Here is a 72,089-nt window from a genome sequence, read left to right as displayed (position 1 = left end):
ACTTTCAGTCATCTGGTTAATGGCGACCCTCATTCTCTAAGTAGAAACGAGGACCAAAACATATCCGAGGATATGTCCATCAAACTGAGGTAACCGACTAATTTTAAGCAATAGTGATGTTCAAATTTTTTTTTTTTTTAACACAAAAACATGGTTACTCGGGATTGATCATCCCGTTCAACTCAATTAGGTTTTGAAATCTGGATTTATCAAAAGCTTTTGTAAATAAATCAGCGAAATTTTCCAGCGTATCGACCTTTTCGACCTTGATCAGTTTCTTCTCAGCACAATCCCGTATGAAGTGATGACGAATGTCAATATGTTTAGTTTTACTATGCTTCACGGGATTGTTAATTACTGAGATAGCAGCAGTGTTATCAATTAAAATAGGAGTGAGTAAGAAATTCAGACCATAGTCGCGCAATTGTTGCTGAATCCACAAAACCTGAGAACAGCAGTTGGATGCTGCCATATATTCAGCTTCGCACGTTGAGATTGCGACTGACGTCTGTTTCTTGCACTGCCATGAAACTAATCTTCCACCGAGAAACTGACATCCTCCTGTTGTCGACTTCCGACTCTGATTGCATCCTCCATAATCAGAATCTGTATATCTACCAGTTCTACGTCTCCTCCCTTCGGGTACCACAACCCTAGCTTCGGCTTGCCTTTGAGATACCGCAAAATCCTCTTCACAACCTTCATGTGAGATTCCTTTGGGTTTGCCTGAAAACGAGCACAAAGACAAACAGCAAACATTATATCAGGCCTAGAAGCAGTTAAATACATCAAAGAACCTATTATAGCCCGATACTGAGTTGGGTCCACATCTGCGTCACCGTCTATTTCAGCTCCCAACTTGTGGTTGACGCAAATTGGAGTGTCAAATGGAGAAGAGTCCTCCATCTTGAAGCGCTTGAGGACATCATGAACATATTTTGTTTGATGAATGAACATCCCATCCTTCTTTTGATCAACCTGCAATCCTAAAAAGAACGTTAGTTCACCCATAGCACTCATCTCAAATCTTTTCTTCATAACGGCCTCAAAATCCTGACACATGGAGACTCTTGATGCAGCAAATATGATGTCATCCACGTAGACTTGAACTAGCAGGAAGTCACTTCCTTCTCTCTTCACAAACAAAGTACTGTCGATCAAACCCCTTTCAAAACCATTTTCTAGCAAGTAGCCCGATAACGTTGAATACCAGGCACGAGGTGCCTGATGTAATCCATACAGCGCCTTGCTCAACTTGTATACGTGATCAGGAAAGTCTGGGTCAGGAAAACCCGGAGGTTGCTCAACATACACAACCTCATCCACTTTCCCATTGAGGAACGCACTCTTCACGTCCAACTGAAACACTTTCATCTTCTTAAACGCTGCAAATGCCAAAAACAATCTTATCGCTTCCAACCTGGCCACCGGAGCGAACACTTCATTATAATCTATCCCCTCTTGCTGATTAAATCCCTTAACGACCAGTCTCGCCTTGTTTCTTATAATGAACCCCTTTTCATCTCTCTTGCACTTAAACACCCATTTTGTGCCTATCGCATGCACATTCCTTGGTTTTTCAACCAAAGTCCAAACTTCCATCTTCTTAAATTGAGCCAACTCTTCTTGCATGGCCTCGACCCACGAGCTGTCCTTAAGAGCCATTTGATAATTTTTCGGTTCAATCTGGCTAATAAAGCATGAGTACAAACATTCGTTTATTATACCCGTTTCTTTAATGCTTGTATAAACACAGGTGTGCTCATTCAAGCTACTTCTGGTTTGTACACCGGAGGACACATCACCTATAACATTCTCCAAAGGGTGATCTATGTGAATTCTCGTGGTCGGCACAGCACCGACATGCAGATTATCTTCTAAATTAGTAGAGAGCTCATCAATGGTTGTTTCTGGCTGAGAGTGAAAAGGATTGATAAACTCATCTTCAGGAGAGACAGTAGGGGAACCAATAGAATTTGATGAGGAAAGTTGACAATCATCAAATAGCTGTCTATGGGCCAAATTTTCCTCCTCATCTAGAATCATCTTCGTAGCAACACGTTCTTCTTCTTCTGTACGAACCAAATCAGGTATGTTAAAAGACTTGAAGAGCCTATCATAGTCGAAAATCCCAGGAGGTCCGATGCTCGGTCTTGGCGATCTGTAACTCGTAATGTCGGTGTTACATACCACTTCAACCTTGCCGTTCGTTGTATTAAAGACACGCCTGTTGGGAATCCCAACTTCATAGCCGACTAAGATTCCTTCATCGGCTGCTTCACCAAACTTTGAATGTGCCTTTAAAATTGAACACGGGGACCCGAAAGCTTCAAGTCCACACAAATTGGGCTTTCTTCCATGCATCAGCTCGTAGCATGTTTTATTAAGTCTTTTTACCGTTAACACTCTATTCAGGACATAGCAAGCTGTAGAAACAGCTTCAGCCCAGAACACCACCGGAAGCTTCGAATCAGCCAGCATTGTTCTGGCTCCTTCAATTAAAGTTCTATTCTTCCTTTCAGCCACTCCATTCTGTTGCGGAGTATACGGAGCGCTGAATTGGTGTTCAATCCCTCTTGACAGACAGAAGATCTCCATTTCAAAATTTTTAAACTCAGAACCATTGTCACTTCTGATGAACTTCACTCGTTTATCCATAATGTTCTCAACTTTGGTAATCAGATTCTTCACCAGTTGAGCCGTTTCGTCCTTTGATTTCAGGAAGTATACCCACGAGTATCGTGAGTAGTCATCAGTAATCACCAAGCAATAAGTTGTACCACCTAGACTTCTTACATTCACAGGACCGAAGAGATCCATGTGAAGCAGCTCTAGTGTACTAGCAATTGAGTTTACTTTCTTGGTGAGATGGGACTTCTTGTGCTGCTTTCCCTTTTTGCACGCAAGACATTTGTCTTCAAAATTGAAACTTTTTAAGGGAACACCCAACACAAGCCCATGTCTGACAATATGGTTCATCTTCCGAAGATGAATGTGCCCCATTCTCCTGTGCCACAGTTCAGATTCCGATTCGCTTGCTTTCGTCAAAAGGCACGATTCTTCCGTTGACATTTCAGTTGAACTTAGATCCATCATATACGTATTTCGATCACGTGGAGCCTTCATTACTATCCACTCTTCTGGTATTTGAAAACCAGGCTTCAACACAATAGCATCAGTCTTCGTGAAGTGTACGGTATAATCTTTATCACAAATCTGCGACACACTCAGCAGATTGTGCTTAAGTTCTTCAACAAAATTCACATTTTCTAACGTCATTTTCCCGTTAGTTACCGTACCCCTTCCAGTTATTCTGCCACCACTCTCACCGGCAAAACTGACTCTTGCTCCCTGAACAGGTTTTAAATCTTGTAACAAATTCTTGTTACCAGTCATGTGCCGGGAACAGCCGCTGTCCAAAACCCAAAGATTATTGGAAGCCCTGTTCAACTGTTCCTGCACAAACAAAAGAGATTATTAAAATTTGGGGACCCAAGACCTCTTGATCTTGGGTCGACTAACCTCCTTATCAGAACTCACACACCTTGACTGACCACAGTTAGCATTAGGAAAATTTTCACGAGTCCTAACAGGATACCTCCTTGGAGACTGATAGTGAGGCCAACCAAACTGACGAACATTAAGAGAATTAAAAGAATTATAGCAGTTGGTTTGGTTATTAGTAGTGTGAAAACGAGATGTGTTTCTTTGAAAACCGGTATTATATCTCAAATTTGAATGGTTTTCATTTTTACATTTAAACGATTACTAAAAACCTTAGTCTCAGTTTTCTTAGGCCTCACCTCTCTGAAACGCTGCTTCAGAGGGCAATCAGCAACAAGGTGCCCTGTTTGATTACATCGAAAACAACATCTATATTCAGCTTTCTTTTCAGCAGATGTTTTAGATGTGGAGGCAGTATTACCATCCGTACGTCTCACATAAGGTGGGACATATGGGTTGAGTGTGGAGTACTCTTTTGAGTTGATTTAACTTTTTCTCCACTAGTGGGTAATACTTCTTTCTCTTTTGTCTTACCCGACTCGGATGACTTATCCGAATCAGATGAGACTGGACTTGAAATTTTAATTTTTGAGACAGGCGAACTTGTTTCGCCTTTACTAACTTCCGGTACTTTACCAGTTTCCTTAGCAGTACCTGTCTGATCAGCTACACAATTAACAGATTCATGAACACTAGGATTGAAAGTGTAATTATGGTTATATGGTGGTGGAACCTCATGGTAACCAATTCCTCCCCTCTTAGGTGAGGAACCTTGATCACTGACGAGGTGATCAAGAATAGCAAAGGAATTCCGGAATTGCTCCAGTTTCCTATTTAGTTCCACCACTTTTACCTGGTGATCAGCAATCTGCTTTTCTTTCTCAGCAATTAACTTGGTTTTCTCTTCTAAAACCTCGTAGCTTAGATCGACCACATCAATTTTTTCAGCTAATTTTGTTTTTAAACTTTTAACGTCCTTTTCACACGCTTTAATTTTTATTCTATAATTATTTTCTCTTGTCTTTGTAAAATGATGATCTTCTTTCAAGGTTTTAAATTCGGCATCCAATTTAACATACTGATCAGTAATTGTTGCAAGCTGTTCAGACAAGTTCTCACACTTAGTACAGATAGGTTTAGTACATACCTCGGTGTTCTGATCATCAGCCATGAAGGCTTTTTCATTTTCTACAGCTTTCACACATTCTTCAGCTGCAACATTCGCCATGTGAGCTTGCTCGAAGAGTTCTCCTGAGAACATATTCCAGTTGTATTCACCAGCATCAGACATCATGGCTCTATTCCCATTGTTATTTCCATTTTGCTGTGTAGTCCTCCCCTGACTACGTTCTACCCGTGCATTAGTGCACTCTTTTGCAAAATGTCCATTCTGTTGGCAATTGTAACACCTCACCATTGACTTGTCAAATCCTGGCTTTCCACCTACGAACTTTCTGCCAGTCTTCTTCATGAAACGCTTCACTCTTCTGACTATCATCGCCATCTGCCACTGCAGATCCATCTCCTCCAGATCATCAGGATCGATCTGGTCATAGTCTTCTTCCAAAACAACAGGGTCCACAATCTTCCCTTGTATGTAGTTCTCGTAAGAAGCAATAAAAGATGCATAGACTGCAAACTGCTCTTCAGCAGATTTGACACTCATTGGCATCTTAGTGTAGTTATTGCTTGAAGCACTAGGAGAGAAACTACTTGTGGATGCTTGAGGTTTCGAAGCACTTGATCCTCCAGCAACAAAGCAAACATCACCGTTCATGTTTACTGATACATTTCCTTCATGAGATGAGTTAGAACCAGACTCTCCTTTGGAGTAGTAAGCAGCAGATTCAGACTTCGAACTTGAGCCTGAGTTAACTTTGGCACCATACATACCAGGGTCTTGAATCTGATCTGTTGGTGTCTCTTTACGAACCATATTAAGCTCAAAGGTTCTGAGCTTGTTTACTGCTGTCTCCAAATCATAATTAGGAAAGTCTCTGTCTTCCCTCATTAGAACAGTGTACATTTCCCACTTCGGTGGGAGAGCATCGAGAAGCTTCTCAACTATTTCCTCTTCTCTGTAAGCAATCGAATAGTTGTTCAGCTCTGTCATTAGATGATAATATCGGGTGATAATATCATCGAGTGATTCGTTCTTCAAATGCTTGAATACAGAGAACTGGGTCTTTAACAGCTTAATCTTCGAGGCACGAATACCCACGTTCCCTTCGAATCTATTCTCAAGAGCATCCCAAAGCTCTCGTGCAGAAGTGTACTTCCTGAATGTATGGAGAACCTCTTGAGGAAGAGCCATAGTAATTGCAGCATGGGCCTTGCTCTCAGCCTCATACATTTTCTTCTCTTCTTCCTCCATCTTGCTGTACTTCTTAACCACATCACGACCTTCGTACTCCATTGTCGGTGGGATATATCCATCCTGGATGCACACCCACATCTTTGCATCCTGGTATTTAATATACTGAATGAATCTATCCTTCCAAGCTACAAAGTCAGTTCCTTTCATCAACCTTGGGGCCTTAGTAGCCGACCCCGCTTCTACTTCCATTTTGACTAATTCAGAGATGTTAATTGGCGACATCTTCGCGAAAACAAGAAAAACCCAAAAATTAAAAAAAAATCTTCCAAACAGTACTATAGGCAAAGTTAAGGCTAACTTCGCTTAAGTGTTAACTTCGCTGAAAAATTCTTAAATTCGCGTGACTTGGCGAAGTTGAGAATAACTTCGCTTAAGGTAAGCGAACTTAGGAGGTAAGCGAAGTTGAGGATAACTTCGCTTAGGCGAACTTATGAGGTATGCGAAGTTGTGGATAACTTCGCTTAGCCTTATATCTTCGCCGAAACCCTACTTCCAGTGGCGGCAACTTCGCCTGAAGAACAGTAACTTCGCCCGAAGAACACTGAAAATATTCAGATCTGTTTTCGACGATTTAGCAGTTTCCGGTCAGTGTAACGGCTTGAATATTACTGTATAAGGTGAGTATAACACAATCCCAACGAAAACGTGTCCCGCGAATGGGTCAAACGAGACGTTTTTCTACACCCGCGTGAAATCCCGAACCTCACAATCGAGCCTAGGCTCTGATACCAATTGTAGGTTCCCGGACGGATCTTACACGGGATATCGCTATCTGCGCAGGTGCGGAATCCCTGCGTAGGTAGTTACGAGCGTAGAATACGTAAAACACGAACACACGATACAAACGAAACCACGTTATATTATAACTCGAACCACGTCTATTACAGACACTTGACACGTGAAATGATCACACACTATCACGAACTCTAAAACAAACTCTCAAAAAACCAACCGTAAACAGTAACCCGTAGGTTACTTAAATACACGACAACTTCGCCACAGGCGAAGTTGTCAATAACTTCGCTCGTTGAACAAGTTCGCCTAGGCGAACTTGTCAGCAACTTCGCGTGTTCAACAAGTTCGCCTAAGCGAACTTGTTGACAACTTCGCTTACATACATAAAGATAAACTTAAACACAATTACATTACAGACTCGATTACAAACGCTAGACTATGAACTACTGACATCTATGTACCAACAATCCTCGCGGCGTAAAAGTTGTTTTCGTCGGATACTATAACCAAAGCGGATATTATTTCTTCCATCCTGATACAAATGTGATTTCTATCAAAAGGAAGGACCACTTTCTCGAGAAGGAAATTCTCGATCGAGGAACTGGAGATAATATTGTTGATCTTGAAGAAATTCAAGAACTACAAACTACCGCTGAGGAAGTTGGAATGTCTGATCAACAAGTTGTTGTTGCTGATACATTGGACATGAACACAAGCGTTCGCAGAAGTAATAGGACTCGCATACCAAACTCTAGATACCTATGGCGTCTAGATGGTCCCGAGGTCCTCTTAGTAGCCGAGTCAAGTGACGAATCTACTAATTACAAATCTGCTATCTTAGATCCAGAATCTGAGAAATGGCAAGATGCCATGAACGCCGAGATGCAATCTATGCGTGACAATCAAATCTGGAACTTGGTTGAGCTACCCCCCGAGTGTCGGGCAGTTGGGAGCAAGTGGATTTTCAAGAAGAAAACCGACATGTATGGAAATGTGCAGACTTATAAAGCACGGCTAGTCGCGAAAGGTTTTACTCAAACTCAAGGTATTGACTATGATGAAACCTTCTAGCCGATAAAGATATTACTTGCCATAGCCGCGTACTATGACTACGAGATATGGCAAATGGATGTCAAAACTGCTTTTCTTAATGGACATCTTTCTGAAGATATCTATATGGTTCAGCCTGAAGGTTTTGTCGATCCTAAATATCCTAACAGGGTGTGCAAACTGAATAAGTCCATTTATGGACTTAAACAGGCATCTCGCAGCTGGAATCTTCATTTTGATAAGAAAATCAAAGAGTTTGGTTTTATAAAAAATGAAGATGAGCCTTGTGTTTACAGAAAGGCTAGTGGGAGCACTATATTATTCCTCATCCTGTATGTGGATGATATTGTAACGCCCACAAATTTCGTTAATCGGCTCGATCGTTTATAAATGTTTGTTTAAAAGCCGGGGTTTCATCTTTTTAATTTAGGAGCTTTGCAATACATTTCAAAAGTCCATTTATCCATCCTTTTGCTCAGGACATCATGTGACACCCGACAATTTCAAGTTAACACCGTTAATACAAACCCTATTAACTCAATCATTCATCCATGCATTTCACTTAATTAGGGTTAATTAAGTATGTCAGTTATTTCACAAACATTCAAGTACCGGTAATTCGGAGGATTACCGAATCACACGAGTCTGACCCGAACGTTGGTGAAAATGTGAAAATAATATCTTGAGCATTATGTCATCTACGTGAAATTACATTCTAAGTGATTTTGTGTTTAGTTCGTAACTTGTTTCATGAAATTGCGTTCGATTGCGCTTAATTTGTATCTTTTCGCCTTTTACAAAGTAACATTTATGAAAGAACAACAAGACTTTAGTTTTATAAACTTGGGTTAATATTTTCATCATAATGGCTTGTTATAATCCGATTTGAAATTAAAAACATTCCTTTATGTCAAAAGTTGTTTCAACAAGTACTATTATTGTAAGTATGAATTATAATCAGATTATAACAAAATTACCCAACCCTAATCCCCACAACCATCGACCTACAGCCCCTTCTCTTCCTCTCTCACGTTTTCAAAAACCCCTACCCTAATTCACCTTCAATTCAATCTTGTTTCTTGCAATTGGTGATGTTTTTAAGTGACTTTCATCATTCCTAACGTTAATTGGTAAGTTTTATGTATCAATTTTATGTTTTGATAAGTTCTTGATTAAACCTAAATGTCCAAACTTCTATAATATTGATTATTATGATGTTAATTGATGATTTAGAACCCTAGAGAGGTCATAAACATGTTAGGGTTTGAGTTTTAATTAAAATAGTTGCTGACAGATTCATACTCGTTTATTGTTTGGTCTATAACTCAATAAAATTTTATTGTTTTTGATCGATTCTTGTTTCCATAATGTTCTACTTTGAGTCTAGTATAAAGGTATAATTCGTAATTTTTGGACGAGCTTTGAATGCTTTTTATGATTTTATAAGTCGAGTGTCAAAGCTGATGCAGGATGACGGATTCTAGTCTGTCTTCCCGACATCATAACTCTTTTTTGACAAGTTCAAATTGGTTGGTTCCACTTCTGGAACTTAATATTTTTAGTTAGGAATCAAACCCAATTGGAATCGTTTAAATTGGTTTGGTAATTATTTTTATAAAAATAAAACCATTTTGTTGCGCACAGAAATAGCTGCACGTACCTTTCTGTGTTGGAGGAATTTTTATGATTTTTATGTGCACTAGAAAAATACAGTAAAAATATGTTTATAAACCTAAGACATTTATTAAACCCTGGTAAAAATTTTATAACTTATTTTTGTGGTTTTCCTATGAAATAAAATACACTTTTGCATGCTAAAATCTGCTCCTTATACTCGACATTGATCAATTCTTTCGGTTTAGGACTTAACCGGTGGCTGACCAATTGAGGTCCTTTCAGGGCTGTTTAATTTGAATTTTTTGCTATATCATCTTCCTAGGTATGTATTGTATATCATAATTTAGTATCGTGAGTTTTGGCATTCGTTAGATTGGTCAATTGTTGATGAAGTCAAAACTAGGCTTCGGTTGTCTAGTTTGTCAATTGTTGCGTCTAGCACGTTGTTTGAGGGAACTAACAACCAATTTAGTTTGTGTAACTTCGTTTTGATATACATGCTGTGGAAAAATGATTTCTGTAAGTATTGGGGCTGAATTGGTTGTCGGTTACTCAAGCGGGTCGGTACAACGCGTATTCGCGTTTATGGTATAGTTAGTGCGTTGTGCTTGCGAGTTACCGGCCCATCCAACTCGTGTAGTGTCGTGTGGGCTAGTAGGCTGTGATTTTATCAAATTTGATCTACACGGGGATGATTTGGATGTTAAGTGCTTAAACAACTCTTAAACGCGCATATTCGTCACACCTAGTACTTCCGGGGGTAATTTGGGAATTCTTTATTTCCGGGATTTTAAAAGGGTGGTTTTGGTAAATATAAGGTCCTGGAGGCTGTTTTAATTGAAATTGGTAAGGATGAGGCTTAGGTAACTCAACCCATATTAGAACACCTCGTAGGATAAACGAGTCGGTACGGTTTAGTTAGTAATCTTTGTGTGCAATCCGACAGGTTGTGAATTGTGGATTTGATTAGAGGTTCTCTAGCTCGTTGTTGATTGTGTGCCTCGTTTCAGGTGAGTCTTGATGCCCCTTTTCACTCTTTTCAAGTTTTGGGCTAGCATACACACCGTATTACAATCTTATCCGATTTTACTCGTTTAAACTCTTTGGATGGTATTACATAGCCTTATTTGTATTTGTGGACTTATGAAACTATGTGTAAATTATATTCTATGCCTTAGGATATTTGAGACTCGTTTATGGTCATATATTCCTTATGGTTATATATATTACTTATGGCCTAGGCTCAAGGATATAGGCTTACTCGTATCATAGCATGTCTTGAGATGATATTTATGTATGTATACACATGTGTTACTTTATGTCCATAGGCTTACTTTTAGTATGGTATATTTTGGAATGATGTGTGTGTGTGTGTGTGTGTATACACACACACACACGTATGTTTATACATGCATTATTTTATGGCCAATTATTGGCGATGTTAATTAATCGTTATCGACTAAGGATGTTTGCGTATGCCTACTTTGTGTTTGCATACGTTGGATGGAATGTTATGTGTTTGGGTTGTACGTGTGCTCGACCCTGATGTTATTACTCGGATGTTACGTGTTTGGGTTGTGCGTATGCTCGACCCTGATGTTATTACTCGGATGTTCTGTGTTTGGGTTGTACGTGTGCTCGACCCTGATGTTATTACTTGGATGATAAGCATTGGGATATAATTATATAGATATATAAGTATGACTACTTATGGTTCATTATGGACTAACTGTTCATATCCCGTATTATATTTAAACTCTTGGAATGTTTAACATAAATGTCGTTTATTAAAATTTGAACTCACTCAGCTCAAGCTGACTTTGTGTGTATGTTAGTTTGACTTTCAGGTTAAGAAGAGGATGATCTACCGCTTGGACGTGCTCGAGACTACTCGGACGATTGAAGGCATAGCTAGTCGGGGAAATTAATAAAGAAAATTGTTTACTTATAATTATTATTAAACGCATTTAAATATGGTTTTGGACATGTTTCCCGGTCTTTGGGAATTCGTTTTGAAACTTATGATTTTCGCTGTTTTTATACTCTGAACTGGTTTTCGAAATAAAGTGATTTGGTTTGTTTTTTTTTTAAATTTTGTGAATTTTTGGACATGATTACCAACTGTAGGATTCCCAGGATCCGAGGTCTTATAGATATACTGATCACTGGAAACAACATCCCTATGCTTAAGGAGTTAAGAACTGGTTGGGCTCTTGTTTCGCAATGAAAGATCTTGGTGAAGCTACTTATGTTCTAGGAATTAAGATCTACCGAGATAGGTCTAAGCAACTTCTAGGGCTGAGTCAAAGTACATACATAGACAAAGTATGGCACGCTTCTCTATGGACAACTCCAAGAAAGGAGCTCTCCCCATGGCTAAAGGAACCGTGTTGAACAAATCGCAATCTCCGGAAATGGACATTGAAACTAAGCACATGCAAGCAATTCCATATGCTTCAACGATTGGTTCTATCATGTATGCTATGTTATGTACTAGACCTGACGTATCGTATGCACTGAGCATGACTAGTCGTTTTCAGCAGAACCCTGGCATTGCCCACTGAACTGCTATGAAGAACATTCTGAGGTACCTGAAAAGGACAAAAGACATGTTCTTGGTGTTTGGAGGAGTGGAAGAAGAACTCACTGTAAGGTGTTACACTGACGCTAGCTTCCAGAATGACCGAGATGTTTCTCGCTCACAATCTGCTTGGATGAAGAAATTCATAGCCCACCTCGATCTGGTTCCAAGTTTTCTGAAACCGATCGACATAATCTGTGACAACATAGGAGCCATTACTCAAGCCAAAGAGCTCAGATGTCATCACAGGGACAAGCACATTCTAAGTAAGTTCCACTATATACAGGATATACTGGAACGGGGAGACATCATAATAAGCAAAGTAGACACAGATCAAAACCTAGCTGACCCGTTCACTAAACCGATGACTCAGGACAAGCATGATCATCATAGAGATGCTATCGGTCTTAGATTAGCTAGTAGTTTGTTTTGATTTAGTATTTGGATGTGTGAACATTTCAAACAGTTATACTTTAAGTTCTCTTTTGATTTAATGGTTAAATGCAAATGCTGAATAATATAACTGTGTTCGATTTTAATACGTTTAATCCATGAATATTGTATTCTAAATTATCTGTAGTTGGTCAGACTCGTGGGAACGACTCTGAATTAAGACTATTCTGACTTTGGACTCAAGGAGTTGACTTCCAAACTCACAGACCTCATTATGAATGACGTTGGATGTAACTCGCATCAAATCATCTTCATGGATCTTAGTCATAAGATGTTTTGATACTGGTATACTCATTTAGTATCCTTAGACCTGAGATACATATTAGAACTTTCGTTTGCTAAAGGTTATTCTTTGATCAGTGTCAACCGCCGTCGCGTAACTGCCAGCTATAGAGGCATTGGTTGGGAATGATCTGAAGTTCAGTGGGAGTTGTATGTAATCAAGATGGGATTCTGTACTCTTACATGATATGTAACAGTTAGACATCTTGGCGCCCTCGTTGATTCAAACTGGTAAAGTGTGAGGCCTCACCCAAACTAACTGTGTGTTTGATTGGACCACTTTTACTCTAGATCGAGAACTATAATGATTGAACGCCATATGAGATTGAACCTGATCCATGTCTCATTGTTCAATTGATGTCTTATACAGAAAGGATAGATGACAACGATTACCATAAATTCGTTATCTTGCAATAGTGTATTCCAAGATTATTTTGGTTAATGAATTTAAAATGCTATAACCTGTTGGGGGCAGCTATGTGTAGCTAGAGCACCGCTGGCTGTCAGTATTGAGTAACTTAACCAGAAACCGTCTAAGTGGGAGACTGTTGGAATTATGGACCGGTTCGGGTAAGTCAATACGGCCAACCGGGTTATGACCCGTGAGAGTTAGACCGTGAGGTAACGAGCCATTGACCCGCTTAAGTTAGTTAACCGGGTTAGATACTTTAACGAGATGAAATTACATGGAGCGGGCTTTGGAGCAAGAAGTGGACTTGTTGGCCCATTAGGTTTATAACTAACTAAGTTAGTTAAACCTAATTATAGGTTATATAAAAATAACCCTAGTCTAATCAACAAGTCCATCTCCTTTCTTCCTCCATCCCATCGCTGACCAACCTGCACCACTGCCGCTGCCCGACCACCGGCGCTGTCCAGCCACCGCCGCCGCTCACCGTCGCTCGCCGCCTGCCTCTACAGCTGCCGCCGCCACTGCTGTCTGCGGGTTACTATCCGAACACCACCACCGCTTCCGGGTTGCCATCGTGCACCGCACCGTTGGTTGTTGGATCTCATTGTGTCACCTAGCTCGATTCGTTAGCCATGGGTGTCTCAACCGGTTAATTATTAACCGAGGTAAACTTAAATATTTATTGTTAGTTTATATTTAAAGTTTTGACTCGCACTCGTATTGTCTGTAACCGGATCCTGTCGGGTTTAGTTTTCGGTGCTGATTAATTATATATATTCCGCTGCGTATAATTATTAATTAATATGATTAATTATTATTTGTCACGTTTATTGAACCGAATTTAATAAACAAAATTTTAACTGATCACCACTGAAACCCAACATATAATTCACATCAAAGATAGGGTTTGACACTTTAACTTAGAGAGTAGCTTTCTCATCTTAATTCAACTGCAAAATATGATCCAAAAACTTTATCTTCTAGAGCTATTTAGATTCTAAAAAGTCAACAGGGATATCATTTCAAATTCAAAACAAACCACAACATACACTAGGTGCATAGAACGGGGATTTTGCACCGTTTCTCGCCTACAGTTGAGGCACGGTGCCACCAAATCCGTGAAGCAGTTTGGGCACTTAGGGTTTGCTTTCTTTGGCTCCTTGTAATTCTTTTCAATAAAAGCCCTATCACCACAGCAGAACGGAAAATGACTAACACTAAGGTCCTGTTCGTTTCAAAGATTTGGAAGGAATTCTAAGGAATGAGATTTTAAATCCCATTAATTGATATGTTCGTTTCATTAAATGAAAGAATGGGAATGGAAACTAAATCCCATCAAATCCCACATTTTATGGGATTTCAAAATCCCACCTATTTTAAAGGATTGTTATGGAAAATAAAAACCCCTCCAAAAAAAATTCAAAAAAATTAATAAAAAAATCATAACTCAAAATATAAATCAAAAACGAAAAATGTAAAAAACTAAAACAATTACTTCGTTGTCCTTGTTCTTCAAAAAAAAAAGACACCCGAGAATGAAGAAGATTCCAATTCCAATACATATTAACCAACCAAACACATGAAAGAGATTCTCAAACATTCCATTCCATTCCAATTCCAAATACATTCTCCAAATATTGTTCATCATTAATGTTATTAAAAAATAAAAGCAATAAAATATTATCTTCAAGTGAGCCTGTTTTCACCCGGAACAAGTTGTTCCTTTCTTAAAGTGAAAGTAAAAAATATCTGATCCATCTATAAACGTACTATTTGCATCTAAGGCTATCCGTTATGGTGGGGGGCTTCGAAGCCCCTCAACAGTGCCACGTCAACGTCACATAATCGTCTCGTAAAAAACAGGGCATCGAAGCCCGTCCCGCTATGGTTAATGCCCCTTAGGCGCCCCTAATATATATATATATATATATATATATATATGTATGTATGTATCTGTGTGTGAGTGATGAAGAAAGAGAGGGCCCACCACCACTTCCACCGCGCCGGTCTTCCCAACCCCGCCAGACCCCTCCGCGCCCCCACCGACGGTGCCCCGCGGCGGTGTACGACGCCCATCACGTCCCTTTCCTCCCCCTTCAGCGCCCCATAGCGACCAGTCTAAAAACATTATTTGCACCATTGGTTATGTGGAATCTACCTCTTGTAATAAAAGAGGATAATAAGAATATAAGTACTATAAACAAAGAATAATGTGATGTAACCATCAGGCCATATGTCACACCACAGGTTAAGAATGGGTCATGATAGAGACACCCAGACACCCCGACACCCCCCATACACCCCGTAGCCCTATACGGGGGCGTATTGGTGGGATTTTTAGCAAAATGGGTGGGCGTCCCTAGAATTTCCATTAAGAATTTGTGATAAAAGGAGGTATAAGAATAAATATTACTATATATTTATTTATATGGCTATCATTATCATTTATATTATGGTAGATCAAAATAATTAATTATATCTTATCATATATTAGTTGGGTATTTGTTGATGGGCCATATTACCTTTAATTAACTAATAAAGGGTTTCCCCTTGGGTGTATATATAGAGAGAATAAATTAGCATCATAACCTAATCAAAAACGCACATACAATTTTATGTGTCTCATCTCTCCTAAATCGGGTTTCTCTCAAGAACCCTAACACCATTCTTAACTATGCATCCTAAAGGGGAACTCGATCAAGATGACAAGCATGTCGACTACGTCATACTCTGCTGTGGTTACTACTCTCCCTGCTATAGCAGTTCATAGGTTTAATATTTATCGTGTTTTCTATTACTTTCATGAAGAACTGATCAGCATGTGGTATCAGAGCGATGTTAATTAATCAATTCTTCATATTTTCCATAAATCTGAAATTGAATCAGAAGACATGGACTAAAACTTAATAAACCTTAATTTTTTTGGTTTCTTTTTTCATGTTCTATTACGACAACAATATATGAAACTGTTTAAAGCACTAGAAGTCATATTTAATAAACCTTAATATTTTTGAAATATGTTAAAATCATGTTTAAAGATTTCGATTCCGGTATTTTTTGTATGTTTAACTGCTAAAGATTTCGATGATGTTCTTCGTTTTCATCATAATTCTCGAAAGCCATATATATTTTGGTTCAAATTTAGATTAAAATCTGTAAATGATTATTTAGGGAAATAATTTTTTAAATCTTGGATAACTTAAAAGTTTAATATGTCTTAAAAGATTTGAATCCTCTCAAAATAGGAAACAGATATAATTACTAATCACTAAAAGATTTGAACCATATCTTATCATTGTTTTAGTTAGTAAAGATCATGGGTTAAGTGCTTAAAACAATTTATAGGTACTTAGCATTTATGGGTTTTTTAAAATGGTTTGGGGTCATAACCCGAAAACTCACTAATACCAGAATCAACATTTTCCCGAAAACTCCATAAATTCCCGTAAACACCTAAATATCGAAAACCCACTAAAAGCTAGAAACTGAGCATTTCCGAGAACCCAAAATTCCCGAGAACTAAGGTTTTACCAGAAACTTAAAAATCCTTACCCCTAAATATTTTTTTGCTATTAACTAATTAAATGTTTTGTAAACACTTAAATATTATAATTTTTCACAAAACATAAAAGGCTTAACTTGAATGAATTTTTTGATGTATCACTTCTGCCCAAAGGTGAATTACATCTACCCTATCATTCAAGTCTAACTAAAGCTTTTGTTAGTTTTGCCTAACATGATTCAAATGTCTTACTATTGTCCAAAGGTGGTGTATTACATTTATATCTAGCAGAACTAGCCTCTGCATAATTAAAATAATTGTTACACTTCTGCCCAAATGTGATGTATTACAATTGTTTTGCACACATACTTAAATAAATTTTAATTCTGCCCAAAGGTGATTTATTTTTTGTTTAAGTAGAACTTTTAATAATAGTCTACTAGTTTGATGTTAATAATAGACATATCACATCCTCAATAAAATATAATGATCCTCACATTAATGATCATTCATTAATCTAATAATCATGAATTTTAAAATGTCTTACTTTAATATCACATAGCATTACTCACAATAGTTTCCTTTCATAAATTAGTATCTCATCCAAAGCATCCACTATAATCTCAAAACACAATATGAGTTTTGCTTCATAAAAGGTTTCAATAAACATTTAGCTCTTCTCGGTTTTGATTATACCTCAAGACATGATATGACAATCCTAACGCTCTTTCTAATAACAATAATTCTATTGAAAACTAGAACATAAAAAATGAGATGAGTCAATCATAATGTTTCTTATGATAATGATAATCAAGAACTTATTTAAATAAATGCTATCACTAGAGTTATTCTAGATTTAATTTTTCCTAAGAATAATGAAAATAACTTCTAAGATTCATGCACTCCTTAAAAATTCTAACTATAAGGTTAAATGGCATTACTGAATACATCATAATGTACAATATCATGACCCGTAATATTAAGGGCTCACACATAAAAATAAGTACAATTTTCTAGTACATTACATACTAAATTTTCAATAGTACAATTTGATGCCTTAAGAATCAACTATAACACTCAGAAGTATCAAAGGAAAATGAGTGTGGTGATCAACAACATATGTATAAGAAAAAAATATCTGGTACTGGAAATAAAATGTTATTCAACTCACTACCACTAAAAACCTAAAAGAGGATAATTCTAAGGTTCATGGAGAAAATACAAGTATTACTTCCAGCTTTAAGTTCTCTAAGGAGAAGTCTCATTGCAAAAACATGTCATTAGATTAGGCATATGCAACAAGACTATTCTTATTTGTTATTATTATTATTATATGTTATCAGGTCTTGAATTCTAGACTTCTTTAACCAAATCCAAATAAAAAAATAAATGAAAAAAACAGGCGTGATAAAACAATAACAAAAAAATAATAATAAGAAAAACAGTGAATCCAGAATCCATTGAAATGCAAAAAAGCTCTAGTTTACTCATATTCAATGCTTTATGTTCGAAATTATTGATGAACTATTGAATGATTATCAAGATCCATTAAACTATTGAGTTATATGTTTTGGCATGCGAATCATGAATCGATTCAATAGTTCAACACTGTTATTATTGTTTTTGGGCAATAGTGTTGAATCCTGAATTGATAAAATAAACAGGCGATCAATTCTTTCGCCGAATGAAATAACGGGGATTAGGATACGTGTTGAGTCGGATTTCTTAATAAGGAAGATTGGAATCTTCTCAACCTCCTCAGAAATGGCTAAGTATGGAATACGAGCAAGCCCAGATGATCGAGAATGGTTTTTACTACTTCGAGCAAGGTTCTGAATCTTAAATGGTTGATTCTTAAGTGTTGAAGGCTTCGATCAAGCTACACTTCAACGAGCAAGGGTATTCTTCTATCGAGCATGGATTGCCAATCGAGCAAACAGCTTGATCATACAAGTTCCAGCCAAGTGTTACGAGCACAGGATGATCGAGCACATGGGGACGAGCATGGATGCAATAAGAGGATGTCACGTGAATCAAAGCAAAGACTTCGAGCACAGTTCAGTTACCGAGCAAGATTTACATCCGAGCATGATAAAGATTGCTGAGTAAGAAAAGCTGAAGACATCAAGAAGAATGAGCTTGCTCGATGGACTTATTCGAGCAAAGTTTGAACAAGTCAAGAGGAATGAAGCTTACTCGAAGAGAATATGTATTCTCCAAAAGAGAATATATTCTAAGTAAAGTATGCTCGAGGACACTCTCCGAGCACACCTTGTATAGGAAGCTTGCTCGAGCAAGGTATATACCTTGCTCGAGGTCTGAAACACTTGTATTAGATTTATCTTTCATTATGTAATGTCTAGGACGTATACATGGAATGTTAGGGTCTATATATAGACATCCTAGGGTACGACTAGGAGACGGTTTTTTTGGCACGCATACTGACAATCTTTGCAGACGAATATCAAAAGCCGTTGTCACATAAAACCCTAGACATTCCATTCACTGTATCATTGACGTATCATTTAATATAGTGAATCTTTGTCGTTGAAATAGTCTTTACCGATTATCATTTATTGTTTTGTGTTTGATAATTCTCCACAAGCTTTCATTCTCAATCATTGAATATCCTGATTCCGCCGGGATACTCAATCGGTCTTTGAGTATTTAAGTCGGTGTGTTCTTGTCAAACCTTTGCTAAGGTTGCACCCGAAAGACGGTCCTGACAAGTGGTATCAGAGCTTGAGTAAGCTCACTAAAGACCACGGGACTGAAGGTTTGTGAGGAAAAGTGAAGATTAACTGTGCATTGCTATTGATAACATCAGATCTGATAAAATGGAAGATCAAGAAGTTTCAACCAACAAGATTCCAAGATTACTTGGACAAGAGAACTTCATAAAGTGGAAGGTGTTGTTTGAGGCTGCTGTGAACTACAACGATCCAAAACTTTGGATAGCTATTACTGAAGGGAATTACACTCCTTTAACCGCTCCAAATAACAGTGCTGCGGTAGATCTAAGAATGAAAAAGAGGGATGACAAAGCACTGTCCATGCTGAAGTTGGGCCTTTCATGGGAGATTTTAACCACTGTAAATCATCATAAGAATGCTAATGATATGTATGATGCAGTGATTGAAATGTTTGAAGGTAATACTGAGTTAAGAGACATAAAGAAAGATCGACTGAAGTAGCAGTTGGACAGGTTCAAGTTTAAGGAAGGAGAAAGTCTAAAGTCAGTGTTACAAAGGTTCATGACCATTGTAAATGAAATAAGGACCACTGATTTGCATATTTCCGACTTTGAGCTTAACAAGAAGCTTTTATCATCTCTATCTGGGGAATGGTATACTGCAAGCAAGTTCATAAAGGAAAAGGCAAGTTTTCCTACCTTCAAACTAGATGATGTGATTGCCTTCCTCAAGGCTGCTGAACATGAAATGTTAGAGAATCACATGATTCAAGAGGACAAGCCAAGCTTCCAAATGAACAATGCACTTGTGGCACCCATGGGCAACCTCTCTGTCAAGAATCAACAGCCTATTGTTGAGGAACCATCAGATGCACACTCCTCATGTAACAATCAGTCAAGATTCAATGTGAAACTGATTGAAGATGACCATCCATCTACTGGAAATGGGCAATCAAATTTTGCATATCATAACCAGACTCAAGGAACAGACTATCAGGCCTTGTTCTCAATGTTCACTGAGTTTTATCATGCCTTTGTGGCCAAGAATCTGATAAACAGAAGCATCGTGCAAGAAGACTTAGAACAAATTGATGCTGATGATTTAGAAGATATGGACATCAAATGGCAAGCGGCCATGCTGGCAGTAAGAAGTAAAAGGTTGTACAACAGAACTGGCAGAAGTAGTTTCAATGGACCAAATAAAAGAATTGGATTTGACAAATCCAAGGCCATCTGTTATAACTGTCAACAACCTGGACACTTTGCAAGAGAGTGCAACATGCCAAGACAGTTTGGAAATCAACTCAATCAAAGTCAGTTCTATCAGAATCAGAATCAGAACTTTCAGCAGCAAAGGACTCAAATGCCCGATCAAAATCCCTATCAAAATCAGAATAGAACCCAGCAACAAACATTTCAACCTCAGAGAACTAATCAAATGCATGTTCATACAAATCAAATCAGACCATCTCAAAATGGTGTGAACCAGCAAAGAGATCAAGGGAATGTGGCTGTTTCAAGGGTGGCTCAGGATGGAGAGTTTGACTGGAGTAATCATGCTGCTGAGATGGAAAGAGCAAATGTTGCATTCATGGCCAAAATTAATGAGAAGGCTGAATCTTCAAACACTCAGGTACATTCTGATACTTCTATTTCTGATCTTCTTGCTAAAATTGAAGAATTAAATCAGGAGGTTGGAAAATGGAAAACTGAATGTGGTAGGAAGGATGTCTTTCTAAATGTGTATGCTGAAAGTGAGGCTACATATGAAAGTCAAATCAAAGGTTTGGAGGATGATTGCATGGTAGCATATCAAGCTCAATCCAGAATGAGAATTGAGATAGAAGGACTGAAGAAGATGTTTGTTGAAGAGAAACTCAAGAATGCTGATTTGTTGATTGAAATTGAGTTTTTAAAAAACCTAGTCTCTATTGGAAACATTGTTGGGCATGTTGAAAAGATGACTGAAGAAGAGAAGTACAAGAAGGTTCCACCCCCCTTCTGTGATAGTTACCCATTGAAAGTTGATAAAGAGAGCAGAAATGAGTATCTCAAACAGTTCAAAAATGTGTTTGATGATAAACCAGAATTTATCAAGCAATATGATGATGTGATGGTAGATCAGAATGGAGAATTTGTAATGAAAAAGGCTGACAAGCAAGAAACTGTGGTGGATGAACAGCTTCAAGGAGAGAAAAAGAAGTGGAGTGAATACTCCAGTGAAGAAAGCAATTGTAGCTGTGGAAGCTCTCAGTCATCAAAAAGGAAGAAGAATAAGAAGAAGAAGAAGAAGAAGAAAGGAGCAAAGAAGAAGAAAGGTGACAAAATTCCTCTTCTGCCACCTATGACATCAAAGGTGAGAGAGCATCATGAGAAAATGAGAAGAGAGCATGTTCCATTTGATATATGTGCTAGATCACCCCAGCCATCAAGAAGAGAACAGAAACACAAAGCAAATTCTCTTATGATCAAAGTCGTCCACCTATCTACCCATTTTTCTCTAATCATGAATTATTTGATGTGGGTGATGTGGACTATGCTCCAAGAAGAAGATGTTCAAAAGAACAAGAGGAAAGTTCTTCACAATTGCCATCTAAGCTGAAGAAGATTGTTTTTGTTAAAGAAAAATGTTCCCAACCAATTGATCTCAGCAAGCCAATCAAGATGGATTTTTCCAACACTTTGTACTCAAAAACATCTTTAGGGTTTGATTTCCCTAAACCAAGTGACAAGATCAAGGACAAGAAACTTCTTGAGGATTTAGGAAACTTTGCTAAAGTGTTCTGCACAAAATGTGATGCATATGGGCATCATACTGACACTTGCTAGATTCTTGAGGATAGTTTTGAAAATCCAGATGTGGTTAGTGGCTATGATATGAAAAGCTACAAAGAAATGTATGAGAGATACTTGAAGGGAATAAAAAATCCATCTGAAGAGAAGAACTATCAGTCTGTGTTGAACCAAAGACTCAAAGCAAATTTGAAGCTTAAAGAAGATGATAGAATCCTGAAAACAACAGACAAGAACAGAAGATCTCCAAATGAAGAAAAGGCTAAGAAGAGATCAGGTGTTCTTAATGGTGATGAGAAGTTTCTGTTAAAACAAGGATTTGAACCAAGAGGAGTTCAGTGGAAAGAAAAGAAGGAAGTAGAAGGTGGGAAGGATAAGGTGATGGAGGAAGTTGATGGAAGCTTTACAGTGTCTGCAGTGCACATTGGATCAGAATTAGACATTGATGATGAGTGTGAAGTTGTGTATGAAGATCCACCATCAGTTCCAATTCCAACTTCTGATACATCCTCCACTTTCTCTTAATTACAAACTGATGGAGTTTGTAACTCAAAATCAAACTGATTTCTTCTGTGTGTGTGCAGGATCAGTCCATGAGCAAAAATGATTTATGGTATATGGACAGTGGATGTTCAAGGCACATGACATGTGACAAGTCTGCATTAATAGATTATGTGAAGAAGTATGAGGGACCAGTTGCATTTGGGAGTGATGAAAATGGAGGAAAAATTGTTGGCAAGGGAACACTCACGAATGGTAAAGTATCCTTTGAGAATGTTCTACATGTTGAAGGACTACAGTACAATCTGCTGAGCATTTCTCAAGTTTGTGACAAAGGATATAAGGTTGCCTTTAATGACGAGCATTGCCTGATTTTGAAGCCAGAGTTTGTGATACCAACAGAAATGATTATGATGATGGCACCAAGAAATGGCAATCTCTATGAACTGAGAATGAATACTGCAACTTCAAGAGGTGGTTCATGCTTTGTATCAAAGGAAACTGAGAATGAATCTGTTTTATGGCATAGGAAGATGTGTCATGTAAATTTGAAGAACATGAACAAGCTAGTGAAAGGTAAACATGTTGTTGGTCTTCCCACAAGAGAGTTCAAGCTGGAAGACAAATGCACATCTTGCCTTAAAGGAAAACAACACAAATCCTCACACAAGAGCAAACTTCTGAACACAATTGATGAGGTTTTGGAACTACTTCACATGGACTTGTTTGGTACAGTGAGTGTTCCAAGTGTTGGAAAGAAGAGATACTGCCTAGTAATAACTGATGATTTTTCAAGGTTTACATGGGTCTTTTTCATGGAAAGCAAGGATGAGACTCCAGAGTTACTCAAGGCTTATGTTTTGAAGATGGAAAATCAACTTGAGAAGAGAGTGAAAGTGATTAGAAGTGATATATATATATATATATATATCAATCAATCATGCCCAGTAAAATCCCACCGACAGCAAAGCTATAAGTAGGGTCTGGGGAGGGTGGGATGTAGGCACACCGTACCTCTATCCAAAGGAATAGAGAGGTGGCTTCCAGAGAGACCCTCGGCTCTAAGTACATGTGAATGAAGCAAAATAAAGGAAATCAAACTTTAACAGTTATATAAAAACTACTACTAATTATAATAATATTAATAATAAGATCACAGTTTAACAGCTATATAAAAGCTAATAATAATTATAATAATAATAATAATGAGACTGTGAGTGAATCCTGCACCTCTAAGGGTATTTTCCAGTAGTATAGTGCTCCTAGAACCCCTGAACAAAATGGTGTTGCAGAAAGGAGAAATAGAACTTTAATTGAAGCTGCAAGGACCATGATTGCTGATGCCAACCTGCCTGTTACTTTCTGGGCAGAAGCAATAAACACTGCATGTTATGTGCAGAACAGGGTTCTACTCAACAAGGCTCAAAACAAGACACCATATGAAATTCTCTACAAGAGAAAACCTTATGTGAAGTTCTTAAAGCCTTTTGGATGCAAATGCTCACTCTTGAACACAAAGGATTACTTGAATAAATTCCAGTCCAAATCACTGGAATGTTTCTTTGTGGGCTACTCATCTCACTCAAAAGCTTATAGAGTCTATGTGAAAGAGCACATGGTGGTGATTGAATCGTCTGACATTATCTTCAATGAAAACCAGTTCAACAATACTGATGGTCCTAAATGGTTATTTGATCTTGAGAAAATGATCAAATCATTTAAAATCTACAGTGAAGACATGGATGATAGTATCTACAGACCCAGCTTTGAAGAAAAAGGAAAAGCAAAGCAAGTTGATCTGGACAAACTATGGACCTCAGTTGCGTCTGAAGCAAATGGATTTACCTTTGGAGGTACTATCCAAGGAGAAGATGATCTAGAGAGAGTTGGACAAGAGGCTGAAGTTGAAATCTCAAATGAAGGTCCAAGTGTTATTGAAAGTGAACCCATCCAAAGTCAACAACCTTCTCAAACTGAAGAAATGTGTCAGTTACAATCCCTGTTTGACTCATTGCAGCTAGGAGGAAATGAGACATCTACATCAGAACTCAATCTTGTTCAAACTTCTACTGAGACTTAAGTCACATCTGAAGATGAATCTGTTGAGTTAAATTTGTCAAATCTAGAAGCAGAAGTGTGTGTACCTCCAGTTGTACAAAGTACCTCAAATGAAAGAAATCATCCTGCAGAGAACATTATTGGAGATCTACATGAAAGAGTTACCAGAAGTGCATCTGAAAAAGCAAATATCTGCCTGTATGCCTGTTTCCTATCCCAAGTTGAACCAAAGAACATCAATCAAGCTTTGAAGGACAATAGCTGGGTGGAAGCTATGCAGGAAGAATTAGCTCAGTTCAGAGACTTACATGTGTGGGACTTGGTGGACAAGCCTAGAGGAAGGTATGCAATTGGTACAAAATGGGTCTTCAGAAACAAGAAGGATGAAAGGGGGATAGTGATAAAGAACAAAGCTAGATTGGTAGCTCTAGGATGTTTACAAGAAGAAGGAGTAGATTTTGAAGAGGTATTTGCTCCTGTTGCAAGACTAGAGGCTATTAGGATTTTTCTGGCATATGCAGCATCAATGAACATTAAAGTCAATCAGCTTGATGTAAAATCTGCATTTCTGAATAGAAAGATAGATGAAGAAGTGTATGTCACTCAACCTCCTGGATTTGAAGATCCAATTCATCCAAACAAAGTCTACAAGCTCAGCAAGGCATTGTATGGATTACATCAGGCACCAAGAGCCTGGTATGATGAGCTGTCTAACCATCTGTTAGAACATGGTTTCTGTAGAGGATCCATAGACAAGACTTTGTTTTATAAAAGGAGAGGAAAGGATCTGCTGCTGCTGCAAGTATATGTGGATGATATCATTTTTGGGTCAACAAATGAACAAATGTGCAAAGAATTTGAGAAAGTGATGAAGTCCAAATACCAAATGAGTTCAATGGGAGAAATGAATTTCTTCCTTGGATTGCAAGTGTAACAGAAGCCAAATGGAATTTTCATTAATCAATCAAAATATATTCAAGAGATTCTCACCAAGTTCAAGTGTCAAGACTTCAAGACAGTTTCAACACCAATGGACACACATGAGAAAATGGTACCTGATGAAAAGGGGGAGCCAGTTGATCAGCATGAATATAGGGCCAAGATAGGATCATTGATGTATCTTACAGCATCTGGCCAGATATTATGTTTGTTGTGTGTGTTTATGCAAGGTTTCAAGCTAATCCAAAGGTGTCACATATGCTAGCAGTGAAAAGAATATTCAGATACTTGAGAGGAAAACCAGACCTGGGAATTTGGTATCCAAAGAACTCTTCCTTTGATTTGATGGCTTACACTAACAGTGATTATGATGGATGCAACATGAGTCGAAAATCAACCTCAGGAGGATGTCAGTTTTTTGGAAACAGATTGGTGTCATGGCAATGCAAGAAGCAAACCACAATGTCAATCTCTACTGCTGAAGCGGAGTACATTGCTGCATCTGCCTGCTGTGCACAGGTTCTGTGGATTCAAAACCAACTGCTGGATTATGGTCTGAATTTCTTACTCACACCTATTTTAATTGATAATACGGCTGCTATGTTCATTGTTAAGAATCCAGTTCAACATTCTAAAACTGAGCACACTGAAATTAGACATCATTTCATTAGGGATTGTCAGGAAAAAGGGCTTATAGAAATGAAGAGGGTAGATACATCTGATAATTTGGCTGATTTGTTCACCAAACCTTTAGATAAGACCATATTTCATTTTCTCTGTTAAAATGTCTAGGAATGATTAATGCTGATGAAGTATGATTTAGGATGTGTGCTTAAGTAAGGTGCTTACTGATGATCCATGTTTCTCACTGTGAATGTTTGCATGATTGATAGTTGTGCTAATCTGAATTTTCTGTTTGCCTTCATCATGTGTGTGACTGTTCTGGGTGTCATAATCATGTTTGTGAATGTGTGTGTGTCGAATTTTTATTAAATCTGATATTTACAGCTGTTAGTACTTTGATTTGTGCTTGCATGATAAATTTTTATGATTCTAAGTACTTCGAGCATGAATCTGTGCTCGATGTTGTGCTTATTGCTCTTCGAGCACAAGCATAGGCTTCTCAAAGACAATTCTAACTCATTCGAGCACAGATGTCAGTTGCTCAGTTTCTCGAGCACAGACTTGCTTTGGAAAAATTTTCTAAGTATTCCGAGCATGGTTCTGTACTTATGGTGTGTCTGTTGTTCTTCGAGCACAAACAAACCATATTTCGAGCACAAATGATATGTTTTGATGTTCGAGCATGGACATGTACTATGGAAAACTTTCTAAGTATTCCTAGCACAAGTTTCTTGCTCGAGCACAATGTACAACTCTGTCGAGCAAAAACTCTGTAATGATACATCTTAAGGTTGCTACAGTCTTTCGAGTATGCTCGATGGATTTCTAAGCATGCTCCACTGTATTGTGTGCTTTGCTGATTGAAATGTGTGATGTGAGTATTATGTGTGTGACACTTGTGAAGTGTCTGCATGTCAAATGTGACTACAAGACTATACTATTTTCAGAATCTAACCTTAAAAATAACCTATTAAATAAATGATTTTGAAAATATAACATGTTTTATGATAAGCAACACTGTTTTGGTGATCAAACATGAGAGATGATAATATTATCCAAGTTCATATTCAGAAATGAATATTGTTATTCAGGTGGAGATTGAATCCAACTAATATGGGAAATGATAGCATATTGTCTGATCACCTAACTCATGGATTATAGGCTTAAAAGATTTCAGTTCGGTAAACTGACAATTTGTGTAGCTTTTTCCCATGAGTACAGTGATTTATGTGATACAAATACGATAATCATGCTAAGTTTGATGTGGTGATTCATTTGACAACTAAGGTATGTTTTCTTACACATCTCTCCGAATGATAGGCAGAAATGCAATTATCCAATCATACACGAGCCTGTTGATGCTTTGGTCTACCAAAAACAGTTTATTAAATTATGAGCAGCAACTAAATATCTATATATAAATATTAAAAGGAAATGAAGCAAATAAAAAAAATGATGAAAATCAAAATGAAACATGCTTCAAACTAATTTATGCTAAACAAATATATCATGACCTAAAGGGGCACTAAACGAACTACAAGAGTGGGGCATCCAAATAAGTCCTAAACACTTTGAATGAAAGGCATGTAAGTCCGGATGGCTTGTAAGTCCAACGTTCAACCTTATGGTCTGATAACTAAGTATCTTATTATTCAATAAACTGCTCGAAAAATTAAAATTTTTGACCAACGCATCAGGGGGTCGAAGTTAATTCGGGGTGATTAGGAGAAAGCTAAATAAGCTTTGAGAAGAGATAAGGAACAACTAAAGTCTAAAATGTGACCATTCTAACTCAAGAAACTAATTGAACCTTAAATATATCACAAACGTCATGAGAATCATACTAAGAATTTACACATGCTGTCAACCTGACTTAAATCATAATAAGGCTGAAAATGAAGTGGTGTAACAGTTATTGGACAACCTGATCCCATGTTGAGATCTTTCCAATGAAATGACATAAACTTTTAAACTGGATTTTGATCTCTTGTTCACCTCAACCCAAGCTTGAGCAAAATAAAGTATTTCATTAACTTGTAATCTTAATTATTGCAATGTTTGAGTGTGATCTTTGTCTAAATTTCTAGGCAAAAGTGTTCTAGGTATTTTCGAGTATGATCTAGGAATTAGATTGTAATTCGAGCTTGTTGTTAATGTGTTTTTGTTATCTTTGATCTACGAGCATGAAGATATACTTAGTTATTTTACTAGTGTCTTCGAGCATGATTGTGTGACTATGTATTTGGGTCTGCGAGCACGACAAATGAATGATAGGAAACGCCTCTAAGTGTCTCGAGCAAGTTATGTGCTAGGTGATTATTTAGTGTTTCGAGCACATTAGGGTACCAAATTACTGTGCTCGAGTATGGGAAATGTAATGACTTAGTTTTATTTAAGGTATTCGAGCACAATGTTCTTCGAGCATACAGGAATGCATCTCGAGCATAGGGAATTTACATGATATATTTCTAAGTATACTCGAGCAAGCATTGCATCATATCTCGAGCATAGGGAATTTATATGATATATTTCTAAGTATACTCGAGCAAGCATTGTACCATGTCATTGTGTACAGGGGGGGCCAGTTTTATTTTGGCGGTATAATCAAGCAAGGGCAGTAAATGTGAATTTGAAATTAAATGACAACTGTTGTGAGCTAGACGCCAAAATAAGGTACTGTATCACCAACTCGTTAGGTATAAAAAGGGGACTTAGAAAGTTTTTCACACTTTTCTCTAATTAAACCTAAACGAAACCTCTCTTGCTCGTCCTATTGCCATTCTTGCTCGTTCTGCCGTCTTCTTGCTCGCTGTTGTATTCTTATTTATTTTCACTTTCCTAATAGCCATTACTTCTGTTTCGACTTCGGTAAGACATCACTGTTCAAAAATTCGTCCCATCGATTTTGAAATTAGGGTTTCCAATTGAACAAATTGACTAACTGTTTACTTATGTTGCAGATCTAATGGCATTCAAATTTGAAAAACGGCACAACATGTGTGCTAGATTGGAGATTGATAACGGCAATCGGGAACTGGAGCCAATTATCAACTTCTTAAGAACCTCCAATCTACGGGTAGCTTTATCCACAGACCCTACAATTTACAGGAATCATATAACAGATTTTTGGGGGTCTGCGACTTATGTTAATGATATCAACGGGGAAAGAATTGGGGCATCCGTCTTGAACAATGATATTGAGATCACTGAGTCCTCAATTCGAGCTGCACTGAATCTTGAAGACAATTATATAGCTCAACTGTCCTATTCAGTCCCCAGGTTATTGAGGGTATTTCAGGAAACCATGGGCTACCAAGGGGGAGTCAAGGAGGGCCAATTTCAAAAGGGGTAGCTTTCCTTTAATTTACAGGTTTTTGATACACCACGTGATCCAGTCCTTATCTCCTCAAAGAGGGACGTGGACTTTGTTGAGTAGAGAGCTGGGGACACTTACAGTGACAATTCTATACCAGCAACCCTTTAATGTTTCACGACTTATCTTTCAAGGGTTGATTTCAAATGCTGAAAGACCAATAAATCAACGATTCTTAATGTACCCACGTTTTCTACAAATCATACTCAACAGAGAATTACCTGATATCCACAGGACAAGGCAGATTTTGAAGCTACAAGATTCAAATATTTGAAAACGCATGAAAGATGCTCAAAGTAAATTTGTTGAGAATGAGGACTGGGATGTACTCCCATGGTTACTTGTACCTACTTTGGGTGCCATTCCTGTACCGAGGACCCCAGGTAACAGTGATGACGAAGATGATGAGGGTGATAATATTGAAGATGATGATGGTGGTGATAATCAAGATGATGATGCTAATGATAATGATAATGGTGATGGTATTTTTGGTGTTTTGATTGGAAGTGATGAGAGAACTTTTCCTCCACATGCTGAAGATGAGGGGGTTACAAATGATATTCTTGAAGAGCATATGGATGAGGATGTTTTTGTTGAACCTCTTCCTACTTCACCATTGCAACATTCCACTTTTAATGAACCGACTGTTAAATCTGCCACATCCACTGACCCTGCTCCACAATCCACTACTGAAACCCCACCTTCAACTCCAAATCTATATGACATCATTTGTGAGAATGCAAAGCTGGAGTTTGAAAACATTATGCTCAAAGAGAAAAATGCCATTTTGGCTACAAAAAACTCTGAATTGGAAGCTGCTCTGAAGGAAGCATTGTTAAAAATTCAAACTCTTGAGGGCCACTCTGAGGTTGAGAAGACCTCAGAAGCACCAAAACAGGGGGAGAATATTAATGATGAACAGCAAGCCGGACCAACGAATGCACTACAAATGATAAATTAGTTATATGATGATTCAGAAGTTGAGGGGGAGAGTATGGAGGATGAAGAGAATGAAGAAGAAAAGAAAAGGAGGAAAGAAAAGGGAAAGGGGGTTGCACTTACAGACGATGCCTTACACCCTCTGCCTCAACACACAGCTCAGTCTGACGATATTTTGTTTAAAGATAATATAGTTGATCAAGACATGGCTGAGGCTGAATCAGTGAAAACGGGTATATAACTGATGAATGAAGAGTTGGAAGCCTTTGAGAGAGAACAAATGATTGAAGAAGAGGAGGAGATTCCTCAAGAAGTCATAGAGGCTTTAATTGATATGAAGGAGAAGGAAGATGAAGAGAACAGGAAATTAACAGAAGCTGATGAAGCTATCAAGGCAACAATTGATGCTCTTAAACAGAATGTAAATGATGATACACAAGAGAATATATCAGCTGAACAACATGTGGTTGAGCCTGGAGTGGCTGAAGAGCCTGCAAGAAAAGAATAACAAACAGATGCAGAGTCAATGATAGTTGAACTGGAAGAGGGTGAAGAAAATCAGAATGAACTGGGAATGGAACCAGTGATTCATGAAGAAGAGGAAGCCATTGAAATCTCTGCAAGCATAATGGTTAAATTGATTATAATGAAGGATCTCACAATTATCCTGAATAATCCAGAAAGACATCATCCTGAGATGGTCATGGAAGCAAGGAAGGCTCAAAAAGATTTCATAAATTTGAGCAAAGAAGGAACAGAAACCGAAACTGTTGAACCAACTGAGCCGATTATTCAAGAAGTCACTGATAATTCTGAAGAGATACAGATTGATGATCCTGTTACTGAAAAGTCAGAATCAGTTGATGAGGAGATTATAATTGAGGGGCCAGAAGGTGAAGTAGCTCAACAGAGTTCTCCCACTCAGTTCAAATCAAATGTGAAAAGGAAAGATATATCTGAAATTGAAACACCAAAAAAAAAAAAAAAAAAAAAAAATTCGTGAAGAAGATGGTGTACAAGTTAAGGATGGAAAAGCTTGAAGAGAAGAGAAGAGCTCAATCCACACAAAATGATGAACCAATGATTGAGGCTCTTCACAATCTTGATGAAGTAGTTGATTTGGATGTTGAGGATGAAGATGAAAAAATGATGAAGAAAGATGAAATTGAGGTAGAGGTGAAGGAAACTGAAAGGAGTCACAAAGATGGAGGATATTATGAATCACTGAAAGCAAAACACAAAGATATCAAATTTCTTCAACTATATGGATACTGCTACAACTTCTTGATAGATCTATCTCATGGAGAATTGAAAAGAAGAATTGAACAGATCAAAGTCTCTCACAAAGACCAAGAAAGTCGTGAAAGATATGAAAGAGAGCAAAAGTTGAAAATGAGAATACAGAGGGAAAGGGATGAAGCTGAAAGAAAAAATCAAGAATTGAAGAAGTGGTTTGAGGACCCTCAGAAGATAGACATGTTGAAAAGAATTGTGATGGAGAAAGGAATGACTGAAGAACAATTTCAGAACATGCCTCTTGCTGAACTAATGGAAATATGTAACAGAGAGCAGAGGATTTATCTGGAAACACAAAGAAAAATACAGGAAGATAGGAGGAGGGCAGAGCAAGAAGTACATGCAGAGATGATGAATGCCCTCCACAAGAAGGGAGTCAAGATGTCAAAGTTTTTATTACAAAATGAAGACACGATTAAAAGATGGTATGTTGAAGAAGTTTTGGATAAAGTTAAGAAGGTTGAGAAGGGAAGCTCAAGTGGAACCCTTAGGTCAGAGAGTGTGAGGCCTGTGCAGCCAAGAAGTTTGAATCTGCCCACACATCTCTACTTTGACAGAAGATCTAAGACCTTAAGGGTGGTCACAGAAGATGAAGAAGAACATCTCATCATCTTCAGAGATGATTTGAGAAATTTCACAGTAGAACAATTGACCAGGATGCCTGACCTGACTCTATATGACAATCAAACAAGGAGTCAACCATCTGGTCAACCAAGGAATGATCTCTCAAAGTTCTTAAAGGATCAAGCAGAGAAGGGATTCTCATTCCTGAAACAAAAGAAGAGAGAGATTAAGAGCCAAATTGAAAAAGAGAAGAGGAGAAAGAGAATAAGTGAAGTTCATATATCAGAATTATCCTTCTCTGAATCAAAGAAACAAGGAACTCAAGCAAGCAGCTCTCAACACAAAAGGAAGACTTTGAAAGAGTGCTTAGCTATGAGGCAGGTGATGCAGGAACCAAACTCAGTAGTACAACAATTTGGAAGAATCACATATTTAACATATAATCAGATTAATGATTCCACCACTCTGAGAAATGTTTCTGGAGTTCCTATTGCTGTGATTAGACATGATGAAGAACTAAAGTTCATGCATCCACAAGATTTGCAAGATTTAATTGAAGCAAGATTTCCAAGTGATGCATCGGACTCAGCAAAGCTTGAAATGCTCAAACAAAGGGCTGCATATGTTAAGAGACTCAAGGAAAGAGCTAATGCAAGAAGCAGAGGAAGGAGATAAAGAAATGGAGCTAACTGAAGATTAATTTATTTTTGTTTATCTTTATTCTCTTTGTTTAATGTGTAAAAATGTTTAATGTAATGCCCATGTGGCAAAATACAGATTATGTTATGAAATGAAATGTTCTTAAATGATTTATCTACAAATCTGATACATTTGTAACTCTATGCAGGTATGTTTTGGTGCATCTGAGCTTGTTCCAATCTAGGGGGAGATTGTTGGGTCGGATTTCTTAATAAGGAAGATTGGAATCTTCTTAACCTCCTCAGAAACGGCTAAGTATGGAATACGAGCAAGCCCAGATGATCGAGAATGGTTTTTACTACTTCGAGCAAGGTTCTGAATCTTAAATGGTTGATTCTTAAGTGTTGAAGGCTTCGAGCAAGCTACACTTCAACGAGCAAGGGTATTCTTCTATCGAGCATGGATTGCCAATCGAGCAAAACAGTTTGATCATACAAGTTCCAGCCAAGTGTTACGAGCACAGGATGATCGAGCACATGGGGACGAGCATGTATGCAATAAGAGGATGTCACGTGAATCAAAGCAAAGACTTCGAGCACAGTTCAGTTACCGAGCAAGATTTACATCCGAGCATGATAAAGATTGCTGAATAAGAAAAGCTGAAGACATCAAGAAAAATGAGCTTGCTCGATGGACTTATTCGAGCAAAGTTTGAACAAGTCAAGAGGAATGAAGCTTACTCGAAGAGAATATGTATTCTCCGAAAGAGAATATATTCTAAGTAAAGTATGCTCGAGGACACTCTCCGAGCACACCTTGTATAGGAAGCTTGCTCGAGCAAGGTATATACCTTGCTCGAGGTCTGAAACACTTGTATTAGATTTATCTTTCATTATATAATGTCTAGGACGTATACATGGAATGTTAGGGATATATAGACATCCTAGGGTACGACTAGGAGACAGTTTTTTGGCACGCATACTGACAATCTTTGCAGACGAATATCAAAAGCCGTCGTCACATAAAACCCTAGACATTCCATTCACTGTATCATTTAATATAGTGAATCTTTGTCGTTGAAATAGTCTTTACCGATTATCATTTATTGTTTTGTGTTTGATAATTCTCCACAAGTTTTCATTCTCAATCATTGAATATCCTGATTCCGCCGGGATACTCAATCGGTCTTTGAGTAATTAAGTCGGTGTGTTCTTGTCAAACCTTTGCTAAGGTTGCACCCGAAAGACGGTCCTGACAATACGTTTCAGTGTCCACCAAATACCCCGTTTAATTTAATTAGAAGAATAATAAGAATCATCAATATAATAGTCCTACATGGGTTATATGACCTGATTTTGTTATGATCCAAATAACGATCCATGGATAGCTAATAGGATTTTAAGCAGGAAAACATAGCCACGAATAATTTATTTGTGTTTTGTATGACTCATTTTAGTAACATGTTTATTATTATTTGTTTGTTTTGGGCTTTTGAAAGGTAACCTTATTGATAAAATTAATAAATTATCTATTAGATAGTTGAGAACGCGATTTTAGGGCCTATTTTTTTACTCGTCCCAGACCCCAAAATTTTAAGAGCTTCTCAGAGACGACCCTGCCTCCAGCTATATATACCCTCTCAATCATCATGAGATATCCATTCACAACTCCCATATTACATCAATCATATATATTACCTTCTCTCTCTAGAAGAACAGTATTCTCACGCCGAAGGGTGGTTACGAGAAGACCCACATCTTGTATTTCTCATAACGAGCTTACGATGATTTGTTTTGCAGGACATAAATCCAGATCTAGCTTGACTCGTGACTTGTTTAACCTGATTTCATCATTTATTCCTCACCCGGTGAAAATATAAATCTAACCCTAGTACGGATCGGATCCGTGTTTCTTCAACAATAATAAAGTGTTTGATCAATCATGTCTCTTAAATTTGCAATGAAATGCTAGATGTGCAATAGAAAATGAATCTGCCAACACATATAATTCGGTTTGAAAGCCAGACAAGTAATTTGGTTTGGATTAGCTGGTTGGAAATCGATAAATCAACACCACTTAATATGTTATATATATATATATCTAGATATACATACACCTATCAGAATTTTTGAGACATGTTTCTAGGAATCCACTCTAGTCTACGCCTGCGCGCATATGCTATGAGACGGGAGATAGCTACTACATATAGTTGCAGCCCATGTGCCACAAGCCCATGTGCCACAAAGGTAACTAGCTTGAGAGCATTGAAATGTGTGTCTTGAGAATTTATGAAGTTATGAACTACATAAATGATAAACATTCTAGAGAAGATCAAATACCCTCCCTAAGTGCTTCAATATGCGATCTCGTAATGAGTTTGTGTCACTAGCGTGACTTATGGTTATACATATTTGCATACTCCTAAATCCACCAAGCATGTTACATGTGATATAGAAATAAGATATCCATTCTATGTATTAGGTTTCAGAAATTATATCCATTAGGTGTTTTGAGAACAAAAGATAGTGTTTAGAAGAATCAAAGCTTTTGACGAAGCTTTATATTAATAATTATAGAGGTGGTAACCATGACCCATTATTTCTCAAAAATGAGCTAATTTGAACAGATATAAATTGTATAGAATTCATCTGAATCAACTCAAATGTGTCAATCTGGGTCGACTCAATTAGATATCAGGTTAAAACAAGCAACTAATATAACACGAATTAACTTATAGAAACGGTTTGAATCAGTTACCACAACCCATTATAATTGTTTCTCTGTCATCTATTTGGCTACATGTTGGCGCCGACTCTACACAACCAACGGCGCCACCAGAAATTTTGTTAAATAGGAGTTTAAACATATTGAAATTGATGTGGTACTTGAACATACTGTATTATTGGAACAACAGTTTGTATCATGGGAATTTAAATAAATTGAGCAGTAGCTTGGGTGCTTGGATTTGGGTAATGATGGTTGAATTGTGGTGAGGAGTTTGGAAAAATGATAATGGGTTCTTGATTAGCTATGATGGTATCTCTAGCAAAGTGTGGCATTCTATTGCATTTAAAACAGTCGTCTTGTAGTACTTGTTGTTTTAACTGTTTTAGCATTTCCAAATGTAAGAAAAGTATCTGGTTGCAGCCCGTGTAGATAGGCCAACCGACCGAACCACGTAAATCTCGCGTGTTCATCTTCGTTTATTATTTCTCTTACAGTATTATTTATGTTCATGTGTGTTATGCAATACTCGAATCCCTAACAGGTGGTATCAGAGCCGAGGTTACGGTTCACACCGGAGAACACGATCGCGAGAGAATATTGGGGATCGAACTAGCTTTTGTTTTTTGGCAACCAGCCTTCAACCCAGTTGTTTGTTCATATTCCGGTTGACCCGACATTGACATCACAAAAAAGAAAAATCCATCTCAGTTATTTATTTGTGATATTCTGTTGCCATCTCCTTTTGCAATTAATTGTGAGCAAAAGTTAAAATCCATCCCTTGGGTTTTGTTGAGAGAGTCGTAGCTCCAGTTTATTTGTTACTTAGAATAATTGTCTGATTTCTGATTGTGTGCTATAAGCCTCATTTGATTAATTGTTAATTGTTTATTGCTTTTGTTGGTTGGTCTCATCCTCGTCCTCAATAAGTATGATCATGAATTTGGTAGTTTTTACCTATTAGAAAAGAGCCTCATTTATTTATGATTTATATACCACAATCGTCGTTATTATTTACTGTTTCACATAAGAGTTGTGGATTTTTGTATCATATAATATATACAAAAAATCATGGAATTGCTCACCAACATTCGTATTGACAAAATATGTTTTATGCAATGTTACAAGTTTAATAATTGGTTGATTAAAGATTTGAAGACGGAATTTTATTTATAGACCATTTAGGTTATTGGTTAAATGAACTATTTATTTCCTTGTATTTTGTTTTATTTGTTTGAACAAGATGTGATATATTTGGATGTTAAATGAAATGAATAAGTTGATTAAATATTGTCACTTTAATAGTATCATTGTGTTCATGTGCAATCTTTCGCGCCCCAGCATGTTCCGTGGCCTTTGGTTGGGGTGTGAGAGAGGTTCTCGCGTTGGTCCGCTTGGAGTTAACTTGTGTTGCAAATTCATTCAATGTATTTTGGTGGTTTAATGGTTTTAGCTTGAAATTTTGAGGATGTTACAGACAAATCATGTGGCAATGGCTGGTAGATTTTTAGTTGGGTAATGTTGTATTTAAGGACGGTTGAAATTGTTTTTCTACTCTGATACGGTATTGGACTAGAAGTTTAGCTCCATATTATTTCTATTTGTTATTGATAGTAGAAAAACAAATGCATGAAAGCATTTCGATTTCTCTTAAAAACATTTCTTTAAAAAGCTTTTCTTTTGTGTACATATCATGTTTAGAAGGATACCGTTTTAATTTATAACCACCATATTGTGTCCTTTGGCATACTCTCCATTACTTTTCCCATTTGCGGATGATTGAATTTCTTTATCAAAATAACGGAGTTTTGCTCTATAGTAAGTACATGAATCTATAATTGTAACTATGTCTTTGAAAAGTTTTGAGTTGCTAATTGAATATCTAAAAAAGTAATCTTCAAGTGTTCCAAGCTGTTTTCCTACGGATAGAGAGTAGCTAGTAAAATGATAACAAAATTGAAAAGAAATTATGTTGTTGGAAAATAAAGATGACCCTAGACCTTCTTGTTGGGTTTATGAAGGTTTAATTGGGCCCGGATTAAAATACATCTTTGTGGCAGATTACCATTATCATCGCCGCATCCCTGCCATACTCCACCACCACCACTGCCATCTCCGCCAACATAGTCACCGCCCCATGACTGCAAAAAGAAAAAATTAATGGGAAGAATGAATGGGAGATATTGTTTTTAAGAGAAAGAAAAGAGTGTTAAAGCTAGGTTTCTAGGTGATCCGTCATTTTAAATGGTGAATCTTAGAATATGGCAGGTTAACCTATCAAATTTTGTTTGATGAGGTGAATTTGTATTCTGTGTTCCGCCATTTGAAATAACGGAAGTGAAAAAGTTATCTTGTATATCGAAATAGCTTACATACCCCTATAATTATTTTGAATCTTTGAAATGCATTTGTCATTTGAAATGACAAGTGTGAATAGCAACCTAGGATTAGATGTGACTGACCACACTATTTACTTTTGTCATTTCAAATGGCAAGAGTTAGGAATATATTTTTAATTTTTAATTTTTTTTAATAAATCTTATTAAATGTTTTTATTTTGTTAAAAATACATTTTTATTATTATTTTTTTAGTTTGTAGGTTTATTTTTTTATTTTTTTCAAACGACTAATTTGGAACAATGATGGGTCGAGTAACAGAATCCACATTCGGGAGGAAACTCACCATAGGTGACAAAACCTCTTGACCTAACCTGAAACCTACTATTTTAAAGTAAAATCTTTGGGGCGTGTTACTTCAGCAATAATTAATTTACGTTGATAATTTTTTAAAGTGGTTCACATAAGACATTCAGTGCCATAATGTGCTCTGGCCGGTTATTATAACAATATAACTTGCGAAAATAATAAATACATGAAAGCTATACGTTAACATAGAGATGACCTAGATAAAAGTCGTTTTATCGATTTTATTCGCCACTGAAACAAAGAAAAGGTGTTGGGTTATGGACATGTATGTATTCATAAATCATAATGGTTTGGTTTCTTGGGTATGGAATGGGAGTAGGGTGCCAATCGGTGAAATTGAATTAGAGGAAAGACAATATTAATATTGCATTGCAATGTTCGAACAGTGTGTATTCTCTTGTTGGATGGTGTGTCATTATAAGCATTTCAATGGAACAAATGTTTGTCATTTTAAGTTAAATTTTTTTGGTTTGGAAAGCATGTTTGATTCGCATCCCAGCTTTTGAGACCTTGTCTAAAATAGGTATATTAATGGGTTCGGATATTTGCAAGTTATGTGGTGCATTTACAAAGAATAACAATCATATGCTGGTAACATGATTTTGCATATATGGTTTGGTCATACATTTAATTTGGTCTTGGTGCAAGATCTTGCCAATCTCAATTGATTCCGCGTTGAAGATTATTGACCTCCCTAACCATCTTTCACTCTCAAATCCTAATAAAGAAACTCTACAAGCAACAGTAAAGATAACTCTGTGGTGCATGTTAAAAGTAAGGAACAATAAGACTTTCAACAGCAAGATTAAGCCTAGGGGTTTTCTTTCCATCAAATTAGCTCCTCTTGAATGCGCAAATTGGTGTATGTTTGTTATTGTATTCCCCCATCTATTGTGAGAGTGCTTGCTTTTCTTTTCCAGCTCCTTGCTAGTTTTTTTATAAAATCTCCGTCATTCAAAAAAGTCAATAATTGTAGCTATCATCCTTTTCCCCTCAATGGCTTTGTATACGTGCTCATTTGTTATTCAAACAGTTAAATAGTCGTCTTATATTCTTCATTAAAACAAAAGATAAGACCAAAATTATCAATTATGTCTACTTAAAATCGGGGTGGATGACATTAAACCACCATATATGATATATGGGTGTAAACGGGGACATTAAAACGTATGCAACTCCGCAGAATAATCATTTATTTATTTTTTTGTAAAAAAAGAATTATATTTCTCATTCACAACAGGGTAAAAGGAAACAAACTTTTTCTATCAAATGTTCCTACGTTTTTTTTTTTCAAAATTGATTTGCCATCTCGGCAACCGACGGCAATTCTGGTGGCTACCATTTTTTATAAACCCCTCGGCCTCTACCTCCGCCGCCTGAACCTCTTGGAAACCTGTCATTCCGACGATCAGAGAAACTAACTCTTCCTCCTTGAGAGAAACCGCCGCCTCTGCCACCACCACCACCTCTCCTGTTACCAAAACCGCCACAGCCGTCACCATATCTTCCCCTTGACTGTTCTCTTTCTTGCAACGGCGGTAGTTCTTTCACTACCACCAACCTTACACCACCAGCATTCTCCTGCCCTGCATGTATTCATGCATATTCAACACCAAAAGTTAAAGATCCATAAACATATTTTTTTTATAAGTCAATAAAGCTTATTGTTACCAAAACTACATATATCCTCCTTATATATTTGTAGGCGATCATGAACGCTTAAATGAACATATTTTCTTGTTCATGTTTGCTGGTTAAGAAAATGAACACGTTTGTATTCATTTATGTTCGTTCATTAATATTCTAAACGAACATATATGAAAGCAAAGTAATATGAAGTAACACAAACGGACACCAATTAAAAGTAAAGAACAATGTTCACATTAAAGCCTATAGACCATCAAAACATTTTAAAAGTAAAGTAAAGAACAATACGGGTTGGACTCAATTTCTTTAAATGAATATGTAAACAAACGGACATAAACAAACATCAATGAATGTAAAAGAACAACCATAAACATTGTTCACAGATTAAATGATCGAACAAGACATGTTCTCATTTACATAAATGAACAAGCATAAGTTGAATTGTTCGTTTTATTAAATAAATGAACACAAATAAATTTGTTCATTTTTGTTCGTTCGTTTACACACGCAATATTTTTCTTATTAGATAAAACGACTAAAGATGTTTTAACTTTTAATGCATTTGAATACTCAAATCTACTAATAACCATTAGTGAAAATTGCAAACTTTACTGAAAACCATAAAAGATAACATAACAATATACCTGAAAGAAATGTGTCCAAATCATCAACAGCAACATCAAAGACAGCACATCTTTTATCAGCAGTCAATGCAAGTCCTCTAACAGACTCAACCTTCTCTTCCGGTAAAAACCTCCTCAAAACACCATATGCAAAACTAAAAATAGGAAATATATATTAACTATTTTGAACTATTTTTTTTATTTTGGCCAAAAATGAAATGCTCACGATGGTGTATAGATGGGTCTTCCAGCTTCTAAAAGAACTGTCACATAGTTTTCCATTGATGTTAGCAGTGATCTTTGCTTAATCTCAGTATAACCCTGCAAGCATGCAGCAAACAAATATCAGAAAAAACGAGTCAACCTGACCCGTTATACATGACACTTACAATGCTCTTGGCAAGCGCTTTTGCAAGCAGTTCAACTGGTGAAAGACCAGAATTATTCAAGAGGTCTTCAGCAGCCGACTTGAAAACAGGGATCACACTGCATATTAATGTATTGTTATTATATAAATTTGTCAAGGAGTTAAATTACAATGAGTTACTAAAAAAATCATGATACCTATCGGAAACTTGAAGTATTGCTTCTGCAGCATCTACACCAGCAGCTTTCGCAATATCTGATGGCTGAGGAGCTGATATGTGTTCAAATATCACACCAGCTTCTCTCTCTAACTTGGAAATATTAGCCCTTCTAGGCTCATAAAGTGTAATGGCCACACCAGAGTTTCCTAATTAATTATGCATTAAGTATGAATATAGAGAATTTGTAGTATAAGAATAATTAAAATCTTTGAATTTAATGATTTAGAAGGCTTTACACATTTAAGGATTTAAAGCACACTTAGGGCTAGGACTTTAAGCAAGCCAAGCATTCATGAACAATCCGGTGGGAAGTTCTTTTGTTTAATAAACTAACAAACATGAACATAAGTTTTTGCTCATTTAGTTAAACGAACGAACATGAACACATGTCGTGCTTGTTAAGTTATGTTCGTGAACATTTGTTTATTTAAATTCGTTTATGTTCATTTATGCGCGTTACTTTACTTTTGTTTAAGTTCATTTACTTACGTTCATTAATATACTCATTAAAAAAATTTTAAATCCATCACAATATAGTCTGGTGTTAATAACTTTTTAGACCCAAGGCATTGTTATTCTCGTTTATTTTTAATGGCTATGTTCATTAATCTGTGTTCAGTTATGTTTGTTCGTGAACCGTTCATTTATACAGTTTACGAACAGACACAAACAAACATGTGTAGTTCATTCAATTATGTCAGTGAACATTTGTTCACTTAAATTAGCTGTGTTTCATTAGCGTTCATTTATGCTCGTAACTTTACGTTTGTTTAAGTTCGTGCGTCTATGTCCTTAATATACTCAATTAAATTTTTTAGGCCCGTTACAGTTTAGTCTGGTTTTAACAACTTTCTAGGCCCAACACATTGTTGTTCTCGCTTACTTTTAATTGGCTATGTTTGTTAATCTATGTTCAGTTATGTTCGGGAACCGTTCGTATATATAGTTAACGAACAGACATAATCAAGTTCATTTTCTTAACAAACAAACACGAACAAGAAAACTCGGTATGTTTAGTTGCTCGTGTTAGATTAAAGTTAACATACGAACCCAAATCGGCCCATATTTTCAGAAGTACCTGCTCTCCCCGTCCTTCCAGATCGATGAATGTAGTCATCAACATCCCGTGGCGGTTCACACTACACGTTTAAAAACATAATGTCACTGAAGAAACAAAAGAAAGATCTGCAGGCATGAATTTTTGTTGTCCATTATAATAAAACCTGAATAATCAATTGAACATCGTGTATGTCTAGCCCGCGAGCTGCCACATTCGTGGCCACAAGTGTCATAAACTTCCCTGATCGAAACCCCGCAAGTGTTGCCTGTTAAAAAGATTACCAAAAACAGTTATTAAGATCTACAAAATTTTCATATGTTTTAGTTTTTACTTCACCTTCTATTTCATTATTCAACTTTTAACTTCTAACATGGTTTTCTAGGTTGTTCCAGAGGTTATTGCACATTTAGGCCTGTAAACGACCCAACATTCAGTGAACCATTTGTTCATTTAGGTAAACGAACAAACATGAACACATGTCCTGTTCGCTTATTTATGTTCGTGAGTGTTCATTTAAATTTGTTTCTGTTCGTTTTTTCACATTCATTTATTCTCATTAGTTTACATCTGTGTAAGTCCATCTGTTTACGTCCGTTAATATATTCATTTAAAATACTTCGACCCATTATAACTTAGCCTAGTTTTAATAAATTTTTAGGCCCAACACATTTCTCTGCAAGACTGCTACTTTTCAACTGGTTTAGCTCAGTTGTTTTGTTCTCCTATGTTCAGTTATGTTCGTTCGTTTACGTTCGTGAACCATTCATTTATAATGTTACAAATGCACATAAATGTTCAAGAACATGTTCATTTTTTTAACAAACTAACACAAACAAAAAAAAAACCCAGTTCGTTTAACTGTTCGTGTTTGCTCGTTTGTTTAATTAAAGTTAAACGAACGAACACAAGCGTGCGCCGTTTGTTTATACTGTTAACGAACAAATATCATAAGCATGTTCATTTTCTTCACGAACGAGAAAACTCAGCTCGTTTAATTGTTCGTGTTCGACCATTTGTTTAGTTAAAGTTAAACGAACAAACACGAGCATGCCAGTCCGGTTCGTTTACAAGCCTAGGGCCCACATTATCAAAATAAACAATAATAAGCAAAAGGATTTTGAAAACGCTTACCTCACGTTGAGACTGTTGTATGTCTCCGTGCAAAGGACGTGCACCAGGCAACACACCAGCAAGTTCAGAACAACAATCTTTTGTCTCGGTGAAAATAATAGTTCGTCCTCCACTAAAAACACGCACACGCAACTAATAAGAACAAACATTGTGCGTTTTTTAGAAGCATCTAGATACGTAAATAAATAGAGATTTATTGTTAAACAACCTGCTATGATGGCGAATAATATCAGGAATGACTTGGTATCTGGCTGAACTAGAACACGGCATAATAATATGCCTCACATTTTCACTTGCCTTCATTACCTCCACACCAACTAAATCCACAGTCTTCTTGTTTACTTTTAGAAATTGTGAAGCAATCTGAAAGAAGAATAAAAAAAATTTATGATGTGTATGCATTTTCTATTAATGCTTTAACTAAGATTAAAAATATTAGTGCAGCAATACCAAATCATTGAATAAAATGATTTAGGAGGTTGTATCATGTATGCTATGAATAGACTATGAGCGATAGCCTTGAAAACGAACAGAATATTCAGTGAACCGTTCGTGAACCTTTTGTGGTAAGTCGATTATTTAATAAGCAAACGAACATGAGCACATGTCTCATTTGTTCATTTAAGCTCGTGAACGTTCGTTTACGTTTGTTTAGGTTCATTAATTTACATTCTCTAATATATTCATTCAAATGTTTTAGGCCCATTACAACTTAGTCTAATTTTAATAACTTTTTAGGCCCAACAAATTGTTATTCACATTTACTTTTAATTGGTTTTAGCTCAGTGATGTTTGTCAATCTATGATGAGCCATGTTTGTTCATTTACTTCGTGAAGCGTGCATTTACACTGTTAATGAACGATCATAAACGAACATGAACATGTCCATTTTATTAACAACTGAACACAAACAAGAAAACGAATGATATTTTGTGTTGGATCGTTTGCGTGATTAAAATTAAATGAATGAAGACATGCTCCATTCTTGTTCCTTCAGTTCGTAGTATCAACTGGTTCAACTGTTTTCTTATTAGCTAAATTGCTTGATTTGACCCCTGTAAGTTTAAACTATTTTGGTAATATGCATATATGAGTCAAATGAGCTGTCCGTGAAAGAAACATTAAAAAAAAAAAAAGAAAAGAAAATCAGTTGCTGAAGTTAGACAAGAGTATGAGAGTCATACATGGTTTACCCAAGCTGGTAAAGTTGCACTGAACAGAACAGTTTGAACTTTGCTTGCATCATTCACCTTGCCTTAAAAGTTCAAAACCACAAGAAACATGAGGTTAAAATACTCATGAACAATTTGGCAATATATAATTATAAAAAGGTGCATGTTACCTAAAATATACTCGACATCTTCAACAAAACCTTGCCTCAACATTTCATCAGCTTCATCAAGGATACGGAATTTCAGTGAACTGAAATCAAGATTTCCCCTCTCTATGTGGTCCTACAAATTATCACACTACATGATGAGTTAACTTCATACATGTATTTTGAAAAACTGATAGTATTCACTGATTTCTATAAGAAATACTTGAAATTTAATCCTATAGGTTGTAGAAATTCACTGTTATTTATAACAAGCGCGAGGCGCAAAAACGCACCGTTTTTCATTCACGAGGCGAGGCACAATTTCTTTATATAACTTTTTTTTATCAATTCTAAGAGGTTTCTGGTATTAGTCACTTATAATTTAGACATGTATAAGACCATATATGGTTAAAAATATAAATAACCTTTATGTACAACCTAAAAGGCTATATGTGCAACATCCTGATGCACAAAACCTTGTGCACCTCAAGAATGCGGCTAATGTCGATTTTATGAGCACTTTTGCGCCTTAAGTGCACTTTCTGAATGACCCTTACTTTTTGTAATCTGAAGCGCAAGCGGCAAGCCTATGTGTGTCGTAGGCACACTTTTTTAAACTAAGATTTCACTTATACTATTTGACCAAATTGGAGAGGCGATAATTTCATAACGAGTAATATGTTAACAAAAATGAGAACCACGTAATGCATTTGTGCTTATTGCTTTAAATGTGATACACAAGACGGTTATGTAACTTCCTTTATTTCTCTCTCCCACTCTTTTTGATAATCTTTTATACACTACATACACGTGCACTATGCGATTCTCTAACATATTATTGGTTCCGAAACAAAAATGCGCCTATAAGAAAATGTTCGAGCAAGAATAGTTAATACCTTAACACGGCCAACTGCTCCAATGACTATATCCACCCCTCTTTTCAATTCCACAGTTTGCGGAGAAATAGATGCTCCTCCTCCACCATACAAACAACATGATGTCAAACCCACCACATCACCATAATATTTAAAGTCGGTAAATACCTACAACAAAAACAACATAAATTGTCTAAAAACCTTGTCATTATCAAATACAATATTATATCAGTTAAGGTTTATTCGTAATTATGTTTATCATAGTTAACAAATATAATTTGATTTAAGTTTCTTGTAAATATATATCCTCATTGTATTCTCATAATATATAACTGATTAACAATACATAATACTTGAAGTTCAGCATAATACCTGCTTAGCTAACTCCCTAGTAGGTAGAAGCACAAGAATTGTGGGTGCCCTACCATATCCAGTCCGCCTTGACGCTTTCTCGGGTCCATTCGTTATAGACTCCAATATAGGCAAAATGAAGGCCAATGTCTTGCCCTGAAACCATAATAAACCTTGCTTCATGATATTAAACCACCAATTCAACAGTTATCACTTTAATTAATTATAAAAACATAATGAAGATCCAATGATCATGAACATGATAAATAAATAACCTATACAAATTGATTAATGGTGAAGTAAAAGTGATTAATTACCTGACCAGTTTTGGCCTTCCCGATCAGATCATGGCCGTCGTAGATTGAATCAAACGTTCGAGCTTGAATAGGAAACAATGATTCGATCCCTTTGGTCTTTAATGCGTTCTTTAACTGGTCGGAAATCCGGAAATTAGAAAGAACGTTGGGATTCTCTCGATCGTCTTCATCCATTAATCCTAATGATTTCCTCTTAATCTTCTTCATTAACTTCTTTCAAAATCCTCCTCCCAATTTTTATATTAATTAGAATAATTAAATAAATTAATAATTTCAAAGCAACTTAGTTATACGATGATCATTTTTGAGTGAATGATATGATCTAGTTATCGTCGATCGACTTAGTTCTGTTAAGTGTTAATGATAAGTGTGATGTGGCACCCTTTTGTGCATGGTTGTTTTTCTAAGTGTCACGTGCTAAATTACTTTTGTAAATGGTATGCTAGCTTCATTTCTATTTTTTTTTTTAAGTTGTAATTTTTGGAAAAGTTTAAAAAAATAAAAATGATAATTATATGGCAAGTAAAGGTGACATTTGTGACAACAGCTTTGCTAGACTATATATGGTCCAGTGTGGTGGGTTGTGAGTTGTGGTGGATGATGATGAGAGGTAAAGTAAAGGAGTGATGGTGGCCGACAGAGATGAATGGTGGTAGTTGTCTAATTGATAATGAAGTGACCACAACGATGGATGGTGGTTGGCGTCAGTTAGACCTTGGGAGCGGCAACGGTGGTTGGTGACGTAGTGGGGCTGCGATTGGTCATGGCAACCTATGGCAGTGGAAGGAAGATGTAGGTAAATTTCCATATCATCTTTATGAATCACACAAGCAATTTTGTGTTCACATATTTTGATAGTTTTTCAAAATCTCACTTGACATTGTAGGATACTTTAGAAAATCAAGCATTAGGACTGGTCCTACTTTAGAAAATTAAGCATTAGGACTTGTCTAATTCAATAAAGAAAAAGGGCTACATATATGTAAGAAGTTAACTACCAAATAGTTTGACTTAATTTTTCATGAATTAGTGCATCAGTTTTGTACTTTGATGGGTAAATCAGTCGGTGCAAACTATTGTGTAGGTTGATTTTGTCGGGTAATTACTAAAGTCATTTAAATGAACTTTTCATGAATTAGTACATCAGTTTTGTACTTTGGTGGGTAAATCAGTCGGTGCGAACCATTGTGTAGGTTGATTTTGTCGGGTAATTATTAAAGTCATTTAAATGAACTTTTTACAAGACACCAACTAATCAAGGCACTCAACCCCCCCACTTGACACCTTGTTCATCAAAGACAGATCATTTTAATTTGAATTAGGGAGTGTTTGGGATTCCTTATTTTAGCTCCTTATAACTTATAACTTATGGGTTATAGTTATAAAGTGTTTGGGAAAGTTAGATTTTATGAGTATATAAGGTATAAGTTATAAATTTGTAACTTATAGCTTATGTCTTAAATAAGTTTACAAGGAGGTAAAATAAGAAATCCTAAATAGCCCCTAAGTTTGTACACCACACTTCTTGACTTGTAACAACTCTTATTTGGATTTTTCTTTAACCTAAGCTATATTTAGTTAGTTACCTAAAATGAGTTAATGTGTTACATGACGTTTGCACACGTACATAGCCGTTCCCACATTCTTATGCGCCCATGTCACGTTGCTTTTGTGTTTGGGTTTAATTTTCTCTTGTTTGCATATTTCATAGGTAGTGGTTTTCTCCTTTTAAACGAAGTTTATAGACTCTCAAATTTTACTCCTAAATCACACATTTATACAAACGACCGGAATTGAGCCCACAATCTCTTGAAAAGACAAAGACTTATCGAACTATTTGATACTGCTATACCAAAGACCCTTTTGGTGATAGTGGTTATATGAATTGATGATATTACCTCCCGTGTGAGGGTCAGGTTAGTGGGACTTAACAAAGATGTTAAATAAGTTGATGTTAAGGGACAAAAGTGTTCTAAATGAAATCACGGTGACAGTGTTACAAGCTTGAAGATTGGATGATAGTTAATTTTTGGATCAAACCTTAAGGACTAAAACTGAAATTGACTCTTATGGTTAGAAAGTCAAATTCAAGCTTTAGAAATAGAGCTTGAAATAAGCCAAGCTCAAGCTCCCTGGAGTTAAACGAGCCGAGCTTGAGCCTAGTCAAGCCCAAGCTCGACTCGGCTCGTCTACCACCCATAGAACCGACCAACCATTGACCCCGCTAAACTTGACTAGACTGGTATTTTGCCTCTTGTAACAAAAATTTATATACTCGCCACCGATTAAGACGCTTTAGACTAATAACTAATTTCCAATATACATAGCCCTATAAAAGTGTCCATGCCGTTTTGATTTGGTCCCGATTTGACAGACTGAATCGGGTTTTACCCACACTTAATACCAATGGAATTACACACGTACAACATGTAAATATAAGTTCATCGGCATTATTTTTATTAATTTAGTTGGTATTGTCTAAAGAAGTCCGTTAATATGTTACACGTTATGTCATTATCAATTCGATGTCACAACCCGATCAATCCACATGTATCATGTTGCTTTGAGTGTAAAGTAATTGGTTACATAATAGTATAATACTGAATCATAATAGATAAAAAAAAATTGATAACCGATTCGATTCAATTAATTACCCATCCAAGAGTTACTAACAGCTTTTGGATCATATAAAGAAATTGCATGCCTTTCAAGCAATTCGTTTAAAATACTCAAATCATTTCTTTAAAAGAATCATTACTACTTTTTGTTATAACTATTTGTAGAAATGGCGTGAATATTACTCAAATTTAGTTTGTTTTGCCAAAATAAAATGAATCATAAGCTCATGACCTACATCACATATCGTGACACGAATAAAGTTAGTTTGGTCGCTATTTTAAAATGTGTAAAGTAATAATCAAACATGTTTCTTTTTCTAAGTCCAGTATCACGTAGTAGTTCATGCGTGTGTATGAAATGCTTTTATGCTTAAATTTATAATTAGTGTTCCCGTAAAATGACTAGGATATAATTGATTGATAGGAATATGTATTATGTGACATTTACTTTAAAAAAAAATAAATCATATCTGAACATATATAATATATTTTAAAGTCAAAACAACGAATTAAAAACATAATAAATTAATAACTAACAACCCAATGTGCTAGCGTAGCACTCCATGAGTCCATGGTTTAATACTCAAGGAATGAAGATGATCAGATGAGTTAATGACCAGTTAATAATCCAAATTATTAGTTAAAAAATAGACAATAACCCAATACACAATGCTATTATAACTGCAAAAGATGTACATTTGGTGCTTTGAACTACAATGCTTGTATTAAAAGAAAGTAACAAGTGACCCACCGTAAGGCTACTACTAATCATTTTGCACTATTAATGTAGTAACCTAATAATACATTTCAATTTTCATTCTAGTATAATATAACAATAGACACTTCAATTTGCTAAGAGTTTTTAGTTTGATGAACATATTGTTGGATCAAGTACAGTCAAAAATTTATTATTAAACCCGGTTCAATAATATATAATAAATAATTAATTAATCTAATTAATCAATATATATATATACACACACACAACGGAAAGTAAACGAATAATCAGCACTGAAACTAAACCCGACAAGATCCGGTTACTAACAATACTAGTACGAGTCAAATGCATAAATATAAATTGTAAACTAACAATATATTTAAGTTTACTTCAGTTAATAAATAACCGGTTGAGACACCGAAGGCTAACTAACTGAGCTAGGTGACACAACGAGACAAACCGGGCCGTGGCCCCACCATCTTTTTCGTTTAGTAGTGTATTTTTACCGGAAAAATTCCAAAAAAATCATATTTATTAAGTCCGGTTCAACCATGTTATTTAAGTCCGGCTCATCCATGTTATTTGAGTCTGGCCCATCCATATTATTTGAGTCCGGGCCAGCCACGAAAGGTTAAAAAATAAAGCCCATTACAAAAAGTAGGCCCAGATTTTGTTGGATATAATTTCCATCTTAATAGGTCTGTCGCGTGTAGATGACCGGGTCGGGCCCGTGAGATTCATTAATATGTAATGGATTTATGAGATTGCAAATAGGGTTTTATTATATTTGATAATGTCCTAGCTAGCAAGTTAGTTTAGTATATATAAACCGAGTTATGATTAAACATTAGAAACACACGAGATGCAACCGAGTTAGGGTTCATCTAGAGAAACACGAGTTATGTGTAATATGGGTTTTTGAGTTATATTTCCTCTATGTAATATCGAGAGTTATACAATATTAGTTATTGTGTGTTCACATTTTGGTGAGTTATATCAATTTGTCCTTGAGATTTGATTCCGACCCATCCATATTATTTGTTTAAGAACGGTAATTTGAGTGATTGAATTTAATTTTAAGTTATTGAATTTGTATTTGAGTTGATTGATTGAATATAGTACGTTAATTGTTTGACTCAACCCAAACCGGATTGCCGAGCCGAAACATAGGGGAAAACAAATTTTTTTTGGCTCTCGTGAATTTCGGCCCATCCATACTAAACGTTCAAAATCCGCCACTGGGTGCACGGTGGCAACGGCAACGGCGGTGGTGTATGGACAGTGGACGGCAAGCGGCGGCGGCAGTCGGCCGTAGGCAGAGGCGGCGGTCGACGGCGACGGCGATCGACGGCAGGCAGGGGCGGCAGTCGACGGCTAGGGTGGAGGAAGAGAAAGAGTTAAGGACTTGTGTTATGATTAGTTAGGGTTATAGAATATCAGATATTATATAACCTCTAATTAGGTTAAACTAATCTTATTAGTTAAAAACCCAACGGGTCATTAAGTCCATCTCTAACTCCAAAACCCACTCCATGTTATTTGTCTCGTTAAGTGTCCATCCGGTTAACTAACTTAAGCGGGTTTATTGTTCGTTAGCTTACGATGTAACTTTCATGGGTCATAACCCTGTTGGCCGTATTAACTTACCCGAACCGGTTCATAATTCCAACACACGTAGCTGATGACCGTCGTATTAATCATTCAAAAACCTAATTAACCTAGATAGCTAGAGTAAGTAGGGTACCATATCCACGAGGAGCATGTGATCAGTATTATGTTTTTGTTTGATTATTTAATCCAAATTTAACTAAGGTGCGCAAACGATGTCAAGCGAAAATTGAAAGATTGATTTTAAAAACAATTTAAGAAAAACACAACCTCCTCGGATTTCGGGTTCTAGGTTTCACAAAAAACTTGTTTGATTAATTAATTGGACACAATATAGACATGGTGCTGGAAAGTCGATTAATTTACATGGTATTCAAAAATAAGTCTTTGTCACCAGATCTTTTACCGTTTAATTACCCTATTTACTAGTGTGACTCAAACTACTCTGTGTCTCCCAACAAGCTACTAGGTTTTGTCATCAACCGAACAAGTTGTAAAGTAAGGATCACTAACACAGGAAAAGAGTCTAAATAGACCAACACATCAAATTGTTTATACAACGTTGGCAATGTCAAAAACAAATCCAAACATGAATAAAAAAAATTTTAATGTTTAACCTAAACGAGCCATTCACCAGGAGGAAGCCACTACAAGATTAGCCTTGCGTCATTATGGTTTTAGCCTTTTGATTTGCATGCCAACAAGCCAAGGGGCTGCTTCTTTGCGCCTCTGCCTTCTGCGTTCCTTCCCCCCCCCCCCCCCCCCCCAAACAGTCATGACCAAAACCCCTTTTTTTCTTATCTATTGCCTTTCTCATTTTGTGATGTGTAGCCCAAAGTCATGAGTCCGCAAAATCCTTTATGTTGGGCATGAGATATCTTCTTTCTAGCCCATGTTCATGTTTAACAGAAATATGTATTCACAAATGTCACCCTGAGTCACGCGTGCATCAAACGCGATCTTTCTGAGACTCTAAAGCATGCTTGTAAATGTTTCCAATTAGTATCTTTTAATGCTCAATGACCTGAAATACAAAAGCACGCTTGAAATATCGTAGTTCAAACAATAAACTAAATAAAAACTATAAAATAACATATATAATTACAAAATTTATACCCGACCATCACATAACATATGGAGAAGCATTGCATTTTCAACTACAAGTCCACAACGAATCCAATCGTATGTACCAAAATGGCGATTTAACATACATCACAAAAGTACACATAATTCAAAGATATATCAATACTTTGATCTAAATTAAACTCGTCGAAATGATTGGTTCGTGACTAAAAAATATACCATCTGACTTGGAATTTAGGGATGACATTGAAACGAGTATTGATAATGCCTTAGACTATTTGTTTGTTAAAAATTAGTCGTTGAGATATCAAAATATTTTTCTTATTTAACTTATAAACAACTTTACTACGTACCCAATCAAATTAGAAATATAAAACCAAAGTTATTGAATAATTATTCCATACTTGTTATATTTTTAAAATAATCTCACACACCTGGTCCTGTTACCTGTATATAATGTTTTTTATGTTGCATGTCTAGTTTAAGTTCATCTGCCATTCCTAAACCTCTTGTCATCTTAGTTAGTAATCAAATTTACACATACGACGTGACCTCTTAGTACGATTACATTTCAATTTGCCAACACATAATCACCATTTAACATATTTGAATTGGAATCAACAAATCTAAGCTTATAGTTGTAGGCAACACAAATTTTGATTCAAATTACCCTTATAGATAAAATTTCGATATAAATACAACAAAGATAACTTCCTACTTGATCACACAATTTACATGCATAGTTCTATTTTGAACGCTATATGCTTCCTAAGGATTTGCTATATGATATACTAGATTTTATCCCCTGTATTACGGGGGTTGTTTTACATTATTCGTTTTCAATATTTATATATGTATATTTGGATTTTAATTTTATTTATTGTAAGAAAGTTAATAATTAATATACTTGAGGTTTGATGATGAAATAGTTTCAAAAATAAATAATATGTTATAATCCGGTTTAAAAGCTATCTGGGTTTGATGATACCCGTTACCCATTTATTTTCTATATTATAAAATTGTTTCTTAATTATAAATAATATTTTTCTAAAATAAAATAGGATATTAATTTTTAGTGTATCCCTATTTTATAGGATTTTCATATCAAATATTTGATGAGATTAATTTTTAATATAATGAGATATTATAACCCGTTTAAGAGCTATACGGGTTTGGTGAGATCTTTACCCGTGAATTCGAGTCATATGCGTGAGAATCCTTCATTTACAAATAAAGCAATCTGATGGCTTGAGAGAATGATTGTTTTACATTTTTCGTTTTTTAATATTTACTTTTTGGATTTTAATTTTCTTTACTATAAGAAAGTTAATAATATACTTAGGGTTTCATGATGAAAGTGTTTCATAAAAAAATGATATGTTATTACCCGTTTAAAAGCTATATGGATTTGGTGACCCATGACCCGCTTATGTTTTTTAGTATAAAATTGTTTATTAATTATAAATAATATCTTTTTCTTTTTGAATTGGATATTAAATTTATCCCTATTTTATAGGATTTTCCTATCAAATAATTTGTAAGATTAATTTTTAATTTAATGAAATGTTATAACCCGTTTAAGAGCTATCTGGTTTTGGTAAGACCCATACTCATGAATTTGGGTTAAATAAATGAGATGCCTCCATTTAAAAATCAAGCAATCTGATGGCTTTTATAAAATGGGAGAGCGACCACATCGCGACACGTAGGATTTTAGGGTTTTCATTTATATATATTATAGATAAAGATTATAGATACACTACTAATATCCGGAACTTCATACCAAAATACCAAATGAGGATGAATATTTCATCATTTTGTGACTTTTTGTTAACCGGCTATATTTCACTAATTTTCTATATAATACGATAAAAAAAAATTTTTCTAACATAAAAACCCAGTTAAGTTCTAACATAAATAAATACATGACATGTTAAGTTAAGGGTGTCATAATAAAATATGGGTGTGCCAATAATGGGACCCTTGTTAAAAGGAGATGATTTAAACAAAACGAAATATTTTATTCCATATTTTTAGATTATTAATAATCATTTTTATTATAGGATGATAGAACGTGGGCAAGATGTGTAACCTAGATAAAAATATCGGGCATTTTTGTTAGTTTGTAACTTCATTTATATAACCATAGTCAATACATGATGCATCCAACCCATCCCGCCTGAATAAATCTTTAATAATCCCCAATTATTTATTTTAATATCATCATCATCATCATTCATCAACGCAACGACCCCCATTTGTTTTGTTTTGGCCTTCAAATTACGTAAACGGTTATACTCATCTCAAATACATTTGACTTTCGTAATTAGGGTTTCATCTATGAATCTCCTCTGAAATCATCAGCTTCATTCAATGGCCGCCAAACGATTTGTTGTTGTATTCGTGTTAATCATCGTTGTCTCGTGTTGCGCAAGGATCTCAGTATCGGCGAGATCTGATCAGGAAACTAGAGAACGCTTTTACGGAACTTTAGTCAATTCGTCGGCGCCGGAGTCCGGTGATGCCAGTATCGCCAAGATCTTCGATCGCGTCTTGGAGAAAGAGTTCTCCGATAATGACTCAAATGGTGGTAAATTATTCATTTAATTGCCTTCTTCAACTTCTTTATTATTTGAAGGGGTATGTCCTAGCAGAGCCCAGTTGGACCCGCAAGACTCACCTTGAAGAGGGACGTCTGCGCAGTTGGACCCGCAAGACTCACCTTAAAGAGGGACGTCTGCGCAAAGACCAACTGGATCCGCAGGACCCACCATGCTCAGAGAGATGACGTCCTTACGCGCAGTACGCAAGCTGTTCCCGCAGGAAAAGCCTCCCAATGGTGACGTACCCCGCCTGTTCCCGCAGCTGCGGATACTAGCCATCAGGGAAGGCTACCCGCACTAACAGCAAGGCTACACGCACAAGGCACTACCTCTCAAATAATTCAGTAATGTCACCTGAAGAAGGAATGAGCAAGCCGGGAATTCTCCCGCCCAAAGCCGGGAATTCTCCCGCCCAAAGCCGGGAATACTCCCGCCCAAATGAGCCAGTCCGTACGCTACTGGAGGATCTTTTGTACTATGCCTGCCAAGGTATGGACAAAAGATCTGACCAAAGCAGCGACAGCTCACTGACAACAGTACGACGAGGAGCACGCTCTAGTACTTAATGTCACTATCAGCCGCTGCCTACTCACCAACCCCTGTCGTGGCACGCACATAGCCTGCAGTTGGTGGAAAAGGAATAGTACACAGCCGGCCATGTCACTATCAGCCGCTGCCTACCCACCAACCACCAGCATGGCACGTGCGTAGCCCACAGTTGGTAGAAAAGGAATATTATACAGCTGGCTGTACCTGCTTAGACACCTACCTTCGGCTATAAATACTCCAACACCTTGGAACGGTATCATTATCTTGTATCTTATCTGCTCTAGCTATTTCTCTTAATATACACTTATATTCAGAGCAATCTAGTCTGATTCTCACGCCGGAGGGTGGTCACAAGGAGGTACCCCCCCCCTCTCAGTGACGAGCTCACGGTGTCTGTTTTGCAGGTCATCAGAAGAATAACCATCTTGCCGGACCTAACCCTCGTGGGAAACATCTATTTAACCCCCACATTATCCGTAATCTGCCCAGGGTCACTTAGTGTTTCTTCATTGGCGCCATCCGTGCATAAAAGCTAGAACTTATTCTTTTTCAGTTTTTTCAAAACTTCTGGAAAGATGGTTAACGTGACTCCGGTCCCAAGGCCAGGGAGTGACCAAGAAACCCCGGTAACTAAAACCCCAGCTACTGGGGGGAACACCGGCGAGTACACAAATTTTACGAACACTACCCCGGTTACCCAAGCCGGGGCAAGTGCAGTAAATTTTACGCACACTACCCCGGTTACCCAAGCCGGGGCAAGTGCAGTAAACAATCCTTCACTGGGATTCACCGATACCCAGTTGGAGAAACAACAGACGAGACTCCCCCGCCAAACACTTGATCAAGTTAAAGCGTGGGCGGAAGCACGTTAGAGGGAATTCCAAGCTGAGTTGGATGAACGCTTACGTTCACTCCAACAGGCTGACGAATTCGGAAACACTCGACAACAGCTCAACATGAGCAATGAGTGCGAATACTGGGACGATGATCGGGAGGAGTCCGACAGCGACGTAAACCCTCGTCATAGAACGAAAGGGAAGCGCAAAGAAACGGACTTCCAACCGAGAATGAATTTTGGAGAAACCTTCAAACCAAAAAACGCGGGGCGAAACCCACGTGACTTCTCCAAAACCTTTAGACCAACTGCTGCAAATGCGGGAACGTCCAAATTTGCAAGGGACATTGCGGAAGCAATTGCCCCGAGAAGTGCCAAACAAATGTCCAATATAGGCACATATGATGGTATATCTGACCCAGACGATCATTTGAACAGATTCATAGCGGGGGCAACCGTCAGCAATTGGACGGAACCCACGTGGTGTTACATGTTCCAAATGACGCTTGTTGGGGCAGCCAGAGCGTGGTTCGACCGTCTACCGGTCCACCACATCTACGATTGGGCAGACTTCCAGCAGAAGTTCAGCCAACACTTCAGTCAACAACAAAAGTATACCGAAGAGCAATGGACGATCCTCAACTGCATCCGAGAGGAAGATGAGTCATTACTAGACTTCATCACTCGCTTCAACTCAAAGAAGTTGAGTCTGGGTACCATAAGCGAGGATCTTGTTCGCGCAGCTTTCATCCAAGGCGCCGAATACCCAGAGCTTATTCGCACATTGACGGGTAAAGACGGCATGCCATCCACATGGGATGCCATCATGACAGCAGCTAAACGCTTCGGGGAAACGGAAAAGCAACTGGGTAGGGATCTTCCCCAGAGCACAAACCTCTACACTCAGAAAACAAGAGAAAACAACGTCCTTACCGCCCGACTAAACAAAAAGAGGAAGCTAGGTATTTGGCAGTCAAGGGTAAACTTTGACACCTCATCCGGCTCGCACCCTCGGTTAGGCGGAAAGGATAACATGCAGTTGTCGAACCGGAACTCCAGATGGACGCCACTCACCAAAAGCGTCACCGAGATATTCGCCACCGAGAGGCTCCCATGGTCAGAGGCTCCAATTATCCGACAGCGTCCAAACGCTGATCAAAGCAAATCCTATGACTTCCACAGGACAAAAGGCCACACCACCGAGGAATGCGTAGACTTGAAGGACGTCGTCGAAGCATTTGTCAGAGATGGGAAACTCACACACCTCGTGGCGTAATGAACGCTGAGCAGGCTAATGCGTGTAGAACCCCAGTTGGGGAAAACACGAATGATACTGCAGCTTCAATGTTGGAGACTACATACTGCGTAAACAACGAGATTCCGAACCAGGTACATATCGGCTCGAAAGGCTCGATGACACCCCCATCCCAAGAACATGGAAGGGAGCTCAATTACGCAGGCTGCATGTAGATCAATTCCAAACTTGTAAAGAAAAGGCCTAGAGCCACTTCTAATGGAAATGATTCTCCTTATCACATTGACGCTGATGGTCTTACATTTATACTTATGAACTTTCCACACTGATATGCCGGTATTCACCGCATAAATAAGTGGGGAAGTAAGTCGTTGCGTGTGGACGGCGGCAAAACCCGCATAAACACAAAAAACGGCAAAAATTTCTAAGAGATGAGGACAACCTTCACGCAGGTCAGTTATAGGTAAAGTTTGGTCATCCCACTAAATGAAAGTGACGGTCCTACCCGCACAATCATGATAGAGGAAACTGAACATTAACCTATTGACAACCGCGCGTTGAAAGGTTTAATTTATTCAAAACACTGATATGCCGGTATTCACCGCATAAATAAGTGGGGAAGTCGTTGCGTGTGGACGGCGGCAAAACCCGCATAAACACAAAAAACGGCAAAAATTTCTAAGGAAAAGATGAGGAAAACCTTCACGCAGGTCAGTTATAGGTGAAGATTGGTCATCCCACTAAATGAAAGTGACGGTCCTACCCGCACACTCATGATAGAGGAAACTGAACACTAACCTATTGACAACCACGCGTCGAAAGGTTAACTTATCCAAAACACTTGGAAAATTGCTAAGTTAAACTAAAGTATGCACGAGCGAATCATATATTGTTTATGAGGCACAAGTGCCAAATTAAACTATAATATGCATGAGCAAGTCATATAACGTTTATAAAGCAAGTCATTAAGTGAAAGTGACGGTCCTACCCGCACAAACATTTATATTTCATAAAAAATTCAAACATTACAAGAATGGCCAGGTATCTACCCGCCTACAGTAATGTAAATCTATCCTAACGGTGGGAAGGGATCTCAAGGTTCAAACTTCAGGACCACTCCCTCCAAACCCACTCAAACCCGCACCATCAGTTGGCTGTGACGGTTCAAGGAAAGTCTTGAGAATGGTTAGCCCATCATCAGCAGCAGCAATTTCGTTCACCTTCTCCACCACTGGATGCGGGAAGGCAGCATACTGATTCACTGCTTGGTCATAGGCAGCTTCAGTGTCCACGTCATAAAGAGGGAAGTTGGAAGGCGGGATGCCCTTCTCAACAAACCCCAGACCAAGCAGGAAACCAGCCTTTTCCCCATCCTCATGGGAAGCGTTGAGGGCTGCGCTCATGGCATCGTCATAAGATGTGTTCGTGAAGATCCGATGCACAACCTACAAAAAGAAAAAAAATATATCAAAAACTTTTCTAAGTATAAAGAAAAGCGTAAAGACATTATGAAGCTACGCATACCTGCGACAACGCTTCTCGTAGAAGCCATTCCTTGGTGATCAGAGCATCCTGGAGGGCAGCTTGACCTTGGTCACGGGCGCGTTTGGCTTCACTTTTGTTAAGGTTGGCAACCAACACTTCCTTAGCAGCAGCCTCTTCAACGCCTTTCAGCTTACGCTCAGTGTGGTCAAGCATACCCCTCTGGTCCAAGATCTCTTGGAGCTTCTTGGCGTCTTCCATGGCCAAGGCATCATGAGCCTGCTGGAGCCTCTCTAGTTTGGCTTTAAGCTCCTCATTCTCGGCGCGCAGAGGCTCAGCAACAGCTTCAGCTTTGGTGGCCCTCTCGGTCGCATTCCGCGCAGTTTCCTTAGCCAACCTAAGCTGTTCGTTAACAGCTTGGGTAGCCTTGGAACGGGCCTCGAGCCGGGCCTGAACGTCAACCTCGAGGGCCTTGAAGGCCTTTTCCTTCTCCGTAGCAATGGCGGAAAGTCTCCTGTTCTCCTCCCGGATAGCCCGCGCCTGGGCCACTTCCTGGCTACGCGCCGCCATTAACTTGTCGTTTTCACGACAAAGCAACTCGACGCGCGGCTGCATCCGGGCAAGGAGAATCCGAAGCTCGTTCGTCAGCCTACCCTCCTGGTAGCTAGACATAGCTTCCCCCAACGCACCACTTGGGGCTGCGTGACGTGCCCACTCGACGCAGTCCACAGCCGTCCGAAGGGTTGTTCCCCGGCGGATGTTCCACCGCGGAACATACACCTCATTGGAATCCGAAACTGCAAAAACAAAACGCAGTTAGGAAAAGATGATAAAAAAAAATAGGCCAAAATAACCCTACGCACCTGTAGGGTCGACAACAGGCCGGTAGCCGCCAAACCCATCACCCGAACCTAAGGGATATCCATCCAAGAGGTCAGGCAGATGGGAAGGAGGCAGAGATTGGCTAGAAGCCCCAACGCCGAACATACCTGATGAACCGGCCGGGGGCACGGTTGAAGCCGCCGCGGTAGAGACCATCGGAGGTGAACTCACTGGAGGTGAACTCACAACCGTGGCCGCCGCTGCATAGGAGCCCGCAGAGAAAATCACCGTCGACTCAGTAAAGGATGCAGTAAAGATGGCACTGACAGCCGGCGGAGATGACGTCACAATTGGAACAGTTGCCTCAACGGGATGAGCAACTGAACCAACACTGCAAACAGGCGCAGCTGCCTGGGTCATCGCCTCGGGTAGGTTGACCAAACCTACCTTCGTGGGTCCAGAACTGCTCCTTCCCGCATCACTTTGGAATGCGGTTACATCCACGCCTGCATGAAGACAAGATATTAAAAACAATGGCGGAAAGAATTGCGGGTAAGATAAATAAAAAGTACTTACGAGTTTTCTTAATCTTGAAGGTTCTGACGGGCGGGGACGAACCCGATAGAACTGGCCTCTTCACGCCAGTCACCGTCGTAGAACTTGGTCGCCCGGAGGTGGCAGCTGTCTCAACCTCCGAGACAGTTGTCTCACCACCACCAAGGTTCCCTGCCGCCTCCTCACTTTCGGTCTCCGAGTCAGACCGGTTCCCCTGATCGGCAGTGGAGGCAACCTTCGCCTTGCCCTTCACCCCGGCAGCTTTCTTCTTCCTCACGAAGAAAGGACCATCTGCGGATTCCTCATCAGAAGATGACAAAATTAGAGAAACTTCAGCAGAGGTTTGAGCATGAAGAGGGCGAGGGTTAATGAAACCCTTACCTGGCCGCGTGGCGCTCAGAATTTCGTGGCCTGGCGGGTAGACCTCCACAAACCGATCCGCCGTTTGCTCCAAGATGGGCAACTCGTTCTCGAGAGCACGAGTACCCAGCCGAGCGGCACCACCGCTCTCACGCGGTTGCAGAAGCGACTGCAAGTTGTTCCCCTCTGAAAATAAACAGAAACAGTTAGAAGAAAAACCCTAAATCAGCAAAAAGATATGAAGCATACCGTAAGGGATAGAGTTCAAACCGTATTTGAGGACGATGGGAACCTGTGGCGCCTCTGCCCCAGCATCCTTCCATACCCGGCTCATCCCAAGCATCACCATCCCAGACTCCGCAAAGCGGTAAACCGGAGTCTGGATCCGGGAGATCTTGGTAAACCATTCCGCCTCCTGGTAGTTGGAGGCGTGAAGGTTCGGGAGTGCCCTCCCGTTCTTGAATGTTATCGCAATAGGGACGACACGGGCAGATATAGAAGAACTCCCGCTTCCAAGACCGAAGACTGCGCTCGGTAGCACAGATCTTCAAACCCTTGATCCGAGTGATCAAGGTGTACCAGCCTTGGATGCACCTCCAGGAGTAGAAGGTCATCAGGCGGTCGACGCGGGGCTCAACGCCCAGAATGTGGCACACCCATTCAAAGTGGCGAACCTTTGCGATAGCCATCGGGTGCACCTCCGTCAAATGTACACCGTGTTTCTCCAAAACACGGTACACAAACTTCGTCAATGGGAACCTGAGATTCCCATAGATGAAGAATGCAACATACACCCCTATCTTGCCCTTGGGGGCATCGTACACCGTCTGGTGAGGCTCAGGAAACTCAGGCTCGAAAGGCTCGAGCATGAACTTCTTGACGATGTACTGATAAAGGTCGACGGAAAGAGCACACTTGCACTCGCCAGCAGTACTCTTATCGTCCTTGTCAGACGCGGACACCGGATTCTCAGAGTATACGTCGGACTCCTCGGCAGTAGCCTCAGGATCACGAATGGAAGACATGTTGAGGATGGAAAGAAGAACGATTTCAGGAGAATGCTCGACAGAAGTTACGGTATTCGCCGGAAATCGCTTATAAGAAAAGGTGAGTGAGTTGAGATGCATCCTCTTCCCCCTTTATATACCCATCGCAATGAATGCGATGAATTTAATGCGGGGGAGACGGAAAAGCGCAGGTGCAATGAAACTATGACACGTGGAAAGAGCAAGCTGGCAACAGCTGTCGACAGGACGCGCGCCGTAAACTTCGCGCCCACGCGCCCGAAAACTCACGCCCACGCGCCTGAAAAAGCGTCTGGAATGACCATATACTGTCACGTCGCCATAACTTCCTGCACGTCCTGAAACTGTCAGAAGAAACCGTCGGACGACGCTAACGTCCCTTCAACAGTTTGGACTGTTCTTATCCTTTCACCAACTCTTCGAATTTCAAAAAGATTCAAAAAAATTCAAAAAGATTCAAAAGTAAGAGGGACTATACCCTCTTACCTTGGTAACCAAGTAACCGTAAGACAGGTGCGGGTACAGTGTCAAGGCAAAACCCTTCACATACTTAGCACCTGCAGGGAATTGAAGCCAAGAATACATTGGCAACCAAGTAACTATAAGACAGGTGCGGGTACAGTGTCAAGGCAAAACCCTTTACATACTTAGCACCTGCAGGGAATTGAAGCCAAGAATACCTTGGAAGTAAAGTAACTATAAGACGAGTGCGGGTACAGTGTCAAGGCGAAACCCTTCACATACTTAGCACTCGCAGGGAATTGAAACCAAGAAGGATCTTCGGGGCCGTGCTTGCGGAAAGGGAATTAACATCCCCGCATAGCGGGAACGTTGAGAACTAGATTGTTTGAAACTCCAAGATGGAATTGGTTGTTTAACAAAATTGATCACTATGTCTAAAACTACCAAAACCTCGTGGAGAATCTACACAAGTGAAACTCAACGCTCCTGACTTGCGAGGAGGTTACACACCTACCCGCATCATACCCAAAGATCAAGCAGAAAAGTCGGGAATTTCTGCACGTGACATTAGGAAACCCGCGGGAAGAATCCCCGCGGAGAACCTTAAAACTAAACCCTTTTCAAAACCTCTTGCTTAAGTCCAAAAGTTCACCTCACTTATTAACAATTCATGAGAAGAACATTGGACTGGGGGACTTGAAGAGGTAGGTCCCAGCAGAGCCCAGTTGGACCCGCAAGACTCACCTTGAAGAAGGACGTTTGCGCAGTTGGACCCGCAAGACTCACCTTAAAGAGGGACGTCTGCGCAAAGACCAACTGGATCCGCAGGACCCACCATGCTCAGAGAGATGACGTCCTTACGCGCAGTACGCAAGCTGTTCCCGCAGGAAAAGCCTCCCAATTGTGACGTACCCCGCCTGTTCCCGCAGCTGCGGATACTAGCCATCAGGGAAGGCTACCCGCACTAACAGCAAGGCTACACGCACAAGGCACTACCTCTCAAATAATTCAGTAATGTCACCTGAAGAATGAATGAGCAAGCCGGGAATACTCCCGCCCAAAGCCGGGAATACTCCCGCCCAAATGAGCCAGTCCGTACGCTACTGGAGGATCTTTTGTACTATACCTGCCAAGGTATGGACAAAAGATCTGACCAAAGCAGCGACAGCTCACTGACAACAGTACGACGAGGAGCACGCTCTAGTACTTAATGTCACTATCAGCCGCTGCCTACTCACCAACCCCTGTCGTGGCACGCACATAGCCTGCAGTTGGTGGAAAAGGAATAGTACACAGCCGGCCATGTCACTATCAGCCGCTGCCTACCCACCAACCACCAGCATGGCACGTGCGTAGCCCACAGTTGGTAGAAAAGGAATATTATACAACTGGCTGTACCTGCTTGGACACCTACCTTCGGCTATAAATACTCCAACACCTTGGAACGGTATCATTATTTTGTATCTTATCTGCTCTAGCTATTTCTCTTAATATACACTTATATTCAGAGCAATCTAGTCTGATTCTCACGCCGGAGGGTGGTCACAAGGAGGTACCCCCCCCCCTCAGTGACGAGCTCACGGTGTCTGTTTTGCAGGTCATCAGAAGAATAACCATCTTGCCGGACCTAACCCTCGTGGGAAACATCTATTTAACCCCCAGATTATCCGTAATCTGCCTAGGGTCACTTAGTGTTTCTTCATTATTATTATTATTAAAGTTAATTCAGTTGTTTAAAATGCATGAACGTATAGATCTCCTTAGGGCTTACAATTTTGAGAAACAGTTGTTATATGTTGAGTCAAGTTAGTTTAGTTGCTTGATGGAAACGTAATTTAATACTGCCAAAATTAGCTACTGTACCTGATCTTGAATTTCAATCACTAAAACTCTTTGCTGCTTTATGTCTCTATTTGCTTCGGGTTGTTTTCGCCTTTTGTATCAACTACTGGATATTAAGCATTTCATACGTTGGTTTGTCTTTTCAGCTATGCAGTCGAAATCGCCAATATATCGGTCATATATCGTTTATTGGTCCCTTGGTAAAATGTCGGTCCCGATATTTGACCGGTATATCATGATATATCTGATATCAGCGTTTCAAGTCTTAATTCTCAATTGTTACTGTTTAATGTTAGTATTTCTAAGTCTTAAAAAGTTCCTACTTGCTACTATTGTTGGTGTTTTGCAAGTTGCAAAAAGTTAATTTGTTAATGGTAGGATAGTATACTGAATTGTTAGTGTTAAATTGTCATATATATAAATTCTGCATGATATTGAAATTATCCAATATTTTTCCGCATTAACTGCATAGCTTTTCGGTGATGAATACTTGATAATTGATGTATACATATAAGTCATTTGTATTTTGAAACCAAATAGCAGTGTATTATAAGTAGTTGCCAACTAAGTTATAGCACAAATTCCTCCTCATAGGTTTTAAATTCAGAGATTTGTCTTTTTGCGTATATTGGGTCATTGTATAATGTATATGATAATGCTTGCATCTGAAATACAGTGAAAATGAGGATTTTTCGGCCTATGAGCAAAGTGTGCTATCTGTTCACACCCTCATCATTAATATATGTGCTGCATCTTACCTTTATATTTAGACAAAGAAAAGACATAGATTAGGGAAAAAAATGAGCATACTTATTGTAGCAGTAGTTTCTAGATGTTTCTTGCTTCACATATTTATCTGGTCCTATATATCAGTTCTAAGGGTATTAACTCATAACCTTACCATAACCAAAAGTTCCAGTTTCTATAATTGTTTAATCAATCAGTTTGGTTATTTCCGTTTCTCGTTTTCGGTTAAATATACAAAAAGTGCTGTTTATGTGTGTCATGTCTTATGTGCATGTTTTTTAGTGCTGTTCGCTTGTGTTTTTATATACCTCGTCATTGTTCTTTGTACTCTTGGAGCCCAGGGTCTCACTAGGAGCAGCTTCGCTGTCGTCTATCCCACAGGGTAGGGCCGTAGGGGTAGAGATTGCTTCCATTTCAACCCTCCCAGACCCTACTCTGTGATTGGGATTTTACTGCGTATGTTTGTTTTTGTTTGGTTAAACATGCAAAACTGTTTAGTTGTGGACTTATGGTTCGGTTACAATAGACCACTGGACTTCATTTTTGGGCTTGTCTTATTTTGGTCAGATTTAATATGTGATTTGAGTTTTAACAAAAATAAAAGATTTCAGTAAGTTTAATATATTATTGGGCCTGCATTTTTGGACATTAGCATTAGTTAAATATTTTCATCAATAACTTCAAAACTAAACATTCAAACAAAAGCATAACATGCTAGTTAATTCGGTTAGCCAGAAGAAACTATTTAACTTTATAGTGCTTTATAGGTCGCCAACGCGGTTGTGCTATTTAATAAAGTATTCTGTTTGCTTTATAGATCTTTGATATATTACAGTCTTTATTTAGTTGATAAATAACAAGGGCAACAAGCTGGTCCTAGAGAGAGCATTTATATTCACCTCATTATTTTACTCTTTTAAAAGGTAACTGAGATGATTTTGAATACACAAATGTATAAATCTCAAACTTGTACACTTCTCAATAGTCCTTTAATTGGTATATAGAACTTGACTTCTACATTATGCACTGTGAACTAATTGTTTGGCGTTTTTCAGTGCAAATGTATTCTTTGGCACATTTGTTTTATGGTGTTTAGTTAGTATCTCATGCCAGTTACTATTTCCTATAATGCTAGGTTCTACTCAAAGCAGTTTCAATAACAGTGTCGCTGATCAAGAAGTAAGATTTTTTTTTTCTGAAAGAAGAGCAAAGATAGCTTTGAACGCTTTTGAACTTGGAAAATCTAACTTATATGATGTTTTTGCAGGCTGTATTGGAGACTGTTGCTAAAATAACTCATGAAAAGACTAAGACAAACGACACTCAAGAGGCAACGTGAGTGTCTTAACCTGTGTACACATATAATACATAATTTTATGGTCCATTCAATTAAAGTTATAGTAGCAGTTACAAAATTATTCTCTTCATTTTGTTTCTCTTGACAGTGAAGATGAAGGCACACCAACACTAATAGACAAACAGGTGACTGACAATAGAACATAATATTGATATCTGGTGCTTCACTTTCTACCTTGTGGAACCTGATTATATGCTTTATGCAATTGTAGGACAACGTGTTTGTGATATCAAACAAGAAATCAAAATACCCAATACTTCAAGTGGATGTAAGGTCAGATCTTTTCTATGTTCATATATTTATGTTCTTAAATGAGTTCTTTTTGAGGATATTTGTTGATTAAAAGCTGGTTGTCCTAGGTTTTAAGTTGATATCATTCTTGTAATAACAGAGGTTATTTGTGTTTCTTGTCTACAGGCTGATTTCAGATTTGGTGGTAATCATTGTCTCTGCTGCTATTGGTGGAATTATCTGTTCCTGCCTTGGGCAACCGGTTTGTATATCTGGCTTTTGACTGTTACATGTTTGTAGTTTATCTTTAGAGACCACAATGTTTAGAAGTGCCAATTTCGACCCATTTACTTATTAATGGGTTTGTTTGGGTTTTTGTTTTCTCTAACTGGTCAAATTAGCTTCAAAGGAATCAAGATTAGCGACTAAAATAAATAGAACAATAGCTTAAAAAGGAAACATGCTGAAAGTCACCCAAAGTGTATCATGAATGCAAAATGTTTTGGGCCATCCTGACTAGACATGTACCAAAACCTGTTTTGTCCCATTACTCAAATCTTTGAGGCACTCATTTTCCCACTTCTATTAGTATTTTTTTTTTATCTTATTGGCTTGTTCCATTTGGTTGCTAGGTTATTGTTGGATATCTTCTTGCGGGTTCCCTGGTTGGACCTGGCTGCTTGAAATATGTTAGTGAGATGGTACAAGTTGAGACATTTGCTCAGTTCGGTGTGGTGTTTCTTTTATTTGCTCTAGGACTCGAGTTTTCTATGCCAAAGGTTTAATTTCTCTTTTTATAAGTTCTTTTTTAAGTTTTATGCAAAATTGTTTTGATCAAATGGTTTCTAATGCAGCTAAAAGCTGTGGGTCCTGTAGCTGTTCTTGGAGGTTTACTTCAAATACTTATTCTCATGTTTTTGTGTGGAACAATGGCTATGGTACTTTTAGGAACTTCATACTTGTGGTAGACTTTACGTTTTTTAGTTTAGAGAATGTCTGTTGTTCTAATTCATTGATGGGAACAGTTATGTGGAGCAAAGCTGTCAGAGGGTGTTTTTGTTGGTTGTTTCTTGTCCATGTCATCAACAGCAGTGGTTTGTTACCTGATCAATACTTGCCAACTTTTTTGCTAATTGCTGCAATCTGAGAATAATATCTATATTTTTGTTTTATTTATCAGGTGGTGAAGTTTTTGGTTGAGAAAAATAGCAATAATGCTCTTCATGGTCAAGTCACCATTGGAACACTCATTTTTCAGGTTGACAAAAATAAGCTACTTTTGTTAATGAGTCCTACACTCCTACTATTTTAATTTACTGATTTTGTTGTCTGTTTTTTTTTTTCAGGATTGTGCTGTTGGTCTATTATTTGCTTTGCTACCAGTTCTTGGTGGCAACAGTGGGGTTTTGCAGGGGATGGTCTCAATGGGAAGACTGTAAGTCTAAATAACTTGTACCAAAATTACTCTTTTTGACTTGTTACCTAACCACCCATTCTGTCACCCAGATTGATGACTTTATCAACATATCTTATTGGTGCATCACTTTTAACATGTCATTCATGCCCCGGTTCCTCAAACTGATGATGAAACTATCATCTCAAGTAAGTTATGCCAGTTTATCTTCATTATTCTCTTTCAAATTTAATTTAACTTTGCTACTTTTATGTTTCTTAATCCCACTTCAGACAAATGAACTCTATCAGCTTGCTGCTGTGGCCTTTTGCTTATTATCTGCTTGGGTAGGTTAAACAATAATAATAATAATCTCGTCATCCAATAACTGTGCTCTTGTTTTAATAATTTTGTTATTTGAAATTTTCAGTGCAGTGACAAGTTAGGACTTAGTCTTGAACTGGGTTCTTTCGTGGCTGGTGTTATGATTTCTACTACGGATTTTGCACAGCATACTTTAGATCAGGTAATTTATTTGCATACATGTTAAAAGGAAAAGAAAGTCTGAAAAGTGTGATTAATAATGATTCTTATTATTGTAGGTGGAGCCTATACGCAACTTATTTGCGGCCCTATTTCTATCTAGCATAGGAATGCTGATACATGTACAGTTTTTGTGGAGTCACGTGGATATACTGCTGGCGTCTGTTATTTTGGTTATAGTTGTTAAAACTACAGTTTCTGCTCTCATGACCAAGGCCTTTGGATATGGAGTTAAGACTTCGTTTCTTGTAAGTCTTGATGTCGATCAATTAAATATCCCAAAATATCCAATAATAATAATAATAGTTTACGTTTTTCGTTTAGGTTGGAATTATGCTTGCTCAAATCGGAGAGTTTGCTTTTGTTCTTTTAAGCCGTGCCTCTAATCTTCATCTTGTTGAGGTTTGAAATACATTTTTTATCTAACCGTGCATCATTTAGTTACAATTGTTAATTATAATTTATTATGTCTTGTAGGGAAAGATGTACCTTCTTCTTCTTGGAACAACGGCTCTCAGTCTGGTGACAACTCCTGTGCTTTTCAGATTGATACCTGCTGTGATGCACTTAGGAGTATTGATGCATTGGTTTCCTGCAGAAACCGCACAACAATCTCCTGAGGTATCTCTCTCTCTCTCTCTCTCTCTGATGGAAACTGAAAACCGAAAGCTTTAAATTAAGATAAACAGCCTGATTCGAGATAGGCTAATCTCCATATTACACCTAATTTTAATAACATAAATATCGACATCTCACAAATGAATGCAAACTCTAATTTAATATTGATACAAACGGTTATTTGCCATGATCGTCCCTGAACTATCGGAACGTCTCTCTCTCTCTCTCTCACACACACACACACGCACAGAGGCATTCGTGTTAACTATTTGATTTGTTTACAGCAGGAGATGAGTTTGGTGAATGATTCAAGTAAAATGAGTGAACAAAGAAACAGAGTGTTGTGAGGTTAACACATACATGACGACACCAAGTAGTATATTAAGTTAGCAGGTACATATAATAGATGAAAAGGGGGTTTGGTCTTTCTTTCTGTAATATATGTTATCCATGCATTTAAGATCAATGACATCACATGACGGCGACGCATGCTGAAAACATGCCAATTTTGATAGGCTCGATTTGGTTTAAAGTGTTCATGATTGTATTAGGTGTTTTGTGAACGAACTACTATACATTTTTTACAAGGCAGATGTAGCATACCTTTATTCGGTTTATTGTAGTTTCATGATGGTTATGTTAGTGTCATGATGATTTTAATGGTAGAAGTCGTAATAAAAGTGATTGGTTTATGTATATTAAATAAAAAAATCAAACTCCCATTATTTATAGGGTTAATGTAATGACATATTTTAAAATTAGACAGACTTAAAAGGTAAAAGGAGGAAGTTACTTTTTGGTTAAAACATTTATAGACCAAACAAGTAGATTCTTTATCTTTTAAGGGGAAAGAATTTGTAAAATTTATGTAAGGTGATCTCTCTTTTTATTTGGGCTTTGTTGGCCGTCTTGGCCTCGGGATTTGTTGGTAATAAAATTTAGCAGTTAAAAAAGACTTTATTTAAAAGGAATTGGTTCCATTAGTTATTAGACTGTCCGCATCAGTTCAGAGTAATTTTCTTTACAAACAGCCTAGTCAGCATGCCACGTCAACTTTCTATTTATTTTTTTCACAAACACTTTTACCTACAACAATAACATATTCATGTTTCCCACAAACAACCTCATAATTTTCATATCACCAATATGGAGGGCCCACAAACCACCATCCTTGATGAAGGATCTTTAAGGATGGATGACCTCCACATCAACCTCCACAACACTTGTCTTTTCCATTCTTCTCACAAATTTCCTCCACATAAGCTATGGATGGCCTTGATGCGGAAGGTCTTAGTTTCAAAACATACAGAAATAGCACATTTGATAACATAAATAATATTTTAAAGGATTTATAAGTGCAACCTTTAAACAATTAGAAAAGGAGCCCCTCTAGGGTGTTTAGTTGTTGAAATGGACTCGACAAACTCGAGTTTAGTTGTTGAATTGGACTCGACGAACTCGAAATTCGATTCGCTCGCATTCAAATTTGAAGGTTCGAATTTGGTTTTTAATCATTCGGCAACAAGACACGTCTTTAGCCTGAGATGAAACAAGACACGCATCTTCAGTATTCGAACCAGACTCGACGAACTTGGAATTCGATTCGCTCGCATTCGAATTTGAAGGTTCGAATTCTGTTTTTAATCATTCAGCAACAAGACACGTCTTTAGCCTGAGATGAAACAAGACACATGTCTTTGATTTTGTTGTTTTGTTGAGTAATCTTCGTACATTCCATGCCTGTTTTCTTCCAAACGTTGGTACATTTAAAAAAAAAGGAAAATTGGTTTTAGATACTCCAAACTATGCCTTATTGGCGAATAACAGTCTCAACTTTACACTTGGCTGGCGGCGGTACCAACTAAAGGTGTTTTTGTTTCCAATGGTTCGCGACTCACGGATGACTAACTCCTTTAGTCAGATGCTTACGTGACACGCCTAGTTGTCAAAAAAGATCTATGTGGCAGCTTGCATGGCAATAATCTCAAGGGTGAGGTTATAATAGGAAATATGGATTTTGTAAGAAAGATAAAAAGTAATCTAGTACATTGATCTTGGGTGTTGATGGTTGAGATTAGTTAATTGGTGAAATCATGTGTTACATAAAGGGAAGGGTATAATATGGATAACACATTTGTTGACTTCTTTTCTCACATGCAAGCCACATGTCAATTCCCCCATCATTTTAAAATTTCCATAATTTTTATACGACATTTAAAAAAAATCAAACCGCCATAATAAAGTTTTTACAATTGTGTTTTTTACATTGTATTTTTTCATAGTGTTTTCCATTGTACTTTTATGGCGACTTTTCCGACTATTTTCCAGTGACTTCCTTGGCGAAATTTTCGACAAAAAATCCCGTCTACTTTTCCGGCCAAAAAAACTAACGAATTTTCCCTGGAAAAATATCAACAACTTTTCCGACGAAAATTCTCGGCGACTTCTCCGGGTAAGTGGTGTGGTGGAGTTGTGGTGGTTATAGGAGATGAGTGAATATGGAAGTGAGTTTTTGAGATTAAATAAGTGGGTTTTTGAAATAAATTAAGTGGGTTTTTGATATTAAAGTAGTGAACCAAAATGTCAATCAACTTCTTATTTGAAACCAACCATAATCTCAAATCTTCAAACCAAAATCAAAAGCCTGTATCTTCAACTAACCCACCCATCTTTCAGCTTCATTCAACATAACTTTAACCCACCGACCACCACCACTTAGTTTACGCTGGCCATAGTTGTGGCCAATATGCTCACTAACGGACCACCACCACACTGCAACACCCATGTCAACCACCATCTGAAATCCCGTCATAAATCATCATCTCAAACCCTTAGAAACAAGCAATCGGAATATCAAATGTAGGTGGTTTTCAGGCGAGGATGGTTAAGCTTTATGATTAGGACAAAACTCCGGTAGGGTTTAAAGTGGATCTGGGTTTGTGAACAAATTCTAACAGAGATTGAAAAACGATTTTGGGTTTTTGTGAGTTGCAGGTCGCCGAAGCAAGGGATTGAGGTTTCGACAAGCTCAGAAGTGGGAGATGATGTTCCGTTGAGAACCTGCGAAAGCAACCACTCAACGGGGAAAATGATGGTGGAAATGCGCCGGCAAG

The 72,089-nt window shown here is 37.9% G+C and overlaps 1 protein-coding gene and 1 pseudogene across 2 annotated transcripts; one reads left to right on the top strand and one right to left on the bottom strand.

Moving 5' to 3' along the window:
• Positions 1-39,661: 39,661 nt before the first annotated feature.
• On the bottom strand, positions 39,662-46,477 carry LOC143540339 (DEAD-box ATP-dependent RNA helicase 7-like). Its single transcript, XM_077033431.1, has 14 exons — positions 46,271-46,477; positions 45,975-46,109; positions 45,624-45,770; positions 44,752-44,863; positions 44,594-44,664; positions 43,618-43,772; positions 43,410-43,521; positions 42,442-42,543; positions 42,297-42,357; positions 41,196-41,364; positions 41,021-41,117; positions 40,858-40,952; positions 40,653-40,786; positions 39,662-39,947 (listed from the first exon to the last, which is right to left on the bottom strand). The coding sequence occupies exons 1-14, from the start codon at positions 46,475-46,477 to the stop codon at positions 39,697-39,699; spliced, it is 1,848 nt and encodes a 615-aa protein (XP_076889546.1). The 3' UTR covers positions 39,662-39,696.
• An 8,193-nt stretch (positions 46,478-54,670) lies between these two features.
• LOC143540338 (K(+) efflux antiporter 5-like) lies at positions 54,671-69,436 on the top strand (annotated as a pseudogene). Its single transcript, XR_013136582.1, has 18 exons — positions 54,671-54,887; positions 65,970-66,013; positions 66,102-66,169; positions 66,280-66,316; positions 66,403-66,464; positions 66,609-66,684; positions 67,055-67,201; positions 67,277-67,360; positions 67,448-67,516; positions 67,603-67,680; positions 67,769-67,857; positions 67,929-68,024; positions 68,109-68,162; positions 68,246-68,341; positions 68,418-68,606; positions 68,683-68,760; positions 68,836-68,979; positions 69,261-69,436. The product of XR_013136582.1 is annotated as a K(+) efflux antiporter 5-like (transcript).
• Positions 69,437-72,089: the final 2,653 nt, after the last annotated feature.

This window comes from Bidens hawaiensis, unplaced genomic scaffold (assembly GCF_021521415.1).
Source record: "Bidens hawaiensis isolate Kalapana, Puna unplaced genomic scaffold, B.hawaiensis_p1.1 tig00012199_1, whole genome shotgun sequence".
Taxonomy (NCBI): Eukaryota; Viridiplantae; Streptophyta; class Magnoliopsida; order Asterales; family Asteraceae; genus Bidens; species Bidens hawaiensis.
The sequence above is the reverse complement of the archived record's forward strand: the minus strand, read 5'-3'. Positions and strand labels throughout refer to the sequence as shown.

Bases quoted from the DNA above. Each gene is read 5' to 3' on its own strand.
- LOC143540339 (XM_077033431.1), bottom strand. From the start codon at position 46,477: ATGAAGAAGATTAAGAGGAAATCATTAGGATTAATGGATGAAGACGAT. The intron at 46,110-46,270 runs GTAATTAATCAC...TTATGGTTTCAG, and splicing joins GGAAGGCCAAAACTGGTCAG to GGCAAGACATTGGCCTTCAT. The intron at 43,522-43,617 runs GTTGTTTAACAA...GCGTGTTTTTAG, and splicing joins ATTATTCGCCATCATAGCAG to TGGAGGACGAACTATTATTT.